The sequence below is a fragment of the Saccostrea cucullata genome, unplaced genomic scaffold, assembly GCF_032062105.1.
Source record: "Saccostrea cucullata isolate Sc308-1 unplaced genomic scaffold, CSIRO_AGI_Scuc_v1 ctg436, whole genome shotgun sequence".
Lineage (NCBI taxonomy): Eukaryota > Metazoa > Mollusca > Bivalvia > Ostreida > Ostreidae > Saccostrea > Saccostrea cuccullata.
Window position 1 is genome coordinate 101,169 of NW_026921449.1, and position 72,089 is coordinate 173,257.

At 33.5% G+C, this 72,089-nt stretch overlaps 2 protein-coding genes, 2 long non-coding RNA genes and 1 pseudogene across 6 annotated transcripts in view; 2 read left to right on the forward strand and 3 right to left on the reverse strand.

Annotated features, from left to right (window-relative positions):
- LOC134259997 (bifunctional methylenetetrahydrofolate dehydrogenase/cyclohydrolase, mitochondrial-like) overlaps window positions 1-16,246 on the reverse strand; it is a 69,645-nt gene extending 53,399 nt beyond the window's left edge. Inside the window, exon 1 of one of the 2 annotated variants that reach the window (XM_062742583.1) lies at window positions 16,121-16,246. Coding sequence is in view for 1 of the 2 variants with exons in the window: in XM_062742582.1 (XP_062598566.1) it covers window positions 15,873-15,973 (101 nt within the window). In the remaining variant the exon portion in view is untranslated. Of the gene's footprint in view, window positions 1-15,872; window positions 16,016-16,120 lie in introns of those variants that run through there. The other variant, XM_062742582.1, reaches the window with a different exon arrangement.
- On the reverse strand, window positions 7,937-10,412 carry LOC134259995 (uncharacterized). Its single transcript, XM_062742581.1, has 4 exons — window positions 10,038-10,412; window positions 9,664-9,858; window positions 9,409-9,530; window positions 7,937-9,071 (listed from the first exon to the last, which is right to left on the reverse strand). The coding sequence occupies exons 1-4, from the start codon at window positions 10,054-10,056 to the stop codon at window positions 8,916-8,918; spliced, it is 492 nt and encodes a 163-aa protein (XP_062598565.1). The 5' UTR covers window positions 10,057-10,412; the 3' UTR covers window positions 7,937-8,915.
- An 859-nt stretch (window positions 16,247-17,105) lies between the features above and the next one.
- LOC134259998 (uncharacterized) lies at window positions 17,106-24,089 on the forward strand. Of its 2 annotated transcripts, XR_009990444.1 has the most exons (3): window positions 17,106-17,154; window positions 21,943-22,018; window positions 23,229-24,089. It is a non-coding gene; the product is annotated as an uncharacterized LOC134259998 (long non-coding RNA). The 2 variants fall into 2 exon arrangements; XR_009990443.1 differs by lacking the exon at window positions 17,106-17,154 and having other exon boundaries at window positions 20,954-22,018.
- Window positions 24,090-29,649: 5,560 nt separating this feature from the next.
- LOC134259993 (myb-like protein X) lies at window positions 29,650-51,044 on the forward strand (annotated as a pseudogene).
- An 18,016-nt stretch (window positions 51,045-69,060) lies between these two features.
- On the reverse strand, window positions 69,061-71,730 carry LOC134259996 (uncharacterized). The gene is made up of 4 exons (XR_009990442.1): window positions 71,515-71,730; window positions 69,523-69,697; window positions 69,252-69,380; window positions 69,061-69,155 (listed from the first exon to the last, which is right to left on the reverse strand). It is a non-coding gene; the product is annotated as an uncharacterized LOC134259996 (long non-coding RNA).
- Window positions 71,731-72,089: the final 359 nt, after the last annotated feature.

A 72,089-nucleotide genomic window follows, 5' to 3' on the forward strand; every position in this document is an offset into this window, starting at 1 on the left:
TAGCGTTTTAAAGAAATTTCACAGAAAATTCTATTTTTAGTAACCATGGCAACACTATTCATTGAAATCAAAATCCAATGTACTAATTTATGTTTCTTCTTGTAGTCTACTTGTGTGCCAAGTTACATTGAAATCAGACCAAAACTGTAGGAGGAATAGCATTTTAAGGAAATTTCACAGAAAATTCTATTTTTAGCAACCATGGCAACATCGTTCATAAAAATCAAAAACTGATGCACTATTTTATGTATCTTAGTGTAGTCTACTTGTGTGCCAAGTAATATTGAAATCAGATCAAAACTGTAGGAGGAGTAGCGTTTTAAAGGAATTTCACAGATAATTCTATTTTTAGTAACCATGGCAACACCGTTCATTGAAATCAAAAACCGATGCACAATTTTATGTATCTTAGTGTAGTCTACTTGTGTGCCAAGTAATATTGAAATCAGATCAAAACTGTAGGAGGAGTAGCGTTTTAAAGGAATTTCACAGAAAATTCTATTTTTAGTAACCATGGCATCACCGTTCATTGAAATCAAAAACCAATGCACTATTTTATGTATCTTAGTGTAGTCTACTTGTATGCCAAGTAATATTGAAATCAGACCAAAACTGTAGGAGGAGTAGCATTTTAAAGAAATTTCACAGAAAATTCTATTTTTAGTAACCATGGCAACACCGTTCATTGAAATCAAAAACTGATGCACATTTTTATGTATCTTAGTGTAGTCTACTTGTGTGCCAAGTAATAATGAAATCAGTCCAAAACTGTAGGAGGAATAGCATTTTAAAGAAATTTCACAGAAAATTCTATTTTTAGTAACCATGGCAACACCGTTCATTGAAATCAAAAACCGATGCACTATTTTATGTATCTTAGTGTAGTCTACTTGTGTGCCAAGTAATATTGAAATCAGAATCAAAACTGTAGGAGGAGTAGCATTTTAAAGGAATTTCCCAGTAAATTCTATTTTTAGTAACCATGGCAACACCGTTCATCGAAATCAAAAACCGATGCACTATTCTATGTATCTTAGTGTAGTCTACTTGTGTGCCAAGTTATATTAAAATTAGACTAAAACTGTAGGAGGAGTAGCGTTTTGAAAAATTGTTTACAGACAAGACGGACAGACAGACAGACAGACAGATGGACGGACGACGGACACCTTACTATCGCATAAGCTCTTCTGGTCTCTGACCAGTAGAGCTAAAAAAAAAATTAGGGATGGCAATTTGTAACCGGTTAAGCGATTAATCGGTGGGAATCGAACGATGCCAATTGGTTAGAAAATCCATAATCGGTTAGTTGGAAAAAATAAAATATATGTAAATTTGAACACAGTTTCCTTAAAATCCCCTCTGTTTGTTTTTTTAGAAAGGAAAGCACGTACTGTATAGATTTTTATTTAGTGTTTTTACACATCTTATTATCTGGAGGTAATTATAGCTCTCCAGATTAAGATCGCAGGGTAATTGGTCAATTCGTAAAGTGTAAATTACTATTTTTATGACATCATGCCGTTACCCAAATAGCCCTGTGATTATAAGAAAGAACATTGTAATTTGTAAATAAAGTGCGTGTTCAGACATAGACTTGTTCTGATTATGGTGACAACACAGAAATAACTTCTTTATAACATCTGCATTGGAAAATTATCCCTGTCTGATTTCTCAAGCAAGATTTTCTCAGGGTTAAAGGTTTTCTTAATATTTTCTTGTCTATTGAAATTGAAATAAATTATACTCTTATGTACATAAAATTCCCCGATCAAAATAATAAACAGAATGTATCTTCTAAGTTCTAACGTTTTTTTTTGTCTTTTTAGCCTTTTTGTGTATATGAAAAGAAAATGTCAAAATGTATATCTTGATATGACTAACCGGTTAATCGGTTGGAACATTTTGCAGTTAAGAACCCTCTCTACACTGCACACTAAAGAGCTCTAATTCTATGGTATTTTTTTGCAGTTAGAGTGATCTGCCCTTAGATCTAAATTCTTAAAATTAGAAATTCTCAGTTTATTACACAATTTGTAATCAATTCAGGTATTCTTTAAAAGGCAAAGATAAATTAATTGAACATGATATTTACATGTATTTTTTCTATGGAAGTAAACAACAGTGATTTCTATTCACTGATACTGTGTTGTGTTTGATTATTTTTCCTGGGGGTAAATGCCACGCACCATATGTTGAAAATCATATAAATAAGCTCAATACTAACACCTTTTTAGAATATATTTTTCTCAATAGGCCATATAAAATTAATCTTAGATTCTCATCCCCGCCCGCCCCCCTCAAAGTGTCCCGCCACGATGTTTTTTATTTTGATTTTTGGATGTTAATAAAGGTATTTTCATGTATTTCTATTCAGCAAGAATTTGGGTCAAAGTTAAAGAGTTATCTCCCGTCTGTATTAAAAGTCGCGTGTCGCTATTTATAGCAAAAGAGCCATGTGAAGAATGGAGAAAAATCGGCAATAAAAGCAGTTTAAATATGTAAGGAAAAGATAATTTGTCAGTATAGAGAAGGCAAAGAAGATAAAAGAGCATAAACACATCTAGATACCATCACTGGCAGGGAGATTGTAACTAAGTAAAATTAGACAAGGAAAATGATACCAGTCTATGCGAAAGTTTAAAATTTTTACAGGACAAAATGTCTGGTAAAAATAAAATTTTTACTAGACCAAACAATTTCTTACCAGACAGACTTTTTTTCCCTTTATAAATCCATACATTATTATGATACTGAAACAGGTCCGAGAGAATACTCGAAATTGGGTATTATCCGTGAAATCGCGTATAATACCCGATATTAGGGTATCGTTGAGTCCGCGAAATCGGGTATTCCGTGCAACATTCTATAAAAACAAAAGAATAAAGCAACGGTGCATTATGCCAGTCACTGTTACTTGTACATCAGTATCTTGTGGATTTATTTTTATTAAACCTAATTTATATGGTTGTCAAATACGTTTAAAATCACACAACAAACACTGCTGGGGTAAGAAAGAGGACACAATGGCGTTATTATTCTTCAATATAATTTCTAAAAACAAATAACTACACTTCGTTTGTCTTTATTTTCCATTAAAGCATTCCATATACTTAACTTTCTAATTTGTGCACTATTCACAAGATGTGAAACTTTAAAGAAATTAAATGACTAACGCCGTGTTATGTATTTTTACTGAAAAATGTATGGCGTCCCTTTCACGTGAAATATAAATTACTCCTAACAGTTGGAGAGTACAGTACAAGCGAGTCATATTTGTATATCTCTGCCACAATAGAATACCAACGTTATTATAAAGAAGAAAATAAAATAAGATTAAATAAATAACCATGGGAAAACAGGTTGAAAATAGCTAATTGAAGGCGAGTATCTTTTTTATGTCAATTTAGCATGGAAATTTTTATTCAAAGACACCGTAAATTTTTTGGTTGCATTTTAATCGATACAAGATATGCTATTTTACCTTTATTTATATGCATTTGTGTGAAAATTGAGAGCGAGAAGTCATATGAACAGGATTTTCTTTGTTGTTTTTTTTTTTTAAGGGGGGGGGATAAATAAAAGTAAAATGTGTACATCTTTTCATGAGCTTATAATACATTGAATTTCTCAATATAGATCGAGGTACAATCATACTGAAATATGAATTACATAGTCAAGTTTTCACATTTCTTATAGTTTTAGGTTTATGAACATGTTAATGAACAAACTGAAATAATGGAGTGTTCAATTGCCTTGGAAACTCCTGTCTTACATTTTGGGAATATAATTCCTCATCAGACATTAAAATTTCATAAAATTGTAGCCACTTCCTCTCTTTATTATACTATTTGATAGACAGGGTAAATTTTACCTCTTTACCTTCTATATTTTTTTTTATATCGCTTTCTTGTACCTCATTATAACATGCTAATACAACGCACTATCTGATTGGTTCTAGACAATGTCACAGTTTTCTTTTAGTTATTTTATCTATGATACTTATTACTCATGGCAATAACTTTTCCTAATACTCATCTATAATGAAAAAATGTGTTAAAAAATAAACATGAATTCTAGTTACTTGTAGTCTCATATTGTGTTATAAAATAACAGGTTGCATTTTGTTTACCTATATGATATTTATTTGATGAATAAATCTTCCCTACAATTAACAAGAGGCCCATGGGCCTTATAGGTCACCTGAGCATTATGCAACAACTTTCCAGTGATTGAATTTGATCCATGTTTTAAGCCAGATGCTATAGCATTTACAATTTTGATCATCATAACTATTCACTTAGCAGTTGCTTAGTTTGGTTACTTAATACCCATAGGCAGGGTAGGGGAACAAAAATGCATTTCAACAAATCAGTAATATTCAGCAATAATCAGTAGTGCCGCTACCACACATGAACCCTTGACTCTTAGGCCTAGATCCACACATTGCACAATTTTTGAAAAGGCATCCTTGCTTTTCAAAAGTATTTGATTAATACCAAGGAGCAGATTTCAAACAATTCATTATTTTTCAGTATATAAGTACAGCCCCCCCCCCTCTATGGTACTGTAACTGACCCTGGGGCCTTGAAATTCACAATTCTGGAAGATTAGGGCCCTTGCTCATAACTATATAGGTAGTTCATATGCTTAATACCCAGGAGCAGAGAAGAAAATATTCAAAGATTTAATGTTTTTTTCACTATATAATCAATAGAGCCCCGCCCTAACACCAGAACCCGTGACCCTGGGGCCACAAATTCACAATTTTGGTAGAGGCATTCTTGTTCATCATAACTATGTATTTAGTTAGTTTATTTAATACTTTGGAGCAGAGAAGAAGATTTTCAAAGAATTCGTGTATTTTCACTATATAATCAAAAGAGCCCCGCCCTAACACCAGAACCCATGACCCTGGGGCCATAAAATTCACAATTTTAGTAAAGGCACTCTTGCTCATCACATCTATGTACTTTGTTAGTTTATATAATACCTACGAGCAGAGAAGAAGATTTTCAAAGAATTCGTGTATTTTCACTATATAATCAAAAGAGCCCCGCCCTAACACCAGAACCCATGACCCTGGGGCCATAAAATTCAGAATTTTAGTAAAGGCACTCTTGCTCATCACATCTATGTACTTAGTTAGTTTATATATAATACCCAGGAGCAGAGAAGAAGATTTTCAAAGAAATAATGCATTTTCACTATATAATCAATAGAGCCCCACCCTAACACCATAACCCCTGACCCTGGGGCAATAAAATTCACAATTTTGGTAGAGGCACTCTTGCTCATCATAACTATGCACTTAGTTAATTTATTTAATACCTAAGAGCAGAGAAGAAGATTCTGCTCATCATAACTATGTACTTAGTTAGTTTATTTAATACCCAAGAGCAGAGAAGAAGATTTTCAAAGAAATAATGCATTTTCACTATATACTTATTTTGCCCCGCCCTAGCACAAGAACCCCTGACCCCAGGGCCATGAATTTCACAATTTTGGTAGAGGACTCAATGCTGATTACAATCATGCAAACAGTTTGACTGTTTGATGTCCAGGAATAAAGAAGAAGATTTTTAAAGATTTCATTAATTTAAATGGTTTTGGCCCCACCCCCCAGGCCCCAGGGGGGCAGGGATCATGAAATTCACAACTTTTATTCCCCTTCACCCATAGATGCTTTGTGCCAAATTTGGTTGAAATTGGTTCAGTGGTTGCAGAGAAGAAGCTGAAAATGTTCAAAAGTTTACGACCGATTGACGACGAATGACGAACGACGTACGACGACGGACGAAAACAGATAGCAATAGGTCACCTGAGTGACTCAGGTGACCTAAAAATACATAACCGAGTTTAACCGACCGTGAAGTTTAAAGAGAGGTCTCTTGGACACATGTAGAACACAGTCGAGGTTGTTTTGGCAGAGGTGGTCAAGAAGCCTTTGCCCCTCCCCCCCCCCCCCTTGAAGTCGCCAAGAAATGGTAAAATATTGATGACTTAGCGAAATTAAATGTTCTCTCATAAGCTGTATTCCTGAAACTATCACTGTCTCTGCTAAAATGTTGAAGACATATTCTGCAAATATGTATGAGTGATAAAAAAAAAAGATTTTCAAAAAAAAAAAGAGAAAGAGGGTTTTTTTAGCCGAAATTTTAGACATTTTTATCATTACATTATTTATACATTCATAAATAAATTTGATTTTATGCACAAAATGAATGTGAAAGTAATTAATGACGCATAATTAGATACGATAGACAATCCCTTGTTTATACATGGCATCATATCTTGTGTGTGAAATGTGTTTCCGTATAATTTGATTTATTTACAAATTGTTCATGTTTGTGGTGTTGATGTGGAATTATTATATATTCCCGAATTCTGATACTTTACAGTTCTGTTGTGTTGGGAATGAACATTAGGAAGATGCATGTACTTTCAACATTATGAAAAATATAAAGCAAATCGGACAACTTTTCGTGTGCAGATCATGAAATGTACTTAGCTCCATGGGTATTTGTTGTCCTGAGCGCATTTATAATCTTGACGCCCACATTCTTACTTCGCTAGTGATACCTTTAGAAAACATGTGTATCTAAATGAAAGTTAACTCGGCAACATGCGCCATCCCATTGTTTAAGTTTTATTAGTTGATTACACCTCCTATACCCGATTTCGCGGATTCAACAATACCCAAATATCGGGTATTATACGCGATTTCACAGAAAATACCCGATTTCGAGTATTCTCTCCGACCTGTAAAATTGAGAGGGTGGGTGGGATGAGGTTAATTCTCACTGTGAAATTTAACCTTAAATAAATTCAGAGTGAAATAGACAAGTTATAATTAAATATTTATAATTTTCCTTTGTAAACGGTATCGATTTACAGTGGACGCTTTGGTTCCCAGTCAATTTGTCCAGATATGTGAAGCATCTGGATATCTGAATCACAAGTTAAACAAGACAAAATAACATTTAAAAATTTCGTTCCGTTGAAAAATTGTCCGGATACTGAAGCATCCGGATATCTGGCGTCCGGATATCTGAAGGTCCACTGTATACAATTACATGCATTTTTTTTCTTCATATTTAAATTATACAACATACACTGTATCAAAAAATTTCTTAAATTTAAAATGCACTTTCAATGCATATCTATTTTTCCAGAAACAATTCATTATGGTTACTCAAGTTCAATGATCATTTGAAAATAATTTCCCAACCGAATCTACGTATGAGCTATCTAAATATTTTCCCAACCAAATCTACGTATGAGCTATCTAGAGATCTCTAATCCTTGACAGAGGAAATTCGAATTAAAATAAAAACGATCATGACAGGGTTGTAATTAGGGCTGTATCAATATATCGATATATCGATACGTATCGATATTCTAGAAAAATATCGTATCGAAAAATTACTTCCAATACGTATCGGACAAGCACTTTTTCTTCTAATTATGCTAAAAAGATGGGAATTTTAATCAGCAAAGATTATATTTCACCTTTTTGAATTAAAACTGATCAATGATTATAGATTTATAAAAGAAATAACACAGTTTTTATAGTTATTATAAAATACATAACAATTTTATTTTAACATGTTGATTTTACAGCCGTTAAAAGTTTCGATTGGAAGTGTTTTTTTTACTGACTATGGGATAAGAACTTTGAACTGGGTAATAAAACATTAATTTTTTATGAAATCCATGCATTAAATGATTTATAAGCCTTTTTTGATGGACTTATTTTAGAATCCAATATATCGCATATCGTTTTAAAAAATATTGTATCGTATTCAATTGTATCGAAATTTTTTGCTCAATACACAGCCCTAGTTGTAATACATAAAAATTAATCAGGTATTACTGCTAAATTGGTCAAATAAAGGACATTTGTGGGGAATTTGACCATGTGTACCTCTTAATTTGTGACAGCGTCTGGCAAAATGGGTCCAGATGAGGAAAAATCAATTTTTCACTTTTTTGTATTTTCTTGTATATATTGATGTCTAAAACTCAATTCCAAAATATTTTTGAAAAATTCCAACCCTTTATGAAATTATGATGTTTAAAAGATATAACCCTGATGACGTCCTGTAAAATAAAACTAATGAAAATGTACCCCAAAAAAAGTGACATTTTAGGTAGACAACTTTTATCGAAATTTTGTTGTCTTCTAATACATCAGTACTTTATCACATTAAAATATTGATGCACACATGACTTTTTCTTTTTCAATACATAAAAAAAATCCTTGTTGCCGTAGAAGTCATTTTAATTGAAAATGTACATAGTTATCAGTGTGCACTTTCATTTCACGACGTAACGAAAAGAATTTGTTATAGGGTTTAATAATTTTATTTGTATGCCATTTTTGATATACATGTATCTTTATTTTTTATTAAAGTAAAATATTATGCTGGATAAAAAATAAATATATATATATTATACATCTTTTGTGACAAATTATTTTAGATTTCATTTCATGCAAAGGTTTAAATCTCCTTCAACATTGCAAAAGCAATCAAGGCACTTGAAGATTTGAAGATACACAAGGTTCGAAATGTTCAAAATATTACACATTATAGGTCAGCAAACAAATTATTTTAGCAAAGACTGTTTCCTTTTTGTGGAAATGGGCCTGCTGTTCTCTTTGTTTGTTAAATTAATTTCAGGCTTTGGCTGGATTGGTTTAGGGCAAACAACATCTTTAGCAACATCTGAGTTACAAAATTCTCTAATGTTGTCATACAAATACCACTGTCTGATCAGATCTAATCCTCGACTTGGAATAGCTTCAGGAAGTTGACCACTCACTAGATGCATGTTATTTTTCAATAAATTGACAGAAATCGAGTGTCCCGAGATCCTCTCTTGAACTTCCACTCTTCCAGGCTTGTCTGAATGAACTAAAAATGATGGTATTTTGTCAAGTTCTTCAATGGCTTAAAAAACTGCTGCAGGTATGTTTTCCAGTCATCGAATACAACAGGCTTTTCTGCATCATCTGTGAGCTGTGGAATATTGTGTCCATTCTTACTAGAGTGTGCAACAGTCTCAGCTACCTGAATTCAAATATAGGTATTATTATATATCAGTGGTAAACAAAGATATATCATCATTCATGCAATATAGAAGTTTCATTATTAGATTAAAGGTGAGTATTTCAAAATGTTTGTCAAATTTGACACTATATAAGCACATATATCATGTATTTTTTCTTATTTCTGTGAAAAAAATGTTTAATTGTTTATGACAGAAATTCATTTCAGTTGAGATATTGTTTGCCTGGATATTTGGACTGACAGCTTTAGTCCATATAATGTCAACTGAGATTAACCAACAGACATTATGAGGAATTAGAAATTTTTTCAACATATGATATTTTACATAACAGCTTACTTCAGATAAAGTCTCCACATTAGAATTCCTCCATTTCAGTTTCCACACCCCAAAGTGCCAATCAGGCTCAAACTTTGTATGACCCGCAATCATCATGGAATATTGGATGCTTTTGTGTAACCCTGAAAAAAGTTTTTAAAAATATGAAATCAACCTACATGATGTACCCCCTATACTTTGTCAAATGTAATTTAGCCTGATACAGAAAAACAAAGGATTGTTGGGCCACATACTGTAGGAAGAGTGTTTATTTACCTGTCATGACTCTCCACAATGCAAACATCAGAACTGTGTTATTTTTGTTCTGTCCACTGCAATTGTCAAAGTGAAACAGTCCATCCTCTTCACCAAGGCCATGGTAGGTTAAATAATGATGAACCATGCTGACCACACTGTTTGCTCCTTTGCCCACCATGTCTGCCTCATCAATCAGATAAAATACCTGCCTTCCTGCATATGAAAAAAAACACTTTAAGAACAGTATTTATATAAATTAAAGCATTTTGAAATTATATGATTTACAAACATCACAACATATGTAGTTATATTAATATTATCTTGCATATATGTGCTATAAAGTGTATTTAAAACAATAGATAATCTGGTTTATTTCTTTTTAAACAATTTACCTGATCCTTCAGAGCACATGCCAAATACATTGCATTTGCGTGGTGTCCTAAAATATTCTGGTCCAACTTGCTGAGCATGATGAGGTATATGTACCTGCTGAGCATAGTCCCAAGAATAATGGAATGCCCCTTTTACTGACAATGGTGGGTTACCTAAGTTGAAAAAAAAATGTTTACAATGCTAGTTAAAATAAATGTTAAATTTACTTATGAAAATCAAAATACAATTATTGTGTTTTAATATTGCATAAATTCTACACATGGAAAATTGCTTCGATTTAATAAAATGGTATTTTATAATCATAAATGTTTTGCAATAACTATTTTTCTTTGTGCATTTTTTTTTCAATGAAGTTAATGAGAGCACTTGTAAATAAAAATATACACACCACTTCCTTTGAACTGTTCAGCTAGTGAAGAGTATTTCTGTTTGCTGTTAACACACTGCATACTGTAGTGATCCCTTTGCTCTTTTGCCAGCTGAACATAGTTGTTGTAGGAATCAAGTTACAAAGATTTTTCTTCTTCTGTCAAAGTACCACTCTTTGAAATTTGGTTGGCAAAGTCCTGACACTTTTGGCAAAGATCTGTACATGGTTTTGTTATGACAATATGGGGACATAACTCTACCCACACTCTCTGAAAGGATCTTAGACTTATCGTCTTATGATGCAATTCCTCTGCAACTTTAACATATATTTTGAATATGTCTTCTTTTGTCTTATCCGAAGGCAGCAGTAAAACTCTAACATCTCTAAAGTTGGGTAGCCTTCCTGGTAAAGGAAGGGCATTATCTCTTGCATACTGACACAAAAATACTTTCTTTCTCTGTCTGTGTATGTCAAACTGTGAGAAGGAGCTTTACCTACTCTTCCAAGAACTCGTGGAGTCAACCCGTCTGTATCGAGAGATTTGGCAATGGCCAACATTTTCTTTTTTTCAATGCAATGCAAAAAACAAAATGTTTTTCTGCATACACGTTTACCACGGAAATAAAATTCCTGAAAAGGTCGTTCCCTTTCTTTGACTTTGTGTTTAATTGCTTCAGTGTGTGTACCAGATCTACGATGCGCAAGTAATTGAGATTTCACAACGATGTCCAACTCTTCCCTTGAAAGTTCCTTACATGATTCCCTATATTCCACGAGAGAGTCAAAGTCTATTGTTGTACTACAGGGTTGTCCATAAAACTCTTTACAGCCACATGTTTCATTTCTAAACGGTGCTTGCTTGATGTACTCAATGGTATCCACTTCCGATGGTTCAATGTTTATAACTGATTCTGATTCATCTGATTCTGAACTTGCATCAGAGTCATAGTTTATAGTTACATTTTCACTGTCAATATCATCCTCGGATTTGTAATTAAATGACTCGTCTGGTGCATCATAATACAAAACATCAACCATATGAAGTTCGTTGATGAAATCTTCATCTTGATAGTCCGTTAATTCCGAGGGAATAGAACTACATTGACTGTCTTGACTCATTGCATTGTTTATATTTCTCGCTCACGATAAACTTTCTACTGGTTACTTCCATTACTATGGATGACGCAACAGTTTATTAATAGACTCTAGCTTAGATACGTGTGGAGTGGATCTAACATTTTTTATTTGACACCACATTCATTGTACAACTAGCGTACAGATAAGTTAATATATTCAAAGGTACATTTATCCTACAGATTCAGAATTAGAACAGTGGACTTTTCCGTTTAATTTCGATCGTCAGGTACTCGTGGTTTGTTGAATAATTAATATCCGTTTTAATTTAACGATTATGTCGATATGTTTTTAAATTAACTCGGATGTATATACATAATTGAAGATGTGGAAATAGTAGATTTAATTTTGAAAACAGCAGTTTACCTGAAATAAGACACATCAGATATAATGTAATGAACCGACAAACAAAAACAGGAAAAGCACGTGTGCACGGTGTGGGAAAAAAAAAAACAACTCCGCAAAACTCGCTGTGTTTTGTGACGTTTTTTCTCTGTTTTGTCATTGCCGCATCTGGTCCCATTTTGCCAGACGTTGTCACATTTAGATTTATTTGGCCTTATTTTTTATCGGACATTTGGTCCTGTAGACTAAAATTTTTTACCGACCCGACCTAAATTTTACCGGTAAAAACCGACGGTCCGGTGACTTTCGCATAGACTGTGACACCTGGTCAAGTTATATATAACAATCTCCAGCTATGTGTGATTTTGCTTTGAAAAGAAAAACCAACAACATAGTAGACAGACTTTAGTGAAGGCCTAGATTTTTCAGTAGAATAATTATTAAAACGTTTATATAGATTTTGCAAAGTACGAGGGGCATTTCAAAAGTCCTGAGAACAGGTTGATAAAAAATTAAGCGCTGTACGGAAATTATTGAGTTTGACATCATTGGAAAGATCGGAAAAATATACACATATTGTGACGTCACTTTATATTTTTCATGACGTAATATCTCAAAAAATGACGTCAGAATATAGAATGTTAAGCATACGGAAAATTCGCGTTTTTATCCACATGACACGACTTTAAAAGTGCTGCCAAAAGCTTATTTGAAAAAAATATTTCACAGAAAATTTTCATTTGCAAAGAAGTAGACTAGGACTATGGTATTGTTTATCAACAATTCTATATTTCATTGTTTGGTTTGTTTACTAGCACGGTTTATGTCCGGTTATGCTATCATCAACATTCATTTAAGAACTTAAGTTACATGATACGACTTGATTTTCGGTCTTTTATATAGCTCTCCATTGTATGAAATAAAACATTTTCTGTATAAAACTGAAGTATATCAATGCAGTTTTCAACAAATATATTTTGAGTAACAGTGCTCTTAGCGTTCACAAATAAAATGTACAAAAGTCTTGCCCCTGACATGTTTCTGTGCGTATTTTTTCTTATTAATTCAACTTTGGCACCCCCAAAACTCACTAATGCTTTTGACTTTTGACTCCAATAAAGGTTTATAAGTTAAATTACACAGACATGTAGAATCTTATTTAATTTCCATGAATTAAATTTTGCGATTATGTGGAGGCACGGTGGGGTTACAACTGCGCCCGTGCCATTTTGGATTTTTACGAGAAAATATGGGGCACACGAAACTTAACTTCTCTTGAACCTTCATCGATCCCGCAAATCTGGTTAAAACACCTGACGAATTGATGCTATCAAATTTTGTAACATGATCGTCTATTTTTCTTTGATTGCGAACTTTGCATTTTTCTCATAGTTAGGCCTGGTTTACGCAATATTTTGAGCAAGATTCCATAAAAACATGCGATGTTTAACAATCGCTTGAACCATTTCAGAACAAGAAAATCTCCGAAATAGAACACCATATGATAGATTGTAGTCTATGTAAAGATTCTACCAACTGAAATTTGCGTCCGATAGCTTGCGCCCAAGTTATAAGCAAAAGTTGTTTTTAAAATTTTACTTTGATGAAATTGAGTCTTTTGTTACGTCATTTTTATGGCCAGTATTGTAAGCATGCAGAAGTATGACATCATTTTCGGAGTTATTACAACATAAAAATTATAAAGTGACGTCAAAATATGTGTATATTTTTCTGATCTTTCCAATGATATCAAATTCAATAATTTCTATAAAGCGGTCAATTTTTTATTAAACTGTTCTCAGGATTTTCGAAATGCCCCTCATAAGAAGTCATGCATACACAATTTATTGATATCCCCACCTCATTTTGTTCAGGGTGTGCCGTATAATGTGTACTTGATAATTTGTTAACTAACAATAAATATTTACATTTTTAAAGCAAAAATTTTTTTTAAATATTTAAAAGAATATGAAAAGAATTAAATCTATTCATATTTGCATTAACATAATGAAAAAAAATGTGTACGAGGCGTCCATGTTTTGTTGATACTTGATTATAATATAACAATTATAAAAAATAAAAAATAAAATCCGCCCACCCGCCCCAATTTTTTAGCAAATTAGGATGAGAATCTAAAGATTAATTTTACCTGGCCATATCCAAAAAAAATTTTATACTGGTGTAGAGAGGGTCCTTAACCAATGAGCAATTCTGCAATCAATTACCATCCCTAATAAAAATAATGTAAAAACTGCTTCAAATGCATAATTCTGATGCTGAGAGTTCCGAAATACTTGCTACTTATAAGATACTTATGAATTTTAAATATCAGGGAAACTATTTTACATTATTCAGTACAATAAAGAATGAAGATACCCGAGAAGGAGTTATTGCCCTTGTTAACATTTTTTTAAGATTGAATAATAGCGAGCGCAGCGAGCGTCGCGAAGCGATGCTCGCAAAGCGAGCTCAATAGACTAACGTGTAAGAACAGAGGAAATTCGGATTGAAATCTGTACATACGTCAGCCAAATTTCTCTGTGAAACATTCCCAGAATTCCTGCACTACCCAATGTCCTTTGCGCAAATAAATAAATAATAACGTAAAGCATAAAAGGCTAGATCAGTTTGTAGAAATCTTTCAAAGAAACAAAAAATAACTCTACAATGTTTTCAACCAAAATTGCATTAGGTATATAGTTTCAAACAGACGCTCGGCTGTCTCCGTAAGCACCGACGAGCTCAGTGACGTCGTGTGACGTCACAGCTAGTGGAGATGTCTCGCGCGGCTTGATGTTTGAAGTGGCTGATTAGAGTGTTTTTATGGTACAACTGCGCTCGCCCCAACGGTCACACCGTAAAACATATTATTGATTAAATAAAGAAAATATATACTCGATTCCCATTATATCACGGGTTTCATTGTATCGCGGTATATCGCAAAAATGTGGATACATAGCCTATATTCTTTTTGTTGATAGACAATATGAATGTTGTCTGAATGTTTAATTTTTTGATGATTAAGAAGTACGGAACATCCGTTTGAAAAAAAAATAAAAAGAAATTTTCAGATTTCCAGTCCGGTTTTAATTATATTTAGATCATTAAAATTATAACTTCGTTAAAATTATAATAAAGTTCATCTTTTTAAGTCTTTAGTTTATACAATCGTTCACTTTTTCATGTAGAATTACATCGTAAATTCAGAAATAAAAATTGAGGTCTGTGTCATTTACAAGTTTCCATGTATTCCCATACCGCGATACAATGAGACTCTCCAATTTAGGAGGTAAACAAGACTTCCTGTTTTAAAAATTGACCACAAATTAAACGATGCAAGCTTGGAAAATAATTTTACACTGAAAAGTTAGGCCAAAGTTAGAATTATAATTATTAAGTTAAAATAAAAATTAGAAATGACACGTTTTATGCAAAAGAATTAAGTACCGCGATATAATGAGACACCTGTATACATTTTTAAAATTCTTTTACTTAACAATATTTATCATCACACCTATTGAAAAGTATTCTTCCAGAAGACATTGTTCTACTGGATATAAATTTAAATAAATAACAGTTTTTGCAAAAACCTATTACATCATACGAGGATGGAATTAGGGGCCTACCTTAAAAAAGTTACAAAGAGTACAAAAAATGCTGGAAATGAACATTTAGAACCATTTAAAACAAAATTTTCTCGGAGGAGGCCCTCGAAACCCCACCTGTGGGAGGGGAGACCCCCTCCCATGCTCTCCCCCTTTGGCCCTTTGGGCCTCAAACCCCTTCACCCCCCCCCCCCCACATGAATTTCTGGATCCGCCACTGTTTATTCATGCGCATACAATATATTTACTTTAACTTCCAGTGCCCGTGAGTTCTTGTACAGTACCAGACCTGTTGATCACGGACAGCTGGACAGACAGATAAAATTAAAAGGACAGCACCATATCCATGATATGCCATCCCATACAAAGAATTTACCCACCTCTTACATAAAAATGAGCAAATTTTTGGAGTGTAGAAGAAGTGGTTAGAGCATGTCTGTCCAACGATGTTCATCCTTGCAAACATCATCAACGTATACATGCAACTTATTTTTTCAAAGTGGGGGTAAAACTAGATCATGCAAATCTAGCCTATTTGCTTTTATAAATTCTAGGTCACTATTTCATGAAGTAACAAATTTTTTGTTGTTGCTCATTCACTATTTAGTCATTATCAACGATGTATCACCTGTGGACTGTACTTTCAATAACAGCTTCATGGTAAACCTTGCTAGGGGGGTAAAATGGACAGGAGAGTGTGAATAAATAGGTAGTAAAATCCGGGCCGGTGTACCATTGAAAATTGTCGCTAGTGCTCGGGTAACACGACGGAATGCCCTGTAATCACCGAAATGCCCCTACAAATCACCGGAATGCCCATTGAAATCACCGAAATGCCCCTTCATATGATTCAAAATGATGATTTTCATAAAAATCAATGCTTATATTTTTTATATATGCATAACTTCTAGCAAAATTAAATATTTTCAAGTATTTACTTATAATTTTTTATACAATTGATATTCAAATAATTTATTAAACAGATAAAAATTTGCATCGTTTTCTGTTTTTATACAGAGCACATTCATGTTTCAATTACGAGAGTTATCTTTCTTTGATGCTAATATTTATATCTTTTAATAAAAAATCTGTGTGTAAAAATATGATTTTTTTAAATGTAGATATACCTTATAACAACCGATAGAATAAATATTTATTAAATTTTTATAGTTTTATATCAAAATAAGGGGCATTTCGGTGGCATTCCGGTGATTTGTAGGGGCATTTCGGTGATTACGGGGCATTCCGGTGATTCGTAGTACCGCTAGTGCTCAGGGTGGTCGCTGTACTGTTAAAGAGTGCATTTATTGGGTATTTTTCATGCCAAGATTGTACTTATTGGGTACTTTTTGCTTATTGGGTATACCCAATAAGAAGTGTCGCTGAATATGCTTAAAACACCCTAATTGGGTATTTGCAGGTTAGTACCCAACAAAACTTGGACACGACGATTTGTCCAAAAAAGTGTCCAAAAAAGTTGCTTTCACGGACGCACCGTGTTTTGTTGTTTCAGTTTTACATTCGGAACTCTAAATTCTTGAGAGTTCCGAAAATCAACTTCCGTTGATCCTGATCATGACAACGTTTGTTTTCATGGAAAAAAAATATGGCGATTAAGAAACACTTAATGTCAACAAGATTTTCTGATTGACAAGAGAAAAGGTAAGTTTATTCGATTAATATTTATCTATTGCTGGGTTCTTGTTTAAGGAAAATAGATTTTAATGTAATTTTGAAAACAATTGTGCACAAAATTAAAATAGATATATCGGAACAATTAATCCTAAGTTGCACTTGTTTGTATTTTGAATTTTCTCTGTCTTTTTAACTCTCTTGAGGGCGAGAAGTATTTAGTAAATGATCGTATATTGTTAGATAATCTTTAATAAATCGAAAGTGTTTATTATTTAATTTTATATCATAACCAACTAAGTATGTTCTGACAATGTATATTGGAAAGGGAAATGAAAATTTTAACAATCGTGTGTTCATAAATCAGCTGTAAATTATCGGTTCATGTAGACAGTATTACAATCGCAAAGTGAGCTGAGATGATGATAAATGGGATAATTGACAACAACTAAATAATTGTATGTAAGTTTATCTCATCTGATATGTAACTTAAGAGATTCATTGTATTACTGAAAAACTTTCAGTCAAAACAGTGCTTCTTTCTGTCTTTGATTTTGACTGAGTGTCTGCTTTATTTTGATTTTTTTTAAAATTATTGTTTTTGTCATTTGTTTTAATTAATTTAAAACAATACTGAAATTGATATAGGGCTACTATAACTATTTCACATGATGGGTGTGTAATTAGCATCGCGCTACACCCGGGGCTTCCATTTTTGAGGATGGGGCTAGTGGTTTTCTGCACTGAGGAATCCCCTTGGGCTATTAGGAATTTTAAAATACACATGTAATACATGAAAAGCACCACCGGTATTTTCACTCTTTTTTGCTATTAAATTCCCTAATATGGAAATATTCCAGACAGCATGCTCATATTATCCATAAATCTCCACAACTGCATCCATTTTGCAGTACTACAAGACTGATTTACTTAAAAACGATCTTTTATTTCCTAATTTGAATTCCCCCCTTTCCTTTGTTTAATATAGCAATATTTGCTTGTACATATATGCCTCACAGATATCTTATTATTAAATTATATACGTTCACTCAATCAGCTCAATGATAAGTGTCATGCAATTATGTAGCGTTTTTTTAAAGCCATATATGGCGTAACTGATCAAAAAATATATTTTTGAAAAATACAAAATTAAGTAAAGAAATATAGTTAATACATTTAAATTAAAGCTTTTCATACAATTCGGAGCACGGAGAACACCTCGTTTTATCTAATAATACGATTTTATCTTCTCTGTAATGTGTTATTTAAAAATCTCTTGTATTTTCTTCCAAGTCGGAGAAAATTCCGAGAATCCAAATTAAATTTTGATATCTTTATAACGCAATTGACTTAGATTTTGTAATTTACGGAAAATTTCTATCTTTATCATGTTTATATAAAGTAATGATACAAATAATAAGTTCTTATAATTTTAGTCTAATAATTTTCATTGTACATACGCCATATATGGCTTTAAATGATTCAAGATGAAAACAAAATGATTTTTGCTTCGTTTTAATTAGACGAACTAGTGAATGACCAGAAAAGGAATATTTAAAATCTTTTTTTCATTTTTTTAAATCATTAATTTATATATGATTAAATTTTACTAGCGAAAATTAAATTAAACTTTAATTTTAAAAAGAATCATCTGTAGTTAATACCCTGGGGCCCGTTTCATCAAAGGTCGTACGCCCAGTCGTAGCGCTACGCCGGCGTAAAGTCGGGACTAGCACGAATATTTGCATTTCATTAAAGAGCGTATCGTTACGCCTGACTAAATTTAGGCCAAAATTTTACGTCTACTCATGGGTAGGCGTAAGTTAGGGCGTAAAGTTAAAATAAGGCCTTTTTATTAATTTTAGCGAGTTCTAAAGAAAAAGTAAGGTTCTAAGAAGAATTTAAAATGTAAACAATGCATTATTTAATTATACATATTTTGAAGATTTGGGGGTGGGGGTGGGGGTGTTGTTTTAAGTACTTGGGGACGTAGTTGATTTGAGTAATAATGTACTCAAATAATATTTTGATAAATTTCTGCTGAGAAGAAAAGATTGTCTTATTAGAGATTTCTTACGTTTTGACAATGCATTCATACACATTTGATTGTGGTATTGTATGTCTAAGGTATTGTAAATCAATTTACATATATAACTGTATTTCTACACCCCGCTTGAAAAGCGGGACGGTACATGTATATGTACATGTATATACTATTTAGTAATCGGGATGTCCGTCCGTCCATCTGTTACGCTTTGGGGGTACCCATCTCTATCCGCAACTCCTTTCATATCACTGATTGAAATTGGGTGAAATTTTCACAGAATCTTTATTATATATTGCCATTGTGCCTTATTGTACTTTCTGATCCGACACATACAGTGTATTTTGGGTTTCCCACAGCAAAACATGGACACTGCCATTATATTTGTATGGAAGGCGGGGGAATATCTTTTATTGAACTCATTGCTTAGGGTACCTCTAGTTTCTTTTTCATTTACTAAAAAGAGACCCATTAAAACTGTCTATTTTGAAAAATATTTTCCAACAGCATATTTTCTGAAAAAAAAAAATTACAAAAAAAAAAAAAAAAAACAAACAAAAAAAAAAAAAAAAAAAAAAAAAAAAAAAATCGGTTTCAAAAGCATAGTTATCATCTTTCATGTAATTTTCTACATTTAAGAAAAAAAAAAATTCAAAAAAATAACCCATCTTAAAACCAAATAGTTTTTGTCATGTTTGAAGAGTCCATTTCTTATTTACTTCTCGTCCACATGCGTGGATCCAGAGGGGGTCGGAGAGAGGGTTCAGAATCTCCCGAATTTGCAGATTAATTAACATTGAATGTACAGATTACTTAGTTAAGGACGAAAGTAATTATTTTCCTAGGTATCTGGGACAAGTGATGTTCCCGGCGAATCATAGACCCCAACCCAGGGAGGGGGTTGGGGTCTCATAGACAATAAGAGATTTTTGAAAGTGGTAATAAATTATTGCTTTTATAATATCGATGTAAGACGGTGATAATTACACAGTTAAGTTCAAGAATGAATTATTCCTAAATTTTTTTTCTCAGACAAACATTGATGCAGAAGACATCTTTAATTTTCATAATTTTGTTTAAAAGAGCAAATCTTACATAGTATAAGATAATCTGAGCGCATATAAAGCACATATAAGATGAAAATATACATGTTTTTGATTTCCTGCATTACTTACATTTTAATGAAAACAAAATAAAGAGTAGCTGTAACTAAATTTTAAAGACAGAGACCACACAAGCAGAGAATTTTTGTAAGAATATCTTTGTAGTCATTTTTCCAAATCTCTCTCTCTCTCTCTCTCTCTCTGCGTACTTTTAAAACGGTACATCACATTTAATCTGCAGATAGTAAAGAATTTTTTTCTATAACTGAACAATTATGAATCAATTGAATTGACAAAAAAAATAAATATATGAGGAATACAGACCATAAGGTAAACGTGTAAAATTTATTTTTCTCAAAATGTGTTCATATATATTTGAATGTGAATATATTTCCTTTATTTCTTTAAGAAAACCCATTGTTTATCATGCATGACAAAAAATTAATAAAACAAAAAAGACTTGATCATTAATACAATAATTAATTTTTTAATCCTACTTTAAATAATTATTTAAATGTTCATATTGTTATTAGTAAACGTTTGCATATTAAAATTTATTTTTGACTGTGCAATGTTTACATTACCAGTAATAACAAATGTAAAATTTATTTTATTGTTTAAGTAAACCGTTTGCATTTTGTTTTCATTATTTTTGCTTGCATATACCATGTATACATTTCTTATTAAAATTTTTAAATCTTATTCTGTCTCAAACTTAATTATTAGTATTTGTCAGTAGAATCAGTATTTATCGAATCATGAAATTTATTATCAAAGGCGAAGTTATTAACCTGTATCAATTTCGGGAAGAGGGGGTATGGCTGTAATTAAATTTCCAAAATGAATAGTTTTGCTTAATTCCGAAATACAAGTACATGTACTGTCCTTTTCATCCTTTCAATTTATTAGACTTTTATTATTGAAATATTGTAAAAAACTAAAATTGGTTTCTTAAAAGATGCATGTCTCTTACATAACACTATAAACCCATGCATGTTTCAATTAGTGCAAGTATTAATTTATCTATAACTTGTGTTATTCTGTACTTTGACGTGCTACAATTTATACATGTTTGTACGCTTTGGGCAATGTTTATGTTTTTGCGCCTGCGCAATGCAACGTTGTCAAGGACTTAGTCCTGTGACTAAGCGTATCTTTTACGACTAGACTTACGCCACTTGGTGAAACGCAAATTACGCCCGACTAAATTTTGGCGTAATCCCCGGAAGTACGCCTAAGTTAAGGCTTAACTTTACGACTTTTGATGAAACGGGCCCCTGACTTTTTTCACGATGAACTTTTTTTCAATGTTACTTTTTAATTTTTGCCTCTATATTTGGGCTTGTCACTTTTTACTCGGGGATAGTAACTTTATTGCCACAAAGCTGTGGATTAGTACTTGATTTCCTTTATTGCACAGCGATGACTATGATTTAATAGCACAAAAAGCTAATGGGTTTACGTATGTGAATTTATATGATTAATGCTTACTTGTGATTTTAGGATAACTGGAGATAATGATTCCTTTTTTCCATTGATATTACATAAATATTTTCCTAAGTATTATGTTACAATAAATTGGTTTAGATTTTTTTTTATAAAAGTAATCAATAATTACAATGGAAATTAAAACCATAATCATGTTCATTGAGGATTTTCAATATGTAACAGGTCAAACAGGAACTTCAATTGTGAACATTGCAGAGAACACACCCATCAGAAGATGACCCTCAGAAATAGGACAATTGTAAGTAATCAGTAAAATGAACAGGAATACTTCATGCCAACCATAAGATTTTTAGAGACATTTTCGCTTCTTAAATTAGAAGAGATAGAGGGAAAAACTTGTACATACTACATAACTACTAGGCAACCAACCTTTAACTGCAGGAAAGCTTTTGGTATGTGCAATACAGCTACATAAAACCTCTTTAGTATTCATGTTAAGTTTGAGAAAGTACCTTAGTATTTTTTCTAGTGTTTGCCAACATTTTCATGCACACTGTTTGCTTGTTTGTACTATCATTTTATTTTAAATTCTTCAGATGCCCTTTACCTTTGCCAGTTTAGAATCATTTGTTTTAAGGGCATCTGAGGGTTGGTTCCAGAACTTAATTAATTGTAAAGTAAATACTGGGGTACTATACGGTCATAGGTTATGTTAATACATGTATAACATTTTGTTCTGATAGAGGTGGCATACAGGAAAAGAAACAATACTAGATATCACTTCAAAGGAATAAAACAGCTTCATCTTGTAGGTGTATTTTATTTAAGGATCACTACTTCATGTCTGATGTGCTGAAAGTTATTCATAATCTGTTTGACTGTAATTTTTCATATTTTCAACTTCTATCCAGCTTAGTCAATTTTAATTAAATTTTGTGCAAAGCATACCCCAGGAAGGGGGGATGGAGTGTCAAGTGTGTCTCTGTCCCTGTCAATATAATTTCAAAGCAGTTAGTAAGGTTTGGGTCAATTTTAAATCCTCTTTAGCAGAACCATTGGGCTAAAAACAATACTAATGTGAAAGCTTTATCATTAAGTGTAGAGATGTTTTTGAAGATTATGTACCCCTAATGTACTGATAGTGTTACATTAGAAGTCTAAAATTTGCAAGGAATAGGTGTAAAATCTTTTTAAAATCTACTTCTTAACAATCAGAAACTAACATACTGTCTAATTAATATGCAACATCGTTTTGTGTGTTGAATGATGATTCCATTTTGATAAAATTATGGCGGATGGGGGGTAGGATGAAGATGCAGTTAGACATAGAAGAAAAAAAAGAGTTGATAGAATTTAGTTTTTCTTCCATTTTATTTATCAATACATATTTCTGAATAAGAAATATACTTCTACTTCTTGGTTGGGTTTGATCAACATAAAGGGTGATCTTGCTGTAGTCAAGAAAAACATGTTTTATACGGCAAAGAAATGCCTTTATCTAATTGCAGAATGAATAAAATGGACAGAGGCAGAACTGAAGGAGATGCATGAAATGAGGAATATTTCAAAGATTGCCTGAGCATAACCACTGCTACTGGATAAACATATGGCAATATAAAAGAGCAGGGTCAATGGAGGTATCATACAGTATAGGCCATGAGAGACCCTGAAGAAGAAAGTATTGAACAGAAACAAAAATAAAACCATTTTGACATTTATTGAAATATAGGATCAAAGTCTTACATGTAAAATTTGGGCATGTAATGACTTTTCTCTAGCTCTAAGACTTATAACAGTGATGATTTGATTTAATATCTTTATCCCGATTTGTCGAAAAGATTTGGACATAGTGCATCAATTATTTTAAAGTTTTGATACAACGAATTCATTCATTGTACTTGTAACTGAGTTTTCTGGTGCGACACTGTTTTATCGGCTTCAAAACTAAGTTTGTGATTTCCAAACCAGATTAATGAGATCATGTAATATCTTTTAACATCGGTGACTATTTAATCCATTCTTTTACATCTCAGAAGTATTTTTATTATTACAGGGAAAAATGTGTTGTACATGTATCTGTAATAAACAGGATTATAGAAATTTTCCATATAATACAACACAATCTTAGCAACTGAAGGCAAATATTTTATCAAGGGTGTGATCTATTTATCAATATGGTTTTCAGCATCTTGCTCTACCTGTAATGACTTGCTCCAAGTTCCAATATTTAAATTTAAATTTTGCAAACATGGTTATAAAATTCTTTAAAAGCCAAATAGTTTAGGCACAAAATGCTTATATATTTCCTATCATTTGTAAAGTGTACACTGAATGAGATGTGGAATGTTAGAATTAAAGTATTAAATATGTTTTGGACTTATGTATGCTTATGCAGATAAATTTGAATTCAACTAGGGAAGGTAAATGTCATACTTATTGGGTTTGCAATCTAATGCAAGAGTATAAACATCCAAGACAAATTTGACAATTTTAATGAAGGGTATAAGTAACCCAAGAAGAATTGGACAGGTAAACATCACCTGTTGGGTTTTATTCTAATGTTGGAATGTAATATCCAAGAAGAGTTGAACCAATGTCCAATACCTATTGGGTTTTCTTTCTTATGAAAAAAAATTTGAGTAACCCAAGAAGAATGTCCAATACCTTTTAGTTTATATACTATTGAAGGGATGAAGATATCCAAGAGGAATTGGACAGGTGTCCATTACATGTTGGGTAGTATTCTGATGAGGGGATTCTCAAGAAACCCAAGAATTAGACAAGTGTCCATTGCCTGTTGGGTGGGATGTAGATATCCAAGAGGAGTTGGACGGAGGTCCATTACCTGTTGGATGGTATTCTGTTGAAACAATTCAAGAAACCCAAGAAGAATTGGACAAGTGTCCATTAACTGTTGGGTGGGATGTAGATATCCAAGAGGAGTTGGACAGGTGTCCATTACCTGTTGGGTTGTATTTTGATGATGCAATTCAAGAAACCCAAGAATTAGACAAGTGTCCATTGTCTGTTGGGTGGGATGTAGATATCCAAGAGGAGTTGGACAGATGTCCATTACCTGTTGGGTGGTATTCTGATGAAACAATTCAAGAAACCCAAGAAGAATTAGACAAGTGTCCATTACCTGTTGGGTGGGATGTAGATATCCAAGAGGAGTTGGACAGATGTCCATTACCTGTTGGGTGGTATTCTGATGAAACAATTCAAGAAACCCAAGAAGAATTGGACAAGTGTCCATTAACTGTTGGGTGGGATGTAGATATCCAAGAGGAGTTGGACAGGTGTCCATTACCTGTTGGGTTGTATTTTATGAGGAGATTCAAGAAACCCAAGAATTAGACAAGTGTCCATTGCCTGTTGGGTGGGATGTAGATATCCAAGAGGAGTTGGACGGATGTCCATTACCTGTTGAGTGGTATTCTGATGAAACAATTCAAGAAACCCAAGAAGAATTGGACAAGTGTCCATTAACTGTTGGGTGGGATGTAGATATCCAAGAGGAGTTGGACAGGTGTCCATTACCTGTTGGGTTGTATTTTGATGAGGAGATTCAAGAAACCCAAATAGAATTGGACAATGTACACATGTTCAATTGTTCTTGGGTAGTTTAATCCCTTCGTCAAAATACAACCCAACAGGTATAGGACACCTGTCCAATGCCTGTTGGATACCTTCATTCTGTCCAACATGTAATGGGCATTTGCTAATTATTAATTGGTCATGACTCAAAAAGGTTTCTCCTTAAATACTTAATTTTGTTATTCAAGAAAGGTTGAACAGAGTCTGAGATGTGTTGAGTTGTGTTTTTTTTGCACTTAGGTATTCATATATTTTAATATTAGTTATTTTGAAATATACAGGTGTATATCCTTATTGCTAAGAACAAATTAGTTAGGTGTTACAATAAAAGAGCTATATCACAGAAATTGACAAAAATATGGGTTCAAAACCAAAGGTTTTCAGTCTTGTCTGAATTTACCAGCAAATATTAAATATATAATAAATTTGAAATGAATAAAAATCAATAAGAAAAAACCCAATAAAATATGGACACGAGGATTAATATCCAATAAGATTTGAACAGTAACTATCCAAATAATGCTCTCTCGTGTGTACACTTTTTTTGTATCCAATAAGCAGTATCCAATAGGACTTGGACTTGATGTACCCAATATATAACCAAATGTGTGTCCGTCCGTCTGTCTGTCTGTAAACTTTTCACATTTTCGACTTCTTCTCAAGAACCACTGGGCCAATTTCAACCAAACTTGCCACAAAGCATCCTTGGGTGAAGGGGATTCAAGTTTGTTCAAATGAAGGGCCACACCCTCATTCAAGGGGAGATAATTGGGAATTAATGAAAATTTGGTGGCATGTTTTAAAAATCTTCTTCTCAAGAACCACTGTGCCAGGAAAGATGAAACTTATGGGGTAACATCCTCAGGTAGTGTAGATTCAAGTTTGTTCAAATCATGACCCCCGGGGGTAGGGCGGGGCCAAAATGGCCGACCAAAGTTTTACATAGAAATACTAGTATATAGGAAAATTCTTTAAAAATCTTCTTCTCAAGAACCACTGTGCCAGGAAAGATGAAACTTATGGGGTAACATCCTCAGGTAGTGTAGATTGAAGTTTGTTCAAATCATGACCCCCAGGGGTAGGGCGGGGCCAAAATGGCCGACCAAAGTTTTACATAGAAATATATAGGAAAATTCTTTAAAAACCTTCTTCTCAAGAATGACAGAGCCATAATTCATCAAATTTATATGGAAGCATCCTCAGGTAGAGAAGATTCAAATTTGTTCAAATCATGACCCCCGGGGGTAGGGCGGGGCCAAAATGGCCGACCAAAGTTTTACATAGAAATATATAGGAAAATTCTTTAAAAATTTTCTTCTCAAGAATGACAGAGCCATAATTCATCAAATTTATATGGAAGCATCCTCAGGTAGTGAAGATTCAAATTTGTTCAAATCATGACCCCCGGGGGTAGGGCGGGGCCAAAATGGCCGACCAAAGTTTTACATAGAAATATATAGGAAAATTCTTTAAAAATCTTCTTCTCAAGAATGACAGAGCCATAATTCATCAAATTTATATGGAAGCATCCTCAGGTAGTGAAGATTCAAATTTGTTCAAATCATGACCCCCGGGGGTGGGGCGTGGCCAAAATGGCCGACCAAAGTTTTACATAGAAATTAATGGGAAAATTCTTTAAAAATCTTCTTCTCAAGAATGACAGAGCCATAATTCATCAAATTTATATGGAAACATCCTCAGGTAGTGAAGATTCAAATTTGTTCAAATCATGACCCCCGGGGGTAGGGCGGGGCCAAAATGGCCGACCAAAGTTTTACATAGAAATATATAGGAAAATTCTTTAAAAATCTTCTTCTCAAGAATGACAGAGCCATAATTCATCAAATTTATATGGAAGCATCCTCAGGTAGTGAAGATTCAAATTTGTTCAAATCATGACCCCCGGGGGTAGGGCGGGGCCAAAATGGCCGACCAAAGTTTTACATAGAAATTAATGGGAAAATTCTTTAAAAATCTTCTCAAGAATGACAAAGCCATTATTCATCATATTTATATGGAAGCATCTTCAGGTAGTGTAGATTCAAATTTGTTCAAATCATGACCGCAGGGGGTAGGGCGGGGCCAAAATGGCCGACCAAAGTTTTACATAGAAATATATGGGAAAATTCTTTGAAGAAGAGCAAATCCATGATTGATCATGGGATTACTTTTGGATTTTAACTTTTCAATAATAAACCAATTTCTACTTTTTCTAAGCTACAGTACTCAGGTGAGCGATGTGACCCATGGGCCTCTTGTTTGAATATTTTCAGCAAAATCTTGAAGAATAAGTGTTTAGCCATTTGATGCTGCGATTGGCATATGGGCTTTCATGGGAACATACTAAAGACCTGATATTTGACCTGATGAAAAAACATATATCATATAAATTATCAATTTAAACATTACATTTCTTATTTCATGGGCAAATATATCAATGATTGTAGCTAATACTATACCACAATACACTTTTATTGGATAATAAGTAGGTTTTGTTGCTAAGGTATATTCACAAAACTCGATGACCTGATATTTTGAATGACCTGATAACAGACCTGATATTTTCAAGTGAAATAGAATTGCTGCAAATATTGAAATTTAATAAAGTTTAACATTGAAATCTGTTTTATTTTCATTAAAATATATTTAAGGAATCACTGTCTAGTTAGTATAGTATGCCAGGGCATCAACACTAGTTGGAAACATGGGATAATTTGCATAACGGGCGAAGCCCGTTATGCGTAAATTATCCCATGTTTCCCACTAGTGTTGATGTCCCTGGAATACTATATACTAACTAGACAGTGATTCCTTATATTTCCATTTCATTCTGAAATAAAATTGTAGATTTTGGACTTTTAAAAATGTAGGCATAGATTTAAATTATAGAAGGACTCCCATGCCAATTTCAACAGTCCTCGCCCAAACACAAAGGCAGCCGCACGAGATTTACATGCATATTTGGCCTCCTTGGCGTCAGACACAGAGACCGATGCGCACGAGATTTTCATGCATAATAGGCTTCCTTAGCTCCTGACCTATCGACCTGCCTAATTTACATTCCGGTAGAATTATCAAGAAATCAACTCTGCTTACTTTCAAAGAGTTATCACAGAGAACAAAATTATAAATGGAAATATTATAAGAATAAATCAGGACATTTAATTTAAACCCATCACATCATTTAAAAATATCAGGTCTTTAGTAGGAAATCATCAGATCATTTCAAATCATCAGGTCAATTTTTTCTTAAATTTTGGCAAAAAGATTTATCTCAAAACCATTTAAAGTGTTTAGCTTTACTAAAAGAATTAAAATATATACCAAGTCATTCAAATCCTTCCATTGAACGTCTCTTACAAAAATATCAGGTCTTCACTATAGAAATATCAGGTCATTCAAAATATCAGGTCAACAAGTTTTTGTAAGAACACCATGATACAAAGGAAAAATTCTCAGTGTTATCTCACATACTTAGATGTCCATGAAATCTACTTAAAGCATAAAAACCAGCCAAACTATATGAAATGTGTACATCACGAAGTGTACGAAAAATTAAAAGTCGAATTTACAAAGTTAGTTTATTGTACAAAGTAAAGCGCATGAAAAAAGAAATCGATAGATTGAATAAATTTACCAACAAAGACAGATTCTTACTTAAGCAATATATTCGAACTGCCGCATTCTAAACAAGATTCAATAAAAAGTAATAAGAGTAGAGAGGAGACAGACAGCCAGAAATTTGGAAAAGAAGATTTAGCCAAAGAACAGAGAGGAATTCGGGAAAGTGAAGTAGTGAATGAGAAATTAAATATAATATATATATCTGAACAGAATATTGTCATTGAACACCTGAGGAGGGAGAATGCAGCTCTCAAAAACAAAATTAGAGGTTTTAATATTAGAAATACAAACAGAAAATTGAAAGAAAGAAAAAAAGATGAAAAAATAAAAAAAGAAATAGAAAATGTCATTTAAAAAATGACAAAGAAAATGTACAAAAAATGATAAAAGTGTGCAATGCAATACTATAAAAACAGTCATTGCTGACTTAAAAAAAGAGATTGATTTTTTTAATGTCAGAGAAAGACAATAATTGTGATTGTGATGATGAAGAATTTGTACATATAAAAAAATATTGATTTTAGAGAAAATGGTAAAGGGAAACCTTACAATTTTAAATTGAGAAACTTGTATTATATTTTTAGAAGTAGGAACATACTAAGTAGCTTTGGTACATATTGCACCAATTATTCAAGCTGTTTTAGATATTTTTAATATTCATGTCGAAAATCTGCCATCAAAAAGCACTGTTGGAATTTTTACAAGGAAATGGGCTTAGTCAGTAGAACTCAGTTGAATGAAGAACTTACAAACACTACAAATATTACTATGCATAGAGATGCCACTACAAAGAAAGGCAAACATTTTTATGGTGTACAATTTAACACTGGTGAGAAGATTTTATCTGCAGGGTCAAGAGAGGTCTGTGATGGGAAGGATGAGACATTTGTTGAAGTTACGAAAGATATTTTATCAGATATTTCTCAGAAAGAGGGTGACTGTGATACCATTTTAAACAATGTTTTGTTTTATGACTGACAGATGTGCCACGGAACAAAAAGTAAATGACATTTTGTGTAAAGATATACATCACAATGTCCATTCTTTCAAATGTTCTACTCACCGCCTTTTGAATTTTTCTGATGTATGTGTTGAAGAAATTTTTAATATTGAACAAGAATTGTGTTTCAAATTTCCTGGTTTTAACCATTCATCAAAAGAGCCTTTTACTTTGAATCTTTTGAGATCTTTTTCCAAATTATTTTTTAAAGATTAGGTAGGTGATCCACATGTTGTACAAGTCTATTTGAAAAATCATGGTGTTACAGAGATTCCCATTGTCAATTTTAGAGGGAATCGTTTCAATGTAATGTTTTACAATGCTGCAGGTACTTTTTTATGCACAAACTTATTTTACAATATTTTTATTCTTTTAAAACTTCTTACACTCTTATATAATCAGAATTTTATTTTGTCATGTTGCAGAACAAAACATTTTAACTCTTTTAAGATCACTTGGCATTTTATGCAAAATTATCACCGAACCTTATTTTTTAAAAACAGCAGAAGTTAGAAACATTTTCGATTTGGGCTCTGTATTTCAGAGATTTTTATATGTTTTGGATTTGTTTATTTAAAACTCAAAGCTGGCACTGAATAATGAAGTTTCACTTTTTTATGGTCTGTATTTTTATGACGAGATTTTTGAATTTTTACTGAAGACTTCATTAAATGATGATCTTATAAGTGTTTTTATAAAGCGTATGGGTACTGTTTAAAAAAGCAACGGTAGTAAACTCTTCAGTGAAATTTTAAATGGAGGCAAGTAAGTTAATATTAGTTCAAGTGATTTACAAGAATGTCAGTCCTGTGACACAAAGAACATTTGCCTTGAAAGACTGATGGGACAGTTAGATTTTGAATTAAAAGCATCCCCCACCTCTTCTTTGAATACCATCAAAAGTTGTATTTTATATTCAAATAACAAAACAGATGATTGGTTGAAAGTGAAAGATTTGAGTGAACAAGAAAACATAATTAATAATGCATGTTCAGAAAATAGGATGTTCATGCAGAAAGACAAAGAGAAGCAGGAAGAACTTTTTAGAAAACAAACAAAAATTCTAGAAGAGAAAGAAAAAGAAGCGCAAAGAAAGAAGGAGAAAAAGTCAAATGAGTTGGATAGTGCAATAGAGGACATGAGAAAGGTTGGACTTTGGGAGAGTGAGGACAAGATCAAGGAGGAGTTGGAGAAGCTGAGGACAAAGAAGGAGAAAGTGGAGGCCTTGGAAAAGCAAATTAACATCTACAAAAAAGTTTTTAAATTGACAAGGAACACAAACAATTGCTGCAATTTTCTTCAAAAGGAAAGGTGTTTGACTCTTAAAAATTACAGGAAAATCTTTTAAATTTAATAAAACTAAGGAGAAATGCGCAACAGTCCAGTTTCCAAGCAAATGACTTGGTAAGGAAAGAAATTGTGCATACGTGGACTGTTGAGAGTGGGGAGAACAGAAACTGGGAATGGAAAATCAGGAGTTTTGAAAATGGAGTTTACAAAGTAATTGAATATCAGATACAAGTATTTTATCTTCAATATTATAATTTTACACTGTTTCACAGAATTGCATGACATTTAATAACAATTTTTAAAGCATATCCTTTAAATAAATTTACAAGAGTCCAAATGACCTTAATGATCACCTGAGAACAATAAAACAGTACAATACAACAAAGTAAAGGATCTATAAAAATGAATAAGTAAAATACAACTCTTGGACAAAGATTTTCCAAGAAATAATGTATTTTTATTGTATGATGACTACCTAAAGCTCCACCCTTCCTCCAGAATCCCTGTCCATTTGGAACTTAATTTTGGTAAAGGCTCAGTAATTATTACATGTACAGTCGTGCCAAAAGTTTGACTGCTGATTGTCCAAGCATAAAGAAGAAGATTTTTTAAAGATTGCATTAATTCTGATGGTTTTTGTCCCATAGGCCGCAGGGGGGCGGGGGCCAAGAAATTCACAATGTTTGTTCCCCTTTGTACCCACAGATGCTATATGCCAAAACTGGTTGACATTGGTTCAGCGGTTCCAGAGAAGAAGTTGATGATAATAAAATGTTCACAGACAATGCACAATATAACAGACAAAAACAGATAGTAGTATATATATAGATGGCATAAAAAAGGAAATTTTAGAAGTCAATTCAGAATTTATGGAAAACAAATTATCCATTGTCTAACAAAAGAAGCACATTACTTCATTTATTAAAGTAAAGTGATTGCATTACAACTCATGGACAAAGATTTTCCAAGAAATAATGCATCTTTATTGTATGATGACTACCTAAAGCTCCGCCCTTCCTCCAGAATCCATGTCCATTTGGAACTTAATTTTGGTAAAGGCTCAGTAATTATTACATGTACAGTCGTGCCAAAAATTTGACTGCTGATTGTCCAAGCATAAAGAAGAAGATTTTTTAAAGATTGCATTAATTCTGATGGTTTTTGTCCCATAGGCCGCAGGGAGGCGGGGGCCAAGAAATTCACAACGTTTGTTCCCCTTTGTACCCACAGATGCTATATGCCAAAATTGGTTGACATTGGTTCAGCGGTTCCAGAGAAGAAGTTGATGATAATAAAATGTTCACAGACAATGCACAATATAACAGACAAAAACAGATAGAAGTATATATAGATGGCTTAAAAAAGGAAATTTTAGAAGTCAATTCAGAATTTATGGAAAACAAATTATCCATTGTCTAACAAAAGAAGCACATTACTTCATTTATTAAAGTGAAGTGATTGCATTATTATCAAAAATACTAGGATTGATGGAAGTAACTCAAAAAAATCCAAGAATTGAAAAGGTTAAATGTAAAATAATTCATTAGAATTGTAAAAATGGATATTAAAGTTTTTTCAAGTTGTTAAAAGTGACAAGATTTCATTTTCATTAAATTTACTATTTCATCATTTTATTCAACAATTTGATATAATTTGTATACATCAGTCATCTTTTTTCTTCTTCATATGATGCATTCATCACTGTCTAATTATTAATGGTTGGTATGTTTATGTCTTGTGCATGTTTTTCAAATGTTCATGCATTGTTTATATTAATGTTTTTGGTGTAAGGTGTATTGCCTAAATGTTCATTTGAAATTTATGTAAGATATATTTAAGTTATAATATTTATAACTGTATCAGCCATACTCCTAAGTTTTATATATTTCATCACTTATTTATGGCTAATAAGAACATCTAGAAGTTATATTTTACATTGTTTACTTGTTAAATGAACTAAGGAGCTGATAAGAACAGGATTATAATTCTCCAAACAAATGTTATTTCAGGTTGTGTACTGGGATGATAAAGAAAGGAGGAATGGCAGTGAGTTTGAGTTTTCATTGTTTTACTGTTATGTATATGTTAAAAAATGTCAGTCAAAAGCTCATTAGAGCTTGTGTTATTTTTTAACTACCATACTGACTTTAAATAAAGCTTATCTTATCTTTAGTTAACAGAGAGAGAAATTAATATCGACATACAAGAAGGAAATCTCTTTATAAAAGGTAATTTTTATTGCATACACATGTCATTTAAAAACTTTTATTTACAGTATTTTTGCCTTTCAACATAATTAATTTTTCTTCTCCTTTTTGAATATTACAATTCATTTAGAGGTTTAGAGTAAGTTAAAAGTTATTGCCCTTTGGTACAATAGTCTTGCTCCTGGTTTTCATACCAAGTTCTCAATCGCAACTTCTCGGGCCTTTCCGACTAGCGGAAAAACGACCTCGAATGTATATGGTAGACGCCAAGACAACATTGCCTTTTCAAGAGGGAAGACCCGAGATGATGCGATTGACCAAGTTATATATTCATAAAGAGGGAGCCAATGAAATGTATTCTATTTTTAGTAGGTCAAGGCCTATTGGGGCTATTTAAGGTATTCCGTTGGATAACATCTGTTTCCAACGGAAGACCTTCTACTGATTCTGATGATTAAGATTATTAAGGTCTTCCGACTTCCTTCGAAAGACCTTACTGTTTTTCTTATGTTTCCTATTATTATTAAGGTCTTTCGCCTTCAGTGGAAGACCTTCTTGTTATTCGTTGGTTTCTTTTCCACTGTTTTTAGGGTCTTCCGTCTTCAGCGGAAGACCCTTCTAATATGTTTTACGGTGTGACCGTTGGGGCGAGCGCAGTTATGTACTATCAAAAACCTACACATACACTGCCTGATCATTCAAGAAAAAGAAAACAAAAAAGAAAACAAAACAATAAAAAGAAATCACTTTCGAAGCATCGAGATCGAGATTCCGAACTTCTCGGAAGTTTCCGACAAAATCGGAAATACCCGAACCGTTAAAGTGACGAAAGTATGACAATCGGCAATCGCGACTGACTCCGCTACGCTCCATTCAAACGGCAAGATGGTAGATCCCCGTTGACGTCCGAGGTTATGTGCGAGGTACGAGTCATCCGAGGAACTGAGTATGACGTCAGATAAAAAGTCCTGTTGACTTAGGACGCAAACGATAGTTTTGTGGCATGGAGATTGCATTAATTTTAGCCACCATGTTGCTATGCACCGCAAAGGATTATTGGGAGTTTGGAATTTTTTCACGTGGACTCATAAAAATTTCTTGGAACAATGTGCAGATTTCAACCTGAATTTCCTCTGTTCGTACACGTTAGTCTATTGAGCTCGCTACGCGAGCGGCGCTTAGCGCCGCCTCGCTACGCTCGCTATTATTCTTCGGTTTCTTTTTAGCTCACCTGAGCCGAAGGCTCAAGTGAGCTTTTCTGATTAAAATTTGTCCGTTGTCTGTCGTCGTTGTTGTTGTCGTCGTCGTTGTCGTTAACTTTTCACATTTTCGTCTTCTTCTCAAGAACCACTGGGCCAATTTCAACCAAACTTGCTACAAAGTATCCTTGGGTAAAGGAGATTCAAATTTGTTCAAATGAAGGGCCACGCCCTTTTCCAAGGGGAGATAATTATGAATTAGAGAAAAATTAATGGCATTTTTAAAAAAATCTTCTTCTCAAGAACCACTGGGCCAGGAAACATGAGACTCATGTGCAATCATCCTCAGGTAGTGCAGATTCAAATTTGTTCAAATCATGACCCCCGGGGCTAGGGTGGGGCCAAAATGGCTGACCAAAGTTTTACATAGGAATATATAGGAAAAATATTTAAAAATCTTCTTCTCAAGAACCACTGGGCCAGGAAAGATGAATCTCATGTAGAATCATCCTCAGGTAGTGCAGAATCAAGTTTGTTCAAATCATGACCCCCGGGGCTAGGGTGGGGCCAAAATGGCTGATCAAAGTTTTACATAGGAAGATATAGGAAAAATCTTTAAAAATCTTCTTCTCAAGAACCACTGGGCCAGGAAAGATGAAACTCATTTAGAATTATCCTCAGGTAATGTAGATTGAAGTTTGTTCAAATCATGACCCCTGGGGCTAGGGTGGGGCCAAAATGGCCGATCAAAGTTTTACATAGGAATATACAGGAAAAATCTTTAAAGATCTTCTCAAGAACCACTGGGCCAGGAAAGATGAAACTCTTTTGGAATCATCCTCAGGTAGTGTAGATTCACGTTTGTTCAAATCATGAACCCCTGGGGGGTTAAAATTCAAGCCCCCAGTTAACTTTTAGTTCTGATCTGATATGTGCTTATTCCTAGCCGATGTACTCAGGTGAGCGCTGTGGACCCTGGGCCTCTTGTTTACCTTTATTATTAAGGTCTTTCGTCTTCAGCGGAAGACCTTCTTGTTATTCTTAATTTTCTTTTCCACTATTTTAATGAAGGACTTCTGTCTTCATCGGAAGACCTTCTTGTTATTCTTAGGTTTCTTTTCCACTATTTTTATTATTGTTTTTTTCCTACCGATTTTGTGCACGCGAGTTCTCGGAAAGGGCTCGCTCGATTTTCATAAAACTTTCAGGACTGATAGAACATCAAACAAACCTGATATATAATTTTTTGTTTTGATGACGTCACTTCCAGTTTTGATATTTCCGCGATTTAGTGATTTTCAGAGGGTCACTTTGTCCAGCATTTTTCTCAAAAGTGCTTTTAGACAGAAACATAAGATTTTCAGCGATGATAGAGCAACATGTGCTGATGTGACACACACACACCTCTCTTTTTCTCCGGAAGTGTAGGACGTCGGCGTACGCTATGGCTCGATAAAAGTCCTATCGGGGATTTAGAAATTTTTCATACCTTTTCTGCAATATCTTCTTACGTGTTAAATTTTGTAAAACATATAGTACAAAAGTTGTTAAGAATAGGTTGATTTTCCAAAGGATACCAACGATAAGGGGCTGGCTCCTAAAATTAAGAGCCGAGAGGGGCCGAAAGTTTTACCTTGTTACCTCAAAAAGTATTGAGAATTTGTAATACGTCAAAGAAGCAAAGTTGTTCTAAATGTCAAGCTTAATCTATTGGGGTCGTCAAAATACGTCCAGCGTCGTCACTTCCGGAAGTAGTCAGAAAATGCATATTTTTGCCTTTCTTGATATGTTTTTGGGTAACAGATGTCATTGGAAGCATAAAATTTAATTTTCCGTCCGTCGAGGTCACTTCCGGTCAACCCGGAAGTAGCAAAAAATCGCTAAATTCAAGTTTAATTAACATAGATTTGGAGGATTTAACCCTAACAAAAAAATACTATAGTAAACTATAGTTAACTATAGTAAATCAAAGTTCCAAAGTTTTCACCATAGTAAATCAAAGTTCCAAAGTTTTCACCATAGTAAATCAAAGTTCCAAAGTTTTTACTATAGTAAATCAAAGTTCCAAATTTTCACTATAGTAAATCAAAGTTCCAAAGTTATTACTATAGTAAATCAAAGTTCCAAAGTTTTCACTATAGTTAATCAAAGTTCCAAAGTTTTCACTATAGTAAATCAAAGTTCTAAAGTTATTACTATAGTAAATCAAAGTTCCAAAGTTTTCACTATGGTAAATCAAAGTTCCAAAGTTTTTACTATAGTAAATGAAAGTTTCAAAGTTTTCGCCTTAGTAAATCAAAGTTCCAAAGTTATTAGAATAGTAAATCAAAGTTTCAAAGTTTTTACCAAGGTAGATCAAAGTTTTAAAGTTTTTGTATTTTGTTTTATTAATTTTTTATCATCAGTCTTTTTTAAGGGGGATGATATTGGTTTGTTTAGGCTGGTTTTGTTGTTCATCTTAATTTAAATATTCAAAGTAATTAATTTAAATTCAATATTTACATTTAATAGTAGAAAAAAAATTATCTGAAGTTAAGGAGGCAAATATTTGATTCTAAGTGACGGAATTTATATCTTATAATAAATTTTCCCATAAATAATAATAAATATTGCTTATTTATCGGTGCAAGAAACAATTTGTACATTAAAATTCATTTCTTGTGTTCGTTCTTTTAGGGGACAGGTCGTATTTTCAAAACGTTCTCTGAAACTTTAATGAATCTTAGTCTTGAAATGTACTGAATGGAAAGCCAAAAAATAATTCCAAGGGTTTTATAGTACTTAATCAAAGTTTTTACTACAGTAAATCAAAGTTCCAAAGTTTTCGCCATAGTTATTCAAAGTTCCAAAGTTTTTACCATAGTAAATCAAAGTTCCAAAGTTTTCACTATAGTTAATCAAAGTTCCAAAGTTTTCACTATAGTAAATCAAAGTTACAAAGTTTTAACTTTGGTATTATAGTTAACTATAGTTAACTATAGTTTACTATAGTATTTTTTTGTTAGGGTTGAACCATTTTTGGACTTTATTACTCATTTTATTTTTTTTTAAAGAAACACACTTCCGGTCAAACAGGACGGAAGACCTACTCGTTGCTTTGCAACGAGCTTTGCTCTAGTTATTAAGGTCCTCAGTCTTCCGCGGAAGACCTTCTTGTTAATCTTAGATTTTTTTCCCACTATTTTTATTATTTTTAAGGTCTTTCGTCTTCAGCGGAAGACCTCTTTGTTATTCTTAGGTTTCTTTTCCATTATTTTTAAGGGCTTCCGTCTTCAGCGGAAGGCCTTCTTGTTATTCTTAGGTTTCTTTTCCACTATTTTTATTAAGGTCTTCTGTCTTCAGCGGAAGACCTTCTTATTATTCTTAGGTTTCTGTTCCACTATTGTTAAGGTCTTTCATCTTCAGCGGAAGACCTTCTTGTTATTATTAGGTTTCTTTTCCACTATTTTTATTAAGGTCTTCCGTCTTCAGCGGAAGACCTTCTTGTTATTCTTAGGTTTCTGTTCCACAATTTTTAAGGTCTTCCGTCTTCAGCAGAAGACCTTCTTGTTATTCTTAGGTTTCTTTTCCACTATTTTTAAGGTCTTCCGTCTTCAGCGGAAGGCCTTCTTGTTATTCTTAGGTTTCTTTTCCACTGTTTTTATTAAGGTCCTCCGTCTTCAGCGAAAGACCTTCATGTTATTCTTAGGTTTCTTTTCCACTATTTTTAATGCCTTCCGTCTTCAGCAGAAGACCTTCTTGTTATTCTTAGGTTTCTTTTCAACTATTTTTAATTATTTTTAAGGTCTTCCGTCTTTAGTGAAAGAACTTCTTGTTATTCTTAGGTTTCTTTTCCACTATCTTGATTATTGTTTTTTTTTCTTACCGATTTTGTGCACGCGATTTCTCGGAAACGGTTCACTCAATTCTCATGAAACTTTCAGGACTGATAGAACATCAAGCAAACTTGATATATCATTTTTTTGTTTTGATGACGTCACTTCCGGTTTTAATATTTCCGTGATTAAGTGATTTTTAGGGAGTCCCATTGTCCTGCATTTTTCTCAAAGGTGTTTTACATAGAAACATAATATTTTCAGCGATGATAGAGCAACATGTGGTGATGAGACACACACCTCTCTTTTTCCCCGGAAGTGCAGCACGTCGGCGTTCGCTATGGCTCCAAAAAATTCCTATTGGGGATTTAGAGATTTTCACACCTTTTCTGCAATATCTTTTTACATGTTAATATTTTGTAAAGACATATAGAATAAAAGTTGTAAAGAATGTCACCTTCTTTTAAAGGATATCAACGATCATGGGCTGGCCCCTAAAATAAGGGTCTGAGGTGGCCGAAAGTGTTTCCTTTATATCTCAAAAAGTATTGAGAATTTGTAATATGTCAAAGAAGCAAAGTTGTTCAAAATGGCAAGCTTAATCTGTAGAAGTCATCAAAATGCGTCCAGCGACGTCACTTTCGGTCACTGTGGGATGTGAAGATGAAGATCGGTCCTCCGGATGAGACCGTATTAACGGAGGTCCCATGTCGCAAGAGGTGTTCACATGAAATAGATCCCTCCCTGCCCAATGGCCCGTAAACCGGAAGTCGTCAGAAAATGCATATTTTTGCCGTTTTTGACATGTTTTTGGGTAACATATGTCACTGGAAGCGTTAAACTTGATTTTCCGTCCGTCGATGTCACTTCCGGTCAAACCAGAAGTAGCAAAAAATGGCTTTATTTTGTAATAATTAACCGAGATTTGAAGGATTTAAACCATTTTTGGATGCCATTACTCATTTTTTGGAATAATGAAAGTTACTCTGGTCAAACAGGACGGAAGACCTACTCGTTGCTTTCCAACGACCTTGGCTCTAGTTATTATTTTGGGGGGGGGGGGGGGGGGGGGTTTCTTACCGATTTTGTGCACTCGAGTTCTCGGAAACGGCCCGCTCGATTTTCATGAAACTTTCAGGACTCATAGAACATCAAACAGTCTTGATATATCATTTTTTGTTTTGATGACGTCACTTCCGGTTTTGAGATTTCCGCGATTTAGTGTTTTTCAGGGGGTCTCATTGCCTCCCTGCCCAATGGCCCGTAAACCGGAAGTCGTCAGAAAATGCATATTTTTGCCGTTCTTGACATGTTTTTGGGTAACATATGTCACTGGAAGCGTTAAACTTGATTTTCCGTCCGTCGATGTCACTTCCGGTCAAACCAGAAGTAGCAAAAAATGGCTTTATTTTGTAATAATTAACCGAGATTTGAAGAATTTAAACCATTTTTGGATGCCATTACTCATTTTTTGGAATAATGAAAGTTACTCTGGTCAAACAGGACGGAAGACCTACTCGTTGCTTACCTTTGCTCTAGTTATTTTTTTTTGGGGGGGGGGGGGGTTTCTTACCGATTTTGTGCACTCGAGTTCTCGGAAACGGCCCGCTCGATTTTCATGAAACTTTCAGGACTCATAGAACATCAAACAGTCTTGATATATCATTTTTTGTTTTGATGACGTCACTTCCGGTTTTGAGATTTCCGCGATTCAGGGGGTCTCATTGTCTCCATCATTTTTCTCTAAAATACTTTTAGACAGAAACATAAGATTTTCAGTGATTATAGAGCAACATGTGCTGATGTGACACACACCTCTCTTTTTCTCCGGAATACAGCACGTCGGAGCTCGCTATGGCTCAAAAAATTCCTATTGGGGATTTAGAAATTTTTCATACCTTTTCTGCAATATCTTTTTACATGTTAATATTTTGTAAAGACATATAGAGCAAAAGTTGTAGACAATGTCACTATCTTTCAATAAATGTCAACGGTAAGGTGCTGGCCCCTATAATAAAAGGCTGTGAGGGGCCAAAAGTTTTTCCTCAATATCTCAAAAAGTATTGAGAATTTGTGATACGTCAAAGAAGCAAAGTTGTTTAAAATGCCAAGCTTAATCTACTGAAGTCAACAAAATGCGTCCGGCGACGTCACTTCCGGTTGAACCGGAAGTCTTCAGAAAATGCATATTTTTGCCGTTTTTGACAAGTTTTTGGGTAACATATTTCACTGGAAGCATAAAACTTAAATTTTCGTCCTTCTACATCACTTCCGGTTAAACCGGAAGTAGCCAAAAATAGCTTATTTTTGAAGGTTTTGACGCAAAATTGAAATTATAGTCACTGGAGACGACTTAGCTCATTTGCTTTCTTTTGTTGACGTCACTTCCGGTCAAAACAGGACGGAAGACCTACTCGTTGCTTTGCAACGAGCTTTGCTCTAGTTATTATTGTTTTTTCTTACCGATTTTGTGCAAGCGATTTCTCGGAAACGGCTCGCTCGATTTTCATAAAACTTTCAGGACTTATCAAAGAAACTTGATATATCATTTTTAGGTCACCTGAGTAAACTCAGGTGACTTATTGCTATCTGTTTTCGTCCGTCGTCGTGCGTCGTGCGTTAACATTTGAAGATTTTTAGCTTCTTCTCTGAAACCACTGAACCAATTTCAACCAAATTTGGCATATTGCATCTATGGGTGAAGGGAAACAAAAATTATGAATTTCATGGTCCCTGCCCCCCTGGGGCCTGGGGGTGGGGCAAAAACCACTATAATTAGTGCAATCTTTAAAAATCTTCTTCTTTACTCTGGGACATCAAGCAGTCAAACTGTTGGTATGATTGTAATCAGCATTGAGTCCTCTACCAAAATTGTGAAATGCATGGCCTCAGGGTCAGGGGTTCTAGTGCTAGGGCGGGGCTAAACAGGTTATATAGTGAAAATGCATTATTACTTTGAAAATCTTCTTCTCTGCTCCTGGGCATTAAGTAAGCTAACTAAGAACATAGTTATGTTGAATAAGATTGCCTCTTCCAAAATTGTGAATTTCATGTCCCCAGGGTCAGGGGTTCTGGTGTTAGGACGGGGCTCTAATGATTATTTAGTGAAAATGCATAAATTCTTTAAAAATCTCCTCCTCTGCGCTTGGATATTTAAAGCCTCTTGGTCCGATTCTAATCGCTAAAAAATATATTCGTTTTTCTTCTTGAAAAATAATTGTCCATAGTTTCACTTTTTGTCAAATTATATCCCCAAAGTCTTTTTCTTTCAAAAGATATCAAACTTCAAAAGTTAAAAAAATAATTGTTGTTAGGTCACACAGAAAATAATCCTATGTTGATATCGTATGAAATCACCTTCGAAAAATTAAACTTATCGCTTACATGTATATCTCATGAAGAACGAACCCGAGCTTTTTTTTTCTCAACAAAGTACTTATACCTGTACACGGACAATATTTTAGCCTTCGTTACTAGATTTCCTTTTAAATAAATATCTGATTTTCCTTTATTCTTTAAATGTGCATATTAATATAAAAATTACTATGGATTATATTCAATGACTTAGTCTTCTACTAATGGAAAAAAAACTTTTGAATTATCTTCATAATTAGATAAAACCGATAAATTTATTTTTTTCAAACGTGACTTCACAGATCTTAACTTCCTGTCAGGAACTTCTGTTTGTCAATAACGTTTTTGATCTATGTTTTCCACGTAAGGATTGTTGTAATAAACTATTAAATCAATCTTATAATTTATTTTTATACTAAGTATATTATCTAAGTAATGACGTACTTTTATTGTGTAAGATAATATGTGCCTGTTTCGGATTAAGCGGCTTTAACCAAAGAACTATGTAAATAGTTATGATAAGGAAGGATGCTTCTTCCCAATTTGTGAATTTCATGGCCCCTGGGTCAGCGGTTCTGGTGTTAGCAGGGCAGGGCTCTATTGGTTATATAGTGAAAATGCATTAATTCTTTGAAAATTTTCTTCTCTGCTCCTGTGTATAAAACAAACAAATTAAGGACATAGTTATGACCGAGAATGTCTCTTCTAAAATTGTGAATTTCATAACCCATGGGTGAGGGGTTCTTGTGTTAGGGTGGGGCTCTTTAATTGTCTATATAGTGAAAATACATTAATTCTTTTAAAATCTTCCTCTCTTCTCCTGGGTATGAAATAGACTAACCAAGTACATGGTTATATTGAATAAGTCCACCTCTTCCAAAATTATGAATTTCATGGCCCCAGGGTCGGGGTTCTGGTGTTAGGGCGGGGCTCTGTTGATTATATAGTGAAAATGCATAAATTCTTTAAAAATCTTCTCCTATGCTCCTGGGTAGAAACCACTGAATTATGTACATTGTTATGATGAGGAAGGATGCTTCTTCCCAATTTGTGAATTTCATGACCCCTGGGTCAGGGGTTCTGGTGTTAGGGTGGGGCTCCATAATGATTATATTGTGAAACGCATGAATTCTTTGGAAATATTTTCCTTTGCTCCTTGGTATAATGCCAATGATCTAAGTGTATATATATGATGAAGAAAGATGCCTCTTCCAAAATGGTTAATTTCAGGGCCCCTGCGTTAGGGGTACTGCGCTGGGGTGTGGGGTGTTACGTAGTCTGAAAATAAAGTAATACTTTGAAATCCGTTCTTTGATATCAATCACCCATTTCTGATGAAATGAAATTTATAAAATTTATAAAATTTTAAAATAGGTGGCCGCAGGGTCTGTGGTTTCTTTGGGTTGGTGTGCACAACTGGTGGTTATAAAGTGGAAATGCATTTTCTCTCTGTTACTCTGATCTCCCTTTGGGTATTAAGTAACCAAATTAAGCATACTAAATGTATAGCTATGACAAACAATGCGGCCTCTTTCAAAATTGTGAATTTCAAGGCATTTGGTTTAAAATAGTCAAACCAAATTCAGTTGTTGGAAAGTTGTTTCATGTTATTCAGGTGACCTATAAGGCCCGTGGGCCTCTTGTTTGTTTTGATGACGTCACTTTCGGTTTTGGGATTTCCGCGATTTAGTGATTTTCAGAGGGTCACAGCATTTGTCCAGCATTTTTCTCAAAAGTGCTTTTAGACAGAAACATAAGATTTTCAGCGATGATAGAGCAACATGTGCTGATGTGACACACACCTCTCTTTTTCTCCGGGAGTGCAGCACGTCGGTGCTCGCTATGGCTCGAAAAAAGTCCTATCGGGGATTTAGAAAACATCACACCTTTTCTGCAATATCTTTTTACATGTTAATATTTTGTAAAGGCAAATAGAATAAAAATTGTTAAGAATATGACAATCCTTCAAAAGATATCAACGATAAGGGGCTGGCCCCTAAAATTAAGGGCCGAGAGGGGCCGAAAATTTTTCCTTGATTTCTCAAAAAGTATTGAAAATTTGTAATACGTCAAAGAAGAAAATTTGTTCAAAATGTCAAAGCTCAATCTATTGGGTCATCAAATTACGTCCAGCGACATCACTCCCGGTCAGACCGGAAGTAGTCAGAAAATGCATATTTTTGCCTTTCTTGATATGTTTTTGGGTAACAGATGTCATTGGAAGCATAAAATTCAATTTTCCGTCCGTTGAGGTCACTTCCGGTCAATCCAGAAGTAGCAAAAAATCGCTTAATTAATTTTAATTAACATAGATTTGGAGGATTTAAACCATTTTTGGACTTTATTACTCATTTTGTTTGTTTGTTTTTTTTTTAAAGAAACTTACTTCCGGTCAAACAGGACGGAAGACCTACTCGTTGCTTTGCAACGAGCTTTGCTCTAGTTATTATTGGGTTTTTTTCTTACCGATTTTGTGCACGCGAGTTCTCGGAAAGGTCTCGCTCGATTTTCATGAAACTTTCAGGACTGATAGAACATCAAACGAACATGATAAAAAAAATTGTTTAGATGACGTCACTTCCGGTCTCCAGATTTCTGTTATTTAGTGATTTTCTCAAAAGTGCTTTTAGACAGAAACATAAGATTTTCAGCGATGATATATAGAGCAACATGTGCTGATGTGACACACACCTCTCTTTTTCTGTGGAAGTGCAGCACATCAGCGCTCACTATGGCTCGAAAAAAGTCCTATCATGGGTTTAGAAATTTTTCACACCTTTTCTGCAATATCTTTTTACATGTTAATATTTTGTAAAGATATATAGAACAAAAGTTGTAGAGAATGTCACGATCTTTCAAAGGATATCAACAATAATGGACTGGCTCCTATAATTAAGGGCTGAGAGGGGCGGAAAGTTTTTTTCTTTATATCTCAAAAAGTATTGAGAATTTGTAATACGTCGAAGAAGCAAAGTTGTTTAGAATGTCAAGCTTAATCTAATAGTCTCGTCAAAATACGTCAGATGACGGCACTTCCGGTCAAACCAGAAATAGTCAAAATTGCATATTTTTGCTGTTCTTGTTACATTTTTGGGTAACATACTCAGTATGTCATTGGAAGCTTAAGAGTCAAAATCAGCAAGCATCGAGCACTGAATGGAAAGTCAAAATTTTATTTTTTCAAAAGCTTTTGGTATATAAAAGATTTTGTCTTACGTAATGCTAAAACACAATTTAAATATTTTTTAACGTATGAAGGGATAGGTATCCAAGGAAATTCATTCCTTAGCAACGGGTTCATAAATCCTTATGAAAATCGATGATTTTTAGCCATTTTTCTATGAATATGTTTTCTGAACGTGATAAGATAAGGTATTTTGGTTACCTTATTTGTTGAAAGATGGAATTACTTTATTCTCCAAAAATAGGAAAGTTCATACTTGACATTAAGATTGCTTATGATCTAGAGATGTGTCCAAAACTTGATCGAAGGTCATTTGAACAAGTTCAAGGTCATTGGTAGTGCAATCTTTGCCCATTCTGTAACATTCTAATGAAAAGATTTTTGAGCTGTAGGTTTGTCATGACCTTTACCAAAGCTCATTTGGACATGTTTGACCTTGACTCAAGGACATAGCTTTTTCAAGGTCACTGCAGTAAAAGTGTATCATATGAGTTTGGCACATTTACATATTTAACTTCAAATGAAGAGAAATTGGAAGTTTGTGCTCAAGACAACGGCTTTACTACCTATGACTTGAGTTTATGTCATAGTCATTTGGGTATGTATCTGCACTAGCAAAATTTTAAAAAGGTTTCAAATTACTATTTGGACCTTTTTGTAATAAAAAAACATTTAATGCAATAGCAGGAGGGTCATCTTCGCTAGCCAAAGGGTTTGTGATACGCTACTCTCCTCATGAACCCTTGGCATACAATGAAGTCAAAAGACGGGATTGTTTTCCGTCACGTGATCTCAAATCTATCAGGTACGCACAGATTGCATCATCGACAGAAATAAAGACACGTGTTTAAAAAAAGTTAAATCAAAGTTTTTTTTCCCAAAAATAATTAAGGAGCATGTTTATTTATTATTTATAATACAAATCTGAAGCTTCAATATAAATTCTTAATCATATATTTAGAAGATATTGGATGACACCATAGCTATTCATAGACCTGCATGTTATCTTACGGATCGTTGTTTTCTTGCGTTTTTCATTTTGAGATTAAAGAGTCAAGAAGTATCCCGAACGCAAATATCGTCATTTACAAAAACAACTGCTAATTGGTCGACCGGGTGTACTGAATCCCAATGCAAGGATTCTTTTAAAAAAAGCTGAGGGTCAGCCACTGGAATACAGAAAGTTTCTTTCTTGTTTTGTAATGGTTTATGATTTGATCTATCCATCATGTTGTGTTCCTTACATGTAATAAATGCCAGTGTAAGAAAAGTTAAATTCTTGTAATCGTTTTCTTATTTGTAACATAATGCTATACACAATAAATAATAAAACATAGAGTAAATTTTAGCTAGTCTGCATCGTGATCATTGCAATGATCTCCAATAAATTCTCTTCAAAGCAGACGTCAGCGAAAGTTCATCTCATACCGGTATATGAACAAAAGCCAACATGGCAACTAAGATCACTTAGAATTCTATAAAAATGATATAGATTATGATGAATAATGTATACTGAGTATTTATTTCAATTTCTATGTTTGAGCATCCATTTTAGTGTTATTAGGAAAGAAAAGGATGAACGCCACGGAAAACAATTTAAAATGGAAATTCAAAATATGTTTATACCTGCAGTTCGTATACTTAAAATGTCTTTGATGATGTCTACCATCATAGCAAAACTATAGATTAAAATACAGGGGCCCGTTTCATCAAAAGTCGTAAAGTTAAGCCTTAACTTAAGCGTACTTCCGGGGCTTACGCCAAAATTTAGTCGGGCGTAATTTGCGTTTCACCAAGTGGCGTAAGTGTAGTCGTAAAAGATACGCTTAGTCGCAGGACTAAGTCCTTGACAACGTTGCATTGCGCAGGCGCAAGAACACAAACATTGTCCAATGCGTATTTTAAACACGAATAATTTAATTCTGTTTGTATTCTTGTCTCTCATTGGTTGATTTCCAAAAAGGAACGCATAACATTTTGTATAATCTGGTTTGGTATGGGGACACACCCCCTTGACAACCAGCTGAATCATCTGTATCCATCAATCCCCTCATTTCCAGTCCTTCGGATTCATGAAAAATTCCAGATTTAATGAATGTACCTTTAACTTCAAACAGTTGCTCGATCTTACCTCATGTAAACAAGCATCATGGCTGCTAGATCTATGTATCAGTTTTTACCTCCCCTTGCTTCCCATCACTTCCGTTACTACGGTTGTATTATTGCGCGGTAAATTTGAACTAATAAAAACAACACAATTTTACATCCCCAGTTGTTTAATTATTTTAAAATTAAATTATAAGGAATGACTCTAATTCTTGGCCAGATTATCGAGTATAATATGGTTTGGGTCAGTTTACGCTTTTTTATAATCCGCTTCGCGGATTATAAAGCGTAAACTGACCCAAACCATATTATACTCGATAATCTGGCCAAGAATTAGAGTCATTCCTTAAATAAACTGAGGCACATCAAAGTACAGAATAAAACAATTTATAGATAAATGAATGTTTGCACTAATTGAAACATGCATGGATTTATAGAGTCATGTAAGAGATACGTATCTTATAAAAAATCGATTTTAATTTTTTTTTTTTTTTACAACATTTCAATAATAAGTCCTATAAATTGAAAGGAAAAAAGGGATCGTACTTGTATTTCAGAATTAAGCTAAACTGTTTATTTTGGAATTTTAATTACAGCCCCCCCCCCCCCTCTTCCCTAAATAGATACAGGTTAATGACTTCGCCTTTGATAATCAATTTCATGATTCGATAAATACTGATTCTACTGATAAATGCTAATAATTGAGTTTGACACAGAATAAGATTTTAAAACTTTATTTTCATACAAATGTATAGAAGTGTATATTTGCAAGCAAAAATAATGTACAAAAATGCCAAGGGTTTACATATGTACACATTTTGAGTCAAGAAATAATTTTTACACGTTTACTCATGTGAGGCCATCCTCCCTTATAGTCTATTAAAATTTTGTCAATGCAATTGATTAATTATAATATTGTTATTGTTTATTAAAACGACACAAATGTACATAAAACAATTTAGAAATACTAGACTCTAGGTAAATGCTGTCACAGAATTTTTTTTACAATCTGCAGCTTGAATTTAATGTACCGTTTCACAAGTACGCAGTTTACAAGTACGGAGAGAGAGAGAGAGAGAGAGAGAGAGAGAGAGAGAGAGAGAGAGAGAGAGAGAGAGAGAGAGAGAGAGAGAGAGAGAGATATTCGGATGACAACAAAATAATATATTCGTAAAGAAATTCTCTGCTTGTGTGTTCTCTGTCTTTAAAATTGAATTGCAGATATACTCTTTATTTTCTTTTTCATAAAAAATCAAGTTATTCGAGAAATAAAAAATGTATATTTTCATTTTATACGTGCTTTAAATGCGGTCGGATTATCTAATACGATGTAAGATTTACTCTTTAAGACGAAATCATGAAAAATAAAGATATCTTCTGTATTAATCTTTGTCTGAGAAAAAAATATTTTAGGAATAATTCATTTTTTGAAATTAACTGTGTAAATATCACCGTCTTACATCAATATAATAAAAGTACAATGTAATAAATTAAATATTTTCGCCATTTAAAAAATCTCTTATTGTCTATGAGACCCCCCCTACCCGGGTTCCGTCATAGATTTGCTGAGGACTTCACTTGTTCCAGATACCTAAAAAAATAATTACATTCGCCCCTATCTCTGTACATTAAATGTTTATTAATCTGCAAATTCGGGAGGTTTTGGACCTTCTCTCCTATCCCCTCTACATCCAAGCATGTGCATGGACGAGGAGTAAACATGATTAAAAAACCTACTTGGTTTCAAGATGAGTTATTTTTTCTTAAATGTAGAAATTTACCAGATAGAGGATTACTGTGCTTTTGAAACCAATTTTTAATAGACAATAGACAAATAATAGACAATTTTAATGGAATGAAACAGAATATATACCTAGAGGTACTTTGGGCTTGCAATGGCCTCACTAAATGATACACCCCGCCTCGCATTTGAATATAATGGCAGTGTCCATGTTTTGCTATGGGAAACCCAAAATATGTGTCGGATCAAAACGTACAATAAGGCACAATGGCAATATTTTATAATGAATCTGTGAATGACTCATTAAATTTCATTTAAAAGTACCCTCTCGATTTTTATGCGGGGGTATAAATATAGTACAAGTAAAGTCGATTTACAATACCTTATACATATACAATACAACAATCAAATGGAAACGAATGCATTATCGACATGAAATACGTAAGATTGGTGGTCGAAGAAATCTCTAAAAAGAAATTCTTTTCTTCTCAGAAGAAATGTATTAAAGTATTAAGAACGTTATTACTCCAATCAACTACGTCCCCAAGTGGTTGTAGCAGCCCCCCCCCCCCCCCCCCCTTCTTCAAAGTATGTACAATTAAATAATGTAGTTTTTATTTAAAAGGCTTCTTAGAACCGTAGTTTTTCTTTAGAACTCGCTAAATTGGTTTAAAATCAGTAAAACTGCTTAATTTTAACTTTACGCCCGGACTTACGCCTACCCATGGGTAGACGTAAAATTTTGGCCTAAATTTAGTCAGGCGTAACGATACACTCTTTCATGAAACGCAACTCTTCGTGCTAGTCCCAACTTTACACCGGCGTAGCGCTACGACTGGGCGTACGACCTTTGATGAAACGGGCCCCTGGGGCTCCTTTCTCAAAAAGTCGTAGATTTGGGCCTAAGTTAGTCCGACTAAGAAAGTTACGCCAAAATTTAGTCGGGCCTAAATCACGTTTCAGAAAACGGCGTAAGACTTGGCCCAAGACTAAGACCTTTCCGCTAGGTACTAAGCATGCGCAGATCGTATTTTATTTGGTTTAGAGAGTACAATAACATGCGGCGGATCACACTTAAACCTGTTTTTAAAAAGTGAAGCACAAAAAGCACGAATTTTCCCTGGCTTTTCATCGGCTTCCAGACAAATATAATATGCGAATCTATCTGTATTTTCAAGATTAAAGCATTTACATACTAGCTAGTATTAGCGAATTCAGAAATCTTGACAAAAGGGGCAGATTGGGGTCGGGTTAGGGGCCCACACTCGCACAAAAATATTGATTTAGCAAATCTTTTGTTATTATTTTGGAAACAACCCCCTCCCCCTCTACAACCACAACTTTTATATTAAATAGTTATATGTATTTTGGTATGCTAAGATTAGTTTTAAAAGTGAAATATATACTATAGAAAAATAAAAACGTGTATACCCTAATTATACGTACTTGTCAAAATTTGGAATAAAAAGAAGTTTTCTTGTGAGTAAAAGCCATAAATTATATGGCATGAGGTTGGAACAGGCTCGTAGCAATATATTTGAAAGTCGTGGGGGGGGGGGGGGAACCAGTATCTCAGGTAAGTTTTTCTGAAGTTAAAATACTTTACGCAGAGAGGGTGAAGGACCGGAGCCCCCGACCCATAGGCGGACTGTGAAAATTTAACAATTTTAAAATCATATATATGATAATGATAATCATTAAAACATGGATAAGAGAATTTTTAAGAAAAATTATCAGTTGTCTTAATTTTATAATCATCAATCCATTTATTAATTACGAATTAGACATACTGGCATTTCAGTTGATACATGCATATACCTACTGTGTGTATTTACAATACTAGTATTTTGGACACGTAGAATTACATTGATATCGATATAATAATTTACATAGTCCATTTAAAAATACGTACCTATATATAGCAATTGCAGAATCAATGATGGCTTGCAAAAGCTAAATTAGTCTTAAATCTATAATTCTTGTGAACCATATTACAGACAAGAAATCTAGTAATTTTTATAAATTTCTCCATTTGAATTTTAAATTTCAATATTTTCAAATCAGATTCATTTAGATCGGGAAAGGTACTAATTTCAACATCACCATCTTTTCCTTAAATCTATCCATTCCTTTTCAATTTCTATTGAGGATATGTTCATACATTATTATTTTTTTTTATAGATGAAGAATGTTTATTGAAGATGTAATCTAGACTTAAAGATATTAAAAAGTCGCGATTTACATTCACAATAAAACATTTTACAACACTTTATTATCACCATTATTATATGAGTAGTTTTATTTCAAATATATATAAATTATTTTTCTGTTCAAAAATCTATCAAAAAAAACCTTTTTAGGCAAACTTCGTCCGAGATACGTGATAGATTGACAATGAATCAAAAGCCTCTTTACGACAAAATAATAGACTCATCTACACATCTCACCTCCCGATAGTGACTCCGGTGAAATAGGAATGGACAGTATTATGGACTGAATACTTTAATTATAATACTGGAACATTTAACAAATTTAAATTTAAATTATTTTCTATTGATATAATATTTAATTACATGCAGTTAAAAGAGAGAATCAAAGATACATTAACTTACGTTAAAGTACATAAACTCGGTTGATGGCATAGTTACCGAATTTTTTTTTTCGTTATTTAAAATACTAGTACACTGTAAAAAATGATGTTTAACTTGTGTTTTATTTTTAAACAGTCGTGTTTTACAATTAAACATAGAGGGTTTAAATATAAAACATTAGTGTTTTATATATAAACACTGATATTTAATCTGGTGTTCAATAAGTAGGGTGTTTAACCATACGTCTTAAACACGTAATGTTCATATGCATCAAATCAAAAAATAAATAAGGTGTTTCTTCTCAGTATTTGCTGTAGGAATTCACCATTTTTACAATATCTTAATTTATGAAGCAATTCCGCACATAATGGTAGACATTTTTCGACACAGAAAAAAAAATGAATCGCAAAGCAATATGTTGACTTTAGATCACACCAAAAGCAATTACAATTAGCATTAATTAGTAGTAATTTTGTGCCAAAATTTCAAAATTTTCGTAAACTTCTAAAGACGAAATAAAAACAAATATTATGATGATTTCTATAATTGTATTAATATTTTAATCACCGGTGTTTAACACGAGTGTTCATTTCTTAATCATATATATTTATAAATTAAACACATGGTATTTATATAGAAATTGCAAATTAAACACCATGCAGTGTTTAATACGTTATGATAGAAAATGACGCAGTTGATTATGTCATAACATGGCATTTGAACGCAGAAGATGTAGAATCACGCATATACTGACAAAGAAACACCATATCCAGCAATGAAATAGGAGGTATTTATACATTTCTTTATGTTAAATCTTTTATAAAAGAATGCTAAATACGTGATAAGAGATCTAAAATGATTTTCATTTTTGAAATGCAGGGTTGTTTCCTATACTTATATTAGTAATCGTCTGAGTGCAATGCAGCCATGCGCTGATATAGACATAAAATATTGTAGTCTTGATATCTAATTAATTTGCAGGGACGTTCATCTGTTATTGTGAATCCTGAGAAGCAAACATTACTTGATAAAGAAAAGGGATTTTAAACGAAGATCATACTTAACCTTGAGAGGTGAGTCTTAAAAGACCCCCCCCCACAAACACACACCGTTGATTCCGGTGTGATAACACACACCGGTAAATAAGTCTAATCAAGTTAGGTACATGTCCTTGCTTACTTTTATGTTCCCTAACATCCAACAATACCACAATCCCGCATGTACAAAAATTTTCATCTCCAGCCCGCGCACATATGGGAGTGCTTGTTTACATGATAGAAAATGTCTTGAGACAAGGTAGCCCCCCCCCACCCCTTCTCTTAATTTTTGCTTTTGGGCCGATCCTGCAGGTACATGAACATTTAAATTTTTAGTGTACACACTGTACGCTTATATGATTTATTTCAATTGCAGATTTTTATTCCAAATTTGTCTCAGTATGTATTATATAATTAAAAATGGCGTGAAGAACAAATTATTTTAGTTTTCGATCTCAATGTATTCTTTTGCATATAATTATCTTGATTTTCATAGTGAATCTTTTTTTCATCTATCTTTTTTTCAGGATATTTCTGATGAGAAGAAGGAACTAGATCTACTTAGTGTGGATACAATTTTGGAGAATGGAAAACTGGAGATCATCATCGATATATCTGTGTAGAAGAACCTGAATTTTACCCACAACCAGAGGAGCTAGACTGTTTAAAGGCCGAGATTTTTAACCGTACGGTTTTCTCAGGTAAGGGGAGGGACTAAATTTTACTTGCGTGGCACCACGAGGCATAGACGGTCGTGCAGACCGTGGGAATCGCTAATCACTATACACAAATAGTATACACAGGAAGTCCATGGGTATTACCTGTACAGCTTGATGGCCTACTGTTCATCATAAAATTAGTAGAATTCGACATCGTAATTTAAAAATATCAATAGTAATTAATGATAATTGGAAAATTTCGTAATTTCAGATCATAACTAATATTAAACAAAAAAAATCTACGATATGTTGTACGTCACATGTACAGCAGCAACGACTTGAGTTCGTTGTAAAAAAATAAATAATTATTATGATATACAGGTATAATTTCAAAAGTAAAATACTCATCCTTGTCTGTCCCTTTCATAATCTTAAAAATTATTCATAATTATTGATATATAGTTGCAATTAGAGCATCGATCACGGTCAAACAGTAACAGTTACTTGCCGTTTGTATAAAAAGTCGCGTGATCCTATTTTTAGCAAATGTACATTCTGTATCCCATTGAGTGAAAAAATCGCGATAACGATGGTTTTGTAAAATTACATACAAGTATTTGTGTATTTTAACTTAATTTAGATTATAATATTACAAATTAAAACAAAATATTAAATTATTGCTAACATATGTATTTCTTTCAAAACACTTTTTAACACCTGTGACCTTGAACGGAGGAAACAACCCACGAAGCAAGAAATGCTCGGTTATAAAAAGGAAAAGAAAAGAAAGAAACTCTTAATACTTGTCCAGACGAAGTTGTTACTTATAAAATATTTTGTTTTCATCCTTAGTTGTCCATTACATGCAAAAAGTGTTACTCCTTTATTTACATCGTAATTTTTCGCCGCATCTCAAAAAAAGAACCATTCTTAGTTTTTACGAGTTAAAATAAGATTTCATTCATTTCATTAGTAAAAGTATATACAATCTTGATTTATTTTATTGAAATACAATGAGATCATAAATCATTTTTTATTTACATGTTTGCAATACGGATGATTAATTAATTATAATCAAGCTGAAATTGTTTACATCGAAATGGCTTCCTTATTGCGATCACAGGCACCTGTGATTGCGATGGTAAATTAGCGGTAAACATCAGAAGCCGAAAGTTAATTTGATGGTGGCCACGCGTGTCAAACAAGGTGAAAGAGATATACATAGGGACTAGTAGCTAACTGTCAATCAATTTCAAGTACCCAATGATGGACCTTAATTCATTTGATTGACAGGGGGATACAGACCAGGTAAATCTGAAGGCGGTGCTTATTATCTCGGGCTTTAACTCGGTTAGAATATTATATGGAATTGAGTGAGTGATACCCCGGCAGCCCATGTATAGTATAGAGAATATTTAATGAATGAGTCCTACAGGTCAAAACTGGAAAATTTCTTCATTTGGTTAAAACTCTGAATATTTATGAAAGTAAACTTTACAACTAGATTTATCAGACTGAGTGTAATACATGTATATACATGTACATCCCGTACCCAGACAACAAATAACATTTTCAGTCTTTTTGCATCATATATTCATGGATTTGATTCTTTTATTATTAAAAAAAATGTCAAGGAAGACCTAGCCCTTTTTAAAATTTTACTGATGGAAAATATTTCATTGTATTAATCGATAATGTATTTTGTTTTATATTTCAAAGACACCCCCTTCCCGAAATTAATTTTTTGGATTTTAGTTTACACATGCAGGTTTTACATGTTCGTGATAGCTTCTTTTGATAATTCTATTTTTTTAAAACTTAAATTGAAATGTATCTATGTGTAAATAAATGTGTTGTTTAATGTTATAATTGTTTAATAAGTTTGAACCCCCAAATCAACATTAAATCATTAATTTATCAATTAAAAATAACTTTATGTACAACATGTTCATTATCAACCAAATTGTGTGTTTTGTACTGTTTTATGTTTGTTTCAAATAAAATGTTGAAAAACTTATAAACACGTTTAAGTGTTTATTTATTTGGTAAAATAAACATGTTGAAGTGTTTAAAAATTGATGTATAAACATGTTTAAGTGATTATTATCTGTTGCATCGAATAAACATGTTTAAGTGTTTAAATGTTTAGGTTGAACATGTTTATTAATTAAACATGAAGTGTTTACATATTAAACATTCACGGTGTTTATCTAGTAAACTCTATGTATTAATTCAGTGTTTAATATTTAAACATTTTGTGTTTTTGAAGTGTTTAATATTTAAACAGAATGAAAAAGAAGTATTTAAATATTAAACCTCGTGTGTTTAGAATTTAAACATTCTAACGTGTTTATTTCTTAAACACTTCACGAGGTGTTTAAATCTTAAACGTGTTGAAGTGTTTATTATCTGTTGCAATTTGGTGTTTATTTCTTAAACACTTATTTTTTACAGTGTACAAAAATGGATATTGTTTGAGGATTTTATTGAAACATTATCCATTTCAAACAACAAAAAATTACTGGACTGTCCTCTACAAAAATTTGAATTTTTCAATTAAAGTAATATACGCTATAACGTGCGCCATTTTAAAATACGGCTGGAAATTTATATATTTTGTTTACCAATAAAAGTTACGAAAATGCTGTAAATTACACCTTTTAAATAAAATTCGTTATAAAGTTATCAAATTATAATTATTTATTATCCTGCAAGGAGAATAATGTCTATTTTTAAGTAAATCCACCACGTGACGCCGTCGCTACTTTAAGATTGATAAACAAACACGGCGTCAAGAAAACGAGGTAAGCCCTTTGAGATACAACTCACTTTTGACATGGATGGCGTGTTACTATTAATATAACTTATCTTTAAATGTAATCAGTATCAACCATCTATACTCTGTTATGACGCATATTAACCTTTTATTAATAATCGTTGTCAAAATGCAACGTGCCTCGTTGTCTATAATTTCCTGTGGACATACGTGTCTATATTTAGACCTACTGTTTACGCACTTCCTTTATCAATATTCATGAAAAGACTGAATTCTTGATTGCAGATATTGCTTTATTGTTCTGTTATTACAACGAGTTTTATAGTTAAATTTTGTGGAAATATTATTTTTTCATTACACTTTATGTGTTTCAAATCATTTAATCATTTTGTTTCACATACAAATCGGCATCCATACGGCGTATATTACTTTAAAATTTGTATATGACATAAAAACATGAAACATAAGCTTAATTTCAGAAACTAGAAAAATCTTTTAGATCAATAAAATTTCATCGTGATAACCTGTCCTCTACAAAAATTTGAATTTTTCAATTAAAATTTGTATATGACAGGACCTACAGCATGTAGCATCGTTTTTAAAAAGTAAATGGGGAAGGAGATGAGGGTGGTGGTGAGTACAGTTAATTTGGTGATCAAAATATTCAGCCGAAAAGAGTTGAAAGTTGAAGTCAGTCCATAAATTGCACAGCTTTATTTATGCAGAAAACACATAACTGCAATAAAAACGGTAGGGTTGACCCCCCCCCCCCCTTAACCCACTACGAAGAAATTCTGGCTCTATTTTATAAAATCTTACCCAACTTATATTCAAAATTCTTACTTAAAAATTTCTAGTTCATACCACCTTTTGCGGAAAAAGTCTGCATCTTCGATGGATTTAACTACCTTTCTATTTTCCTTCATAATACAGTATGCTATAAGAATTTTCACGAATTTTAGCATAATATATATTAATGTACGAGGGTTGATCCAAAAGTTCGTGGAATTTCTTCATATTTAATTTATTTTTAAGTGGAATTGGTTGAAAATTACAAAGGAAAATATAGACACTTGATGAATATTTTAAATTAAAAAACATTTTAAATATCTCTGATAGTAACTATATGGCAGTTGCCATAGAAACGGTTGTTTGGAAATGCAGGGGCGACATAAACGCGTTTATTTTCATTTAAATTCTTAATACGTGAAATAAGAATTAAACCACGCTATGTGGTATATAAAACGAAAATTTTGTCATTATTACAATTGCTTGATCTTTTATAAACCTTTGTGTGAGAGTTTTACTGATTTTACTGGATATTTTATTTATAAGTTGATGATTTTTTGCTCATCTTTAAGTTGTTAGACAACGTCAAAGTTCGGTAAAGTCATCCTTTTTGTGAAAATCCCGGGATCACTCTATCTTAAACGCGTATATTATTAACATAGGCTTGGGAAAAATGCATTTAGTTACTGGTTTTCAGGTGGCATAAGAAATTAAAGAAAAATAGAACTTCCATGGACGATCATTAACGGTGTGGTCGCTATTTGGGGGTCTGTTTTAAGTGTATATCCCCCTAGACAAATTAAAAGCGCTAATGGACGTTGTCGGCTGCCGTACTGTTCTTGGCATTGCTACTGAAATTAGAACATCATATCATAGGCGTAGTCACAGGGGGGCAGCGGGGGCACTAGCCCCCCCACTTTCAGATCTGGGGGGGCAAGAGTATGTCTGTGCCCCCCCCCCCACTTTTTAATGAGAAATAATATTAAACCTCATTTTATGGCATTTTATTTTATGTTCAACAACGGAGTAAGCATTTCTCTTGAAGGAATATAGTTGTATAATGCGGGTCAAAAAAAAAAGTTGTCCACTACCCCCCCCCCCCCCCCCCCCCCTCCCCCCCACGAAATAGGAATTTCGAGTTTGGGGAACTTTCACTTGTTTTTTTTTTTTTTTTTTTTTGCTTGTCAAAGAATTTCTGGACTTGAGCCCCCTCACTTTTAAGTTTGTGACTACGCCTCTGCATATGGAAATATGGGTAAAAAATGAAGATAAGTTGGTGCGAGAGGATACCCAGGCTTTTCTTGAGAAAAAAAATAGAGAGAAGGGCAGCATTTTGTAGAACTACGTATTCGAATTGGACATAAGAGCGAGATGCTTCTATAACATGACGTGACATTACCAACTTGACATTACGTCGAAGTCTCCCCCAGGTTTCACAACAACCCATTTTCAGAAAGCTGGTGTGACTAATGGTAATTGGAAAGTGGTGAAATTTTCCAATACTGTTGCATTATGACTCTATATTATGAATATGCCTATTGTTTGGTTTTATTTAATCACGCTAAAATTTTAGAAAGAAATTCCACGAACTTTTGGATCAACCCTCGTACATGTATATGAATATGTTTTATATCGTATATGTATAAAATAATCATTCTTTTAACTCTTTATGATTAAAACGCATGCCTTTTTTCCCACTGTGTGTACAGACTAAACACTTACGCCTACTCACGAGGAGGCCTAGATTTAAACCCAAATTTAGTCTCGACTAAGTCTCCGCCTTTTTGTGAAACGCTACTTAGTCCGATTCTCGGGTTTAGTCACTGATTTAGTCCGGACTAAGCTTACGACTGGACGTAGGCCTTTTTGAGAAACTAGCCCCTGGAATCCATCCCCCCCCCTCTCTCTCTCTCCTTTCATTGGGGGGTGGGTGGGTGTTGACCCTGTCTATAAATCAGCACAGTTCTCTCAGCTATCGCATTTCCACTGTGGTCAATTTCTCAAATGTGGGCGCGGTTCACGTGCACAAGCGGACTTAATTACACGTCCATTATCATGTAAATTCTGAGAATTTACTGTTTTACAGTGGTCTTCTGATGTTTTCATAACTTCTATCATTAGAGTGAAAAGAAATTTATCATTCTTTTTTTCACTATTTTGGGACCTTTGTGGCAAGTGGATTGTTGTGTAAATTCCAACCCGTACATGTCTTATGCAAGGTATTGGAGTCTTGCATCACTCATCCAGAGGAATACACAATTTAAATCTCCGGCTTGCAATGGCGATTGAGGGAATAAATGCAGGCGCGTAGCCAGGCGTACGTTTGTACGCAAAAACGTCCACATCATTTTAGGGAAAAAAGGAGAGAGGGAGAGGCAGGCGAAATTTTTATGCTCTTAACAAGGCCCGATCTAGTTGAAAATTACGAAAACGGAATGATAAAAAAATTTAATTCTTGGAAATATATTTGTATGTTTTATGCTTAGAAAAATTAGAATGAAATTTTGTAACCTTGCCTTTATTGTAGTCAAATGGGGGCACTGTCAAGATATGGACCATTTGTCGTGTTTTTATACACAATTACATACTAAAACTCTTCAATAAACAAAGAAATTTACAAATTAAAAAAAATACATGATGAAATTCTTTGTTTTTCACATATATCATGCAATTTTTATTCTTCTTATAAAAAATGAAAAGAAAATTGGAGGTAGCCTTTATTGTAGTGAAAAGAGGGCATGCCAAAAGACAAAATTTGGATTTATTCTATCCAACTACGTATTTTATAGCTCGGAATGGGTTTACATAACACCAACAAACGATTGCATACTGTATCAGTTTCTAAAAAATAAATAATTCTTACATTATGAAATAATTTTCTCGCCATGCTTTTTTTTTCTCTTAACACGCGACGTTGTTTTACGAGGAAAAAATGGGTAGAGGGAGGGGGGGGGGGGGGGTAAAGGCGACAATATTCCGATTTTTCTAATATCATGTAATATATAGAAAAATAAAATATTTCGGGGGTTGCATTTAAATGATTTATAGACTTATTTTATTTTTTTAAAACTGAAGATAATCAATGCATATTTAAGTCCGCAATAAAAAGAATGTGTATAAACACTTCCAACATGTTCAAAGAGAAAGACTAAAATCGTTTACTTTTGGTTGCAGTGTTTGTTTTTTTAAACTCACAAATTGAAATAAAACAAGGTAAAATTAATGAATCTGTACCCAAAAATTAATCCCTCAAAATTAATTAGGTTCCAAAGTTGTTTATTAATTTAAATATTTAAAAAAAATAATAATAATAGAAATGTCAGCTTTCAATGCACAGTCTATAGAAATACCAGGTAAGCAAGATCAGCGAAACATTTTAGCGCAATTTGACGTCATTTTAATTGTGACGTTAATGTGTTCAATTGTGACGGCAGTCAAGGGTATTGTGACGTGCCTGAATCGACGCTGCGTTAAAACGTATGCGCAGTTCAAGTAGATCGGGCCTCGTTAAATCATTTTGCAATAATAAATAATTTTAAAAATAAAGGAAATGTTTAGAAACAATTTAATAAATGATAAATAATAACTAAAATTAACAGAATCAGTTTTAGAGGATAATATGATACTGCACATATAGTCAGCATCTCTATTTCTGAAATCATTAGATTTTCCTTGAATCTGGTTTACGTATGCTGATTTTTTTTCTTTAAATGCATTACATTCTCATATACATGTACCACTCCAACCGATTAATTTTGTCTCTTCAAAATCCTAAAATTGTTTTAAGTGGGCTCTTCATATTACATAAACAACGATACAATGTATTGGGCATATTCTTTCTCATTTTAGAGTGTTTGTCCATATTTCCTACAAAAAAAAAAACAGACCTCGAAAACATGGGTGCATAGCAAACTTAAAAGTTTAAGAAAATTGCGATCAGGGGGGTCGAATATGCTCATTTAAATTCAATAGCCGTCGGGGGATCGACCTGTGGATCCTCACCAGGGTTTAACCACGGATCCATAGGGGACATTAGGCCCCCAAACCCCCTGCCTACTCTTGCGTCCACATCATTAGTGGCCTGGCTACGCCACTGAAATGTACTTATCTTCTATTAGAAGCAATGAAATATTTTCATAGAATCATTTAAAAACTGACAATTATCCCATCTAGACTTTTGTTGAACAGTCTATGTCATTAAATTTCGTCGAGAACGAAGAAGAACAAATGCAGTCTATAAATAGATCGAGGTCGTGAGTGTGCGTGAAGAAGCACGCCTTCTGGTCGGAGAAAATTGTGCAAATCTTTTTCCCACAATTCCGATTAACGCAAGCGCACTTGCAGTTTCATCCTAACGTAACTAGTCAGCCCGGGGGCTGACTAATGAGGAGAGTAGCGTATCAGAAACCTAGCGAAGATGCAGGAGGGTAGGTATCATTTTATTAGCTTGCTCACAATAATTCTAGTTTATGAAAGAGAGTCACTATATGTTAGCTCACATAATTTTAAAGTAAAACCATTTCAATCAAGCATGTAGCAGCAGGTTTGGGTTGGGTAGGGGGATGACATTTCTCAACATAACCTGATGTTTACCCCCCTCCCCCCTTCCCGAGTTTGGAGAATTTCCCCACTTTTTTTTTCTTGCAATTTTTTTATGCCTACCCCACACCATGCACTTCAGTACGAATTAAATTTCGCCCCTCTTTCTTTTTTCTCAGAAAAACATTTTGTCAGTTTTGAAATTAATTGATTGATCTTTTAATATTGACCTTGTTTGAATCATGATGCTTCAAAATGTAGAATATAGAGATATGCTTCAGATTATTCTATCTAATTATGAATCTCCATGCCAAAAATTGATAGTTATTAGATTTACATCAATAAAAATATGGTAACAGACAAACAAAGAATGTTACTTTTGGATTGAACATTTTTATTTGATCCACTTTCATGAATACATTGTACAATTTATGGATCTATTTTCTGGATCCCTGAGTCTCCGGTAACACTATCCACTCACTTTCAGCATCATTGGTCTGTACTGTAATAATGTATTCTCATAATCTGAAAAAGTGATAAAATTAAAATGTAACAAGCAAATTCAAAGAATTATGGTCCCCCGCTTTTGGTGTCTTTGTGGATGAGATGTCATTTTTTATGACATATTGTGTCAAATATGAACACCCTATCATATGTCATTTATTTAGATATTATCACTGAATTGAAGCTGATTATTTTTTTAAATAAGGTCAATCGTGAAGGTCAATGGGTAAAAAATCATAGCATGCTCGGAAATATCTTGTTACAGGTTATGCACATGTCAAATATGAAAGCCCTTTCTCAATATAAGGAACAAGATGTGTTTAAGAAACACTGATGACCCCGTAACAAAAAAATATATTATTACCCAAAGTAGGGTTTTCTCACAAGAAATATGATTGTAAAAATTAAATACAAAATCCCTAGCACCACCTGTTCAAAAGTTATGGTCAAGGATAAATTTTTGAAAGGTATGTCAGACTTCAAGGTGAAAGGGTCTGAGTTGTCGATTTCTTAAGAAAGGTCACAAGTAATACATATGTGAAGGATGAAAACCCTAACCCTAACCATTTACTAATTATGGCCAAGGTAAAAGTTTAAAAAGGGTAGGTCAAACTCCAAGGTCAAGGTCAAAGGGTCAAGGTTCTTGGTATCCAATCTTCTCACAAGAATAACATACATGAAGTATAAAAAGCCCTAGCCCTTACCATTCAAAAGTAATGATCACAGATAAAGTTTTTTTTTTCAAAATGTGGAATTCTCCAAGGTCAAGGTCAAAAGGTCAAAGCTGTTGGTATCCCATGAAAGGTCTTGCAACAAAGAATTTATATGTGAAATATGAAAGTCCTAGTATCTACCGTTTAAATGTTGTCACCAAGGTCAAAGTTTTTGAAAAGTAGGTCTTACTCCAAGGTCAAGGTCAAAGGGTCGAAGTTCTTGGTATTTAATGAGAGGTCTTCTTACAAAGATTACATATGTGAAATATTAAATCCCTAGCCCTTACAATTCAAGAATTATGGTCAAGGTTAAAGTTTTTACATAAGTACGGAAATCTTCAAGGTTAATGTCAAAAGGTCAAAGTTGTTGGTATCCAATGAAATGTCTTACCACAAAGAATACATATATTAAATATGAAAGTCCTAGTATCTACCGTTTAAAAGTTGTCACCAAGGTCAAAGTTTTTGAAAAGGAAGTCAAACTCCAAGGTCAAGGTCAAAGGGTCGAAGTTCTTGGTATCCAATGAAAGGTCTTCTTACAAGAATTACATATGTGAAGTGTGAAAGCCCAGCCCTTACAATTCAAAAATTGTGGTCAAGGTTAAAGTTTTTACATAAGTATGGAAATCTCCAAGGTCAATGTCAAAAGGTCAAAGTTGTTGGTATTCAATGAAATGTCTTGCCACAAAGAATACATATGTGAAATATGAAAGTCCTAGTATCTACCGTTTAAATGTTGTCACCAAGGTCAAAGTTTTTGAAAAGTAGGTCTTACTCCAAGGTCAAGGTCAAAGGGTCAAAGTTCTTGGTATTTAATGAGAGATCTTCTTACAAAGATTACAAATGTGAAATATTAAAGCCCTAGCCCTTACAATTCAAGAATTATGGTCAAGGTTAAAGTTTTTACATAAGTACGGAAATCTTCAAGGTTAATGTCAAAAGGTCAAAGTTGTTGGTATCCAATGAAATGTCTTACCACAAAGAATACATATATTAAATATGAAAGTCCTAGTATCTACCGTTTAAAAGTTGTCACCAAGGTCAAAGTTTTTGAAAAGGAAGTCAAACTCCAAGGTCAAGTTCAAAGGGTCGAAGTTCTTGGTATCCAATGAAAGGTCTTCTTACAAGAATTACATATGTGAAGTGTGAAAGCCCAGCCCTTACAATTCAAAAATTATGGTCAAGGTTAAAGTTTTTACATAAGTATGGAAATCTCCAAGGTCAATGTCAAAAGGTCAAAGTTGTTGGTATTCAATGAAATGTCTTGCCACAAAGAATACATATGTGAAATATGAAAGTCCTAGTATCTACCGTTCAAAAGTTGTCACCAAGGTCAAAGTTTTTGAAAAGGAAGTCAAACTCCAAGGTCAAGGTCAAAGGGTCAAAGTTCTTGGTATGCCATGAAAGGTCTTCTTACAAGGATTACATATGTGAAGTGTGAAAGCCCAGCCCTTACCGTTCAAAAGTTATAGTCAAGGTTAAAGTTTTTTTTATAAGTTCGGAAATCTCCAGGGTCAAGGTCAAAAGGTCAAAGTTGTTGGTATAAAATGAAAGGTCTTGCCATAAAGAATATATATGTGAAATATGATAGTCCTAGTTTCTACCATTCAAAAGATACAGCCAAAATAAAAGTTTCGAATTTTTGTGTAAAAGTGGGTCAAATTCCAAGGTCAAGGTCAAAAGGTCAAATTTGGTGGTACCCAAAGAAAAGTCTTGTCACAAGAAATACACATGTGAAATATGAAAGTCATAGCTCCACTAAATCAAAAGTTATGGGCAAGGTTAAAGTTTTTATGACGGACTGACAGACAGACAGACTGACGGACAGACGAATGAGATTTTTAAATGTCCCCTCGCTTTCGCGAAATCAATTAAATTCCAAGAAATCTCAATGGTTTATCATTTTATTTTAAAAAGTTAACGTTTTTACTAAATGTATTATTTACATGTTTTTCCAGTCTAATTCTATATCAGCTCATCCAATTTTGTTTCTGCTTCTTTCCAACTTTGGCTTCAAAGTGCCGAATTTTATTCTAAAAACAGAAATTTACAACACGAAGTTGAGACCGTATTGATTTTAAATATTCTTTAAATTCAAAACCTTGCAATAACAAGATGTGTTTGCGAAACACTATGCGCCCGGCGGCAACAAAGTTTGAAAAACCTATCTTTAGCATATAGGTCACAGTCAATGTCAGATGCTCATTGACCTTGCTGTCATTTAAATGAACTTTATTAGTGGAGTATGCATACCAAATATGAAGTCTCTATCTCTTATGGTTCAAAAGTTATGGTGAAGGTTAAAGTTGACAACAGACAAACAGATAAACAGACAAACAGACAGGACAAACACAATATACCCCCTGGATCTATCGATCCGGGCGCATAAAAAGGTCAACTGGTTCTAGGTTTTGTCAAAACTAATGTTTTTCATTTCTTTCCAATACCTCACCTCCCCCCCCCACCCCCACCCCCAAGAAAAAATGGAGTATAGATATTCATTTTATAAATTTACGTGCTTTAAATCTAGTGATGCTTATTATTTGAACCTAGTTGACTTAAATTAGTTCAGTGGTACAGGAGAGAATGTTAGCTGAATATGAATTTTCTTTTATAAGTAAACACTGGATGACATCAGCAGCAAGTTTTTTTTTTTTTTATTCATTATTTTGCTGTGGTATATATACAATTCAGTTACCACTAGTCCACTACATAATACAGTTGTCTGTATCACAATACTTCCAAGATAATCCCCTTTCCTAAATTAAAATATATGTAGTACAGAGTTAACTCCCTGACCCTTTTTCATTTTTTTTTTTACGGACGCCATAACATAGGTCATTCCATTTTACAAATATTTCATAATAGTGTTGGTTTTCATAAATTCATAATTTTTCATGTAAAATGCAGGTATCATCTTAAATGTTAAATAAAGATATCTACTATTATATACAAAATTTTTATTTACCCGACTATCAATTCTAATCATCTATAGCTGGTGAGTGACTTTGGTTACATACATACCGTGAATACAAGAAATTAAAATTAAACTAAATTCAAATTAAACTTTATAATTTGGGATACAGGTATGTGACTGATCATGACCAACTTTTTCACATTAGGCCCGCAGAAACAATCTAAGTTGGGGGATTTAATTTCATTTGCTCATATTATAGTTTAATATCGGCAATCTAATTGAGGGGGGCATACCCCCCTTCTCCTGGTTCCTCAGGCCATGCATAATCTTTTCCTTTTAGTTATAAAATACTACAATAATGCTAACATATATAATCAATCAGAATTAATTAAAATGTGCAAAAACACTTGCCAAAATGCAAGTGTTACATATTTTACTGCTATACATTCTTCAGTAACTGTTGTAATGGTAAATTGTAAAAATTTCAATTACTCACCGTAATTAAGACCCATGAAAACGCCAAAACTGAGGCTCAGACTGCTCCAAATTTGTAATTTTCTGCTAGTCTTCTGCACATTGTTAATTGTTTACAGAAATGAAATGTAAGCAAACTACCGTTAATTCCTCCTATGTAAGAGATATATCAAAGGGAGGTAATTTGAAGCAAAAGTGACAGAAAATTATGAATTTAAATCAGTCATCATATATAAATGCTTTAGTTGCCTGCTGATTTTTTTTTTATTCGTCTAGAACAAATACTGTTTAATAAATATATCAAGCAAAATAAACCTCCAAAAACTAGTTATATTTATCAATAGGTAAAGAGAATCTCAATAATCAACAATTGTTAAAATAGAGTATATAAATAAAATAATAATTTAAAAAGCTTTTTTTTTAATGACAAGTAATAAAAAAAGTATTTGTTTAACCATAAATTCAAGTGCCATAATAAAGTACAAAACACGCTTTCTGAAAGGTGTGTGGTTTCCATAGCAACAATGCGAAAAATTATTTTTTGCTTGCCTTTTTCTATCATACCCTTTGTTCTGAAAATTTATATATAAGTTTTAACCTAATCTGTTTCTATGCCACTTTCCACATCTTTTAACTGAATGCTCGATGCTTGCTGATTTTCATTCTTAAGATTCAATGGAGGCTCATCTCGAGAAGAAAGGTTGTTCAAATAAAAAAGTGCAGTGACCTTGACCCAAGGTTACTTCCTGTCCACAGCTCCAACGCAAGACCTACTCATTGCTTTGCAACGAGCTCGGCTCTAGTTTTAATACTTATTTCTTATTTTCTAATTTTAGGTGGAATAGCACCAAATTATTATAGGTCTTAGTAAACTCGCAATCAAAACCGATCTATTGTAAGTAAGACAGTATTTTAACAAAATAAGAAAAATTATTGTTTTTATTGCCGATAAGTGTAATGCAAGACACTTGAATAAGTTTAAATTATGGTCTGGCCACTGGACCAGTATGCTTCAAATGAAGTTGTGACGCGAATTTCCTCTATATATATATTTATTGTGGTTTTAATTAAGGTAGGTAAATACTATTAGAAATAACTGTCAAACAGTTTACTTTTTCTCTATAATAACTGAAACAACTCTTTAACCAACAAAAAAACCCATAATACACATACCTTTGCAGGATTATTTTCAAACTACGTGCTAGAGAGCACATATATCCCAAACTTCAAACGCCAATTTTTAACACAAGGATAAAACATTTCATATTTTATTCAAATATGCACCAAAGCACAATGTGTTGTGCTATAATCCATCCAATCTAATAGATAATCAATTACAAAAAGAATTGTTTGAGATATTCAATTGAAAACATGCACATTTAACATTTATATTGCTCACATCCATCAGAAAAAAAACCCACATAATATCGTTATTTTGAAAACTTCCAAAATTTGTATTGTTTACATGCCATTTTTTCTTTAAAAATATGTAGAATAATATCTAAGATTACCAAAAACACATATTTTATCATGGTTGACCAGAGATATTTTATTAAATCATATCTTGAATACCCCTACCCCCCATTTCGGTGATAGCATATTTTACTGTTATATTTTACAAACTTTGAAAAATATTAAAATGTAACAAATATATACATTCTTAGAATGAAATACAAATGGAATGTTAAAAAATACTGAAATTTTGGTCCCTGTAAACACTTAGAACACATATAGTTGAAAGGGGGGGGGGGCAACCCCTTCCTTGTTTTACATTTTTTTTCCATACAAGTACACATTCTTTTTACAATTTATAATCTCATACATATTAAAAGAATTGATATAGTGTAACAAAAAATATATGTAGATTCTAGCAAGTGTAGCTCATAAACATATAATTTTGTTGTATGAAAATACATGTTCTTATTTCGAACTTAACAAGAGTTCAAATACTCAACAACTTTGTCAATGGTTTTCTGAGAGTTTGTTATTCTTGGTGTCTTTGAACCAGATACAACCTCACTAAAGACAGTCTGAATGCCACTATGGGGGTCACGCTAAAGTATAAGTTTTAGCTTGTTTAGGCTTTATATATTGTTGGCTGTAAGCCTGTTAGAGATCAGTGTAGATATTATATTGCCTTTTATTACACACTTAGTAATAAATACAGGTTTTTTGCATATGCGATATGGCTGACGTCACAATAGCCGTATCAGCCCTGCAGGGCTGATATGGATTTGCAGGGCTGATACGGATATCAGCCCCGCAAATCCATATCAGCCCTGCAGGGTTGATACGGCTATTGTGACGTCAATATCACACCCTTAGTAAATTAAACCACAATAACAGTACTTGTACTCATACACAATTTTTGGTGGGTTCATATTCTCTTAATTTTAACTTTTTGAAAATAAGGTTAATCTTAATTTACAAATACATGTAATACTATAGAATATTTTCAAATTACGGATCAAGTGCATTGAAATAGAAATAGAAACAAACCCAAATCTTATGAGACATTAGACTATGTACATGTATGTAAGAAGTCCATGCATGATTATTTACTTATTTTCTTCTCAACTGTATTTTATTACTAAGTATGTAATAAATATAATAAAACATACCCTTTTCCACATCACATCCTGTATCAGCCCTCGACCAATATCAGCCCTCGGGCCTTCGGCCCTCTGGCTGATATTGGTGTCTCGGGCTGATACAGGATGTGATATGGAAAAGGGTATGTATTATTCTCTATGTACCAATGGAACTAATGAGGACTTTACACTGTAATAATTCATGGTAATTATATCTGAACATTCACATTTGAATGCTGAATTTGACTCGTACAGTTCGCGTAAACTACAAAAATCAGACAGAGCATTGTGTGCATCGAAACTTTTCCCAAGACACAATCTGACTAAGGTTTCTTGCTTAAAATTCCCCATTGTTTTCTAATAGAAAACTTTCTTTGCAAGTTTATATGTATCTAAAAAACCTAAAACATTTTCAACAAATTGTTTAAGTAAATCATGTCACTGCAAATGATACTGGAGAATTGGAAGATCAAAGTTTTGAATATTGTGTCCAAACAATGACTGGTTTCGATTCACAATCTCTAACAAAGTCTACAAACTGGGTCAAACCATCGACTTGACTCATTGAAGGCACAGGTTTTTCCATGAAAAGTGAGCTGTTCCATGTCATATCTGAGACCTGTTGTAGTCGATGCTTCCTTAAAGATTTGTACACTGGCGGTTCAGATAAACATTGAATGACCTATCTTCACAAACTGCAGCAATCTGTATGATGTCAGAAGTTCTACCTGAAAGCAAAATTATATTTGATACCAAATCTGAAAATTGAAGTATTTATATTTGTTAGTAAAGTTAAAAAGGTAAAGTTGAAAAAAAAATCTTACTAAGTCCGGTAGTTTCTAAATCAAAATACATGAAGCAGCTGCTCTCTGGAGAAATCATAAGGGGCTCTGGATCAATGTTGTCAAGATCAACATCCTCCTCAAGACCAATATCTGACTTATATGATTGTCCTGTGACAAACAGAATTCAAGTAAATAATACTGAAATTCCAATTTTAACAGCAATGGCTTCTCTAAATGTGTGAACAATACACAATAAATTAAAGTAAAACATTACATTGATTCAGTTCTATTTTAATAACTGAAACTCTACCTTCTAGAACATTCCTCGCTGCTTCTTTAGACAACCTGGTGGCTTTTAATTCCAATCAACGTCTCTTGGTGGCCAGTAAACTCTGCATGAGACGCTTCCGTTTGAGCTTGTTGGCAAGTCTGATGGTATGCTTCATTCTGAAATTGCCAGGCGACAATGCCATTTTCTTGTTCAGCTGTAAAATATAATTTATGTTTTAGTAAATATTTTCATTTTGTGATTGTTCCATATTCAAATAAAATGGTAAATTGGTTAATAAGAATTGGGATAAAGTTTGAATGTGAATTTCTTAGTAAATCCATCTTCTAGGTACTTTATGTACATGTTTATGCAGATAAACATGATTGTAAACATCTTTACTAAAGACTATTTGTTTTTAGCTCACCTGAGCTGAAGGCTCAAGTGAGCTTTTCTGATCACATTTTGTCTGTAGTCCGTCTGTCCGTCCGTCTGTCTGCCTGTCTGTCTGTAAACTTTACACATTTTCGACTTCTTCTCAAGAACCGCTGAGCCAATTTCAACCAAACTTGCCACAAAGCATTCTTGGGTGAAGGAGATTCAAGTTTCTTCAAATGAAGGGCCACGCCCTCATTCAAGGGGAGATAATTGGGAATTAATAAAAATTTTGTGGCATGTTTTAAAAATCTTCTTCTCAAGAACCACTGTGCCAGGAAAGATGAAACTTATATGGAAGCATCCTCAGGTTGTGTAGATTCAAGATTGTTCAAATCATGACCCCCGGGGGTAGGGCGGGGCCACAATGGCTGACCAAAGTTTTACACAGAAATATATAGGAAAATTCTTTAAAAATCTTCTTCTCAAGAACCACTGTGCCAGGAAAGATGAAACTTATATGGAAGCATCTTCAGGTAGTGTAGATTCAAGTTTGTTCAAATCATGACCCCCCTGGTAGGGGGGGGCCACAATGGCTGACCAAAGTTTTACATAGAAATATATAGGAAAATTCTTTAAAAATCTTCTTCTCAAGAACCACTGTGCCAGGAAAGATGAAACTTATATGGAAGCATCCTCAGGTAGTGTAGATTCAAGTTTGGTCAAATCATGACCCCCGGGGGTAGGGCGGGGCCACAATGGCCGACCAAAGTTTTACATAGAAAAAAATAGGAATTTTTTAAACAATCTTCTTCTCAAAAATTGCAAAGCCATAATTGATCATATTTATATGGAAGCATCCTCAGGAAGTGTAGATTCCAGTTTGTTCAAAGCAGGACCCCCGGGGGTAGGGCGGGGCCAAAATGGCCAACCAAAGTTTTACATAGAAATATATAGGAAAATTCTTCAAAAGATCTTCTCCAGAATAGAAAAGATATAATTGATCATATTTATATATGGAGGCATCCTCAGGTAGTGTAGATTCAAGTTTGTTGAAATCATGACCCGTGGGGGGGGGGGGGGGGGGGGCAAAATGGCCAGCCAAAGTTTTACATAGAAATATATAGGAACATTATTTTAAAATCTTCTTCTGAAGAATAGCAAAGCCATGATTGGTCATGGGACTACTTTAAGATTTAAACTTTTCAATAATAAACCAAATTCTACTTTTTCCTATAGCCACAGTGCTCAGGTGAGCGATGTGGCCCATGGGCCTCTTGTTATAATTTATAACATTTATTGTGGAAAACTATTAAAATAAAAAATATACTTTAAGAACACTAAATACAAATGCAAGTAAGTTTTTATGGTTTGCCATAAAAAAGAAAGAAAACATAACACATAACAACAAACTGTAATGAAAAACAAATTTCAAAAATGATCAACTTGAAACTTTTGACACATTTTTCTACCTCTGATATGTATCCATAACCCACATTCTTTTGGCAAACAGTAGCTGAGAGTCTAGCATGTAGACTCTCTGCACCTCCATAAAACCTAACAACACATTTTTTTGCAATTTGAATCTCACATTTCAGACTCAATTGTTAATATCCAGAATGTCTGTTCTAAAAAAGAAGAAATAACCAAAGTACTTACAATGTTTTTGGAGCTTTAGTGGAGACCATATGGTTAAAATTCTCATTGACTTGAGTGGATCCCATCATGGCCAGCTCCTCTGCCTTACAGCAGTATTTCTTGAATAAAGCTTCTAAAGCTTCTCGGAGTAAGGTGCAGGATAGAGGCTTTCCATATGGCAAATTTTGAGGCTTATTGTCAGTCTTTTTACTGTGACATCAAGTTCCACAGCATTCGTGTTCACCTTAAAAAAAAAGATTTGGTTATAATGTTTTCATTCTTCATTCCTAATCTTCATTCCTAATTTTGTAATGACTTCCACATTATTGATTCTCTTACCATATAAATGCTGTACACAATACGTAAAACATCTAAAACAGAAGGAAAAAGACACTTATTTTATAATAATCGCATTTATAATTATGTGTAACAAGTTTTTTTGGACTACAGTTGACCAAGGGATATTGTACTGAAATATTACACTTCAGAAACACAAACCTTTCAATGTGACTTCTAAGTTTTTGATTTTTCAAAACTTTATGGATGTTGGCAAGCTCAATCAAAGCTCCAGTAAAACCTTTTCTTGTATGGTTTTT

Bases quoted from the DNA above. Each gene is read 5' to 3' on its own strand.
- LOC134259995 (XM_062742581.1), bottom strand. The intron at 9,531-9,663 runs GTAAATAAACAC...AACTTTTTTCAG, and splicing joins ATTGTGGAGAGTCATGACAG to GGTTACACAAAAGCATCCAA. The intron at 9,072-9,408 runs GTAAGCTGTTAT...ATTTGAATTCAG, and splicing joins ATGTGGAGACTTTATCTGAA to GTAGCTGAGACTGTTGCACA.